This window comes from Bufo bufo, chromosome 5, assembly GCF_905171765.1.
Source record: "Bufo bufo chromosome 5, aBufBuf1.1, whole genome shotgun sequence".
Taxonomy (NCBI): Eukaryota; Metazoa; Chordata; class Amphibia; order Anura; family Bufonidae; genus Bufo; species Bufo bufo.
In genome coordinates, this window is record NC_053393.1 from 548,784,544 (window position 1) to 548,856,632 (window position 72,089).

Below are 72,089 nucleotides of genomic sequence, written 5' to 3' on the forward strand. Positions count from 1 at the left end.
ATGGTTGTTGGTGCCAGACGGGCCGGTCTGAGTATTTCACAATCTGCTCAGTTACTGGGATTTTCACGCTCAACCATTTCTAGGGTTTACAAAGAATGATGTGAAAAGGGAAAAACATCCAGTATGCGGCAGTCCTGTGGGCAAAAATGCCTTGTGGATGCTAGAGGTCAGAGGAGAATGGGCCGACTGATTCAAGCTGATAGAAGAGCAACGTTGGCTGAAATAACCACTCGTTACAACCGAGGTCTGCAGCAAAGCATTTGTGAAGCCACAACACGCACAACCTTGAGGCGGATGGGCTACAACAGCAGAAGACCCCACTGGGTACCACTCATCTCCACTACAAATAGGAAAAAGAGGCTACAATTTGCACGAGCTCACCAAAATTAGACTGTTGAAGACTGGAAAAATGTTGCCTGGTCTGATGAGTCTCGATTTCTGTTGAGACATTCAAATGGTAGAGTCCGAATTTGGCGTAAACAGAATGAGAACATGTATCCATCCTCTGATGGCTACTTCCAGCAGGATAATGCACCATGTCACAAAGCTCCAATCATTTCAAATTGGTTTCTTGAACATGACAATGAGTTCACTGTACTAAAATGGCCCCACAGTCACCAGATCTCAACCCAATAGAGCATCTTTGGGATGTGGTGGAACGGGAGCTTCGTGCCCTGGATGTGCATCCCTCAAATCTCCATCAACTGCAAGATGCTATCCTATCAATATGGGCCAACATTTCTAAAGAATGCTATCAGCACCTTGTGGAATCAATGCCACGTAGAATTAAGGCAGTTCTGAAGGCAAAAGGGGGTCCAACACCATATTAGTATGGTGTTCCTAATAATTCTTGATAGCGGTCACATGACCCCAGGACCCATTATACACATTTTAAATATGAAACACAATATTAAATGCTCGTTTTTACACAAAAATCTATAAGTTATATGTTTTATTGAATACTTTATCTAATATGGAACATTGATTCCTTTTATGATGACTTATGTGCACTTTGCCTTCAGAATGACACCTAGTGACCAGCCCCTCCCATTGAGGGTGGTCCATAGGTGCGTTTTTGTATACAATATAATTCGCTTAACCTGATGAAGGGGAACTATTTGTCTCCGAAACGCGTTGTTTTTATTTACATGCGCTTTCTTCAAATAAAAAAGTATTTCACTTGAAGTACCACGACCGTCTCCACCAGTTAGTTTGCGCCATTGCAGAATCTTCTCCACGATAAGCACTCTTCGGGGGATTGGACATCCTTTCCAGGAGAAACCTTTCTTGCGGCTGCAATCCTGGGAAATCGGTCTTCACCTATATATAAGTCTTCATTAGAGTTGTGCCTGCCTTGCACAACCCTATAAGGTGAGCCTCTTTCTTTTTTCCAACATTTGGACTGATAACTTGCCCAAACGTACTATCCTATTGTGCGCCCTTTTTCTCTCCTCCGCTCTCCCATATGTGGTTTGAGTGGGGGTTAGAGACGTCTTCTTCCGTAAAGCCATGCTTTCCAAGTTGGACACACTGTTGTTGTTTGTAAATACAGTCGAAAGGTATATCTTTTAGTCCTCATGACAAATTTGGCTGGAATGACTCTAACCCGAAGAGCCTGGTGCAGTGTGTTGGTATAGATCCTGTAAAGGGTAAGAATCTGGCCTGCAACATCCATACCTTAGTTGAATTAATTGCTGGAATAACCTTTAACTCCTCAGAGGGTCAGGAAAAGGGACAAAAACTGGCAGAAGGTGTCCGACTGGCCAAATTGATAACTCAGTTGTTTAATAGTACGGTGGTTGCAGTCCCAGAAGATATATTCCTGGTCTGTGGGCATAAGGAATACAAGTGGTTGCCCAGAAATGTCACTGGTTTATGTACAATTGTCCGGCTTACTCCTGCAATCTTTATAATACCCCATTCCAACATAGATATAAACGCTGTACCTAAACATACTCTGTATGGAAGAGCCAAGGACAATACACCTAGACCAAATTGTAAACCTCATGTAATAGAGATGAGCATCTCCAATAAGATTTTCAGTACCTTGTTCTTGTACCCCATGGTAATGCAGATGTGGGACGAGCTAGTGGTGGCAACTGATTATTTGGATGATCAGATATGGGAGGTGTTAAGACTCATGAACATCTTTAACATTGTCCAGATCCAGATAATCATTGTCACCAATCAACAGACCTTGGTTTTAGACTACCTGACAGCAAAGGAAGGATGTATGTGTCAGGTTGTAGGACCTGCTTGTTGCCATTATATAGATACCCAAGGTAACCTACAGGTAAAAGCTGGAATAGTAAGGGTGAAAACCATGAGAGACAAATGGTTACAGGAAAATAGTGCAGACAAAGACTCATGGTGCTGTGACACCTTTTTCTTTCCTAAATCCTGCCAATTGGTTCAAAGGGCTGGGTGGCTGGCTAATGGGACTAACAACTACAAACAATAGCACAAGTGGTACTAATTATACTAGTTATTTACATTGTAATCAAGCTTACGCTTATGTTTATTAATAAGATTTGAAAGAAGGAGAAACAATATTGAGATTATTAAGAGGATCTGTGGTACTGTTCCACCCTGAAGGGAATCCTGTTAAGGCAGAATAAGGTTAGCTTGTTCTGAAGTACCTTTGGGCGGTAACAATTCACAGATTTCTCAAAACGGGGGAATTGTGAGAGATAGAACGCCATCTTGTCTCTCTCTGAACCAGAGTTCAGTAAGAGTTTAGTGATTTGTCAGCTTCTTTGCAGGTGCAAGGGAACAGATGACCATTCCCCCCGGCCTTCTCTCTTCTCCAAAATGCTAGCTTCTGCTGTTCTAGTTTCATATTCTCTTTCTGATAAGAAGATTTATCGTTTCTATGTAGTGGTTTTGTGTTTTTTTGCTCGTTATGTAATGCCCACAGCTGCTGGATGTCTGCCAGAAATATTCTAATATAAGTTTTGTCTGTAACCTAATAAACTCAGTTTACTTGATCGTGCCATCTTGACTGCATCAGATTTTTTCTATGTGCACATATAACTTTCTTGGATTTAAACCCCGATAATCATAGAAAGAGGGGTAATTTTCCCAACACACATTGCACCATATGTTCTCGTTCCAGGGGGTAGAGCTATAATCAACTGGTGGCCCTGATCTGTTTACCATGAGCAAGGGGGGCTCAGCCCATCCTGCAACGAGTAAGGGTGCTTCCCTGTCTCTAGTTTTAGACTTAACCTGCTTCATGCCTAAGAAAAAAATTGTAGATTTGGCCAGTTCAGTCAATTCAGAAAAATTGAGGGGCACAGCGAAATAGGGCATACTGGCTGAACTCACAGTACTGTGAGTAGAGATCTAACAGTCCCTCAATTTTTCAATGTCATTCAGTCCTTCAAACAGCACCTGATAGTGCCGTATCAAAGCTTTGTCCCATTCATCATTCAGTGGACGAAACACTGCTGACACGCTCAGGGTCAGAGCCACTGTCAGCAGGAGGATCTTCATCCTGTGGTTCCAAGACTTTCTTGCAGTGAGAAGCGTGTATCCAGTTGGATTTTCCTTCAACCTTTACAGGGGTGTGGGTGTTCAACAGTACTTTCTCCCATTCTTCTTTATCACCACCCATTCTCCGGGCTGCAAGCTGTGAGTTCCTTCTACTGAGTCAGGATCTGCAAGTGAAGCAAACACTTGTTTATGAGTATGTTCAAGCCGTTTTGTGAGGGCCTGGACATAAACAATGACAATCTCGCTGGGTATCTGTAACTGCTGGGGGAAGTACAACCCAAGCCTGGGAGCGCACCCAAACAAAATCTCAAAAGGAGACAATCCTGTTTTTTGGTTGGGAGTGGTCCTAACAGAATAAAGGACGAGGGGCAGGCATTCTGGCCAAGATCTTTGGGTTTCCTGCATGGCTTTCTGGATCTTTAACTTCAATGTGCCGTTGAGGCGTTCACCTCGGCCGCTACTTTGGGGATGGTAGGCTGTGTGAAACACTTGAGTAACCCCTAGTGCTTGCATGACCTCTCTCATTACTTCTCCTGTGAAATGGGACCCCCTATCTGACTTAATGACTTCAGGAACACCGTACCTGCATATCAGTTCACTGACAAATTTCTTGGCAGTATTCTTTGCATTTGCCTTTGCTACTGGGAAGGCTTCCGGCCATCCCAGCAAGAGATCAACACACACAAGAACAAACTCATACACACCTACCTTAGGTAGCTGTATAAAATCTATCTGCAATCTCTGAAATGGGTAAAATGGCCTTGGGGTGTGCTTGCTTGGAGTCTTCACCACTTGACTGGGATTATTCAATGCAGAAATCATGCACCCTTGTACAAACCGAGCTGCTACTGTGGAGAACCCTGGTGCAATCCAACCAGCATTTGCAACACTTACCATAGTACCTTTAGAGAGATGGGTGGGCCTCCTGTGCCATTGCAGGATACATTGGACGAGGTAAACAAGTCCTTTCTTTGTTTCTCCAGATTCCTTGTTCATCAACCTTGGCCCCGTCCTTTGCCCAAAGTTATTTTTCCTTAGTCATTTTCTGGAGCATACTTATAGACACGTCTTCAGGCTTCTGGATTTTTACCGGGGTGGGAACAGTCTTTACGGGCTGTAGTGTGGCTTGTTTTGCCGCTTTGTCAGCTCGATCATTACCTTTTGCCTCCACCGTGGTGTGCCTGGTGTGTGCCTTGACCTTGATGATGGCAACTTCCTCTGGTAACAACAGAGTTCATAAGTTCCAGTACAGAGTCTTTATTCTTTATAGGCTGGCCTGCAGATGTTAGGAAGTCCCTGGCCCGTCAAATGGGTCCATAGTCATGTGCAATACCAAAAGCATACCTTGAGTCTGTGTAGATGTTCACCTTCTTTCCCTTGGCCATTTCACACGCCTCAGTGAGTGCCTTCAACTCCGCCTCTTGTGCTGACATATGAGGTGGGAGTGGTTCAGCTGTACCTACCTCGTGCTGTGTGACCACCAGTGGCGTCGCCAGGGGGGGGCCACGGCCCCCCCTACATCACGCTGTGCCCCCCCAACTAAAATGCCCCACCAAGTGAGCCGCCGCAGTTGGGCACAGGGAGATGAGCGCTTCCATTGCGCTCATCTCCATAGTCATCTGCCTGTGCTGTGGCGGGGCAGGGGAGGGAGAGACGTGTCCCTTCCCCTTCCTCTGATAGGCGGCGCGATGACTTCATCGCACCGCCGGAGCCATACAGCGCGGGACACAGGCCGGAAGAGGCCTGCATCGCATCGCTGACATGGAGGTAAATATAAGTGTTTTTTTTTTGTTTGTTTTTTTACAATAGTTTTACAGGCACATTAGGGGGGCTCTTGTTACTGGCACATTGGGGGCTTATTACTGGCACATGATGGGGGGGCTTATTACTGGCATATGATGGGGGGCTTATTACTAGCACATGATAGGGGGGATTATTACTGCCACATGATGGGGGGCTTATTACTGGCACATGATGGGGGGCTTATTACTGGCACATGATGGGGAGCTTATTACAATACTGGCACATGATGGGGGGCTTATTACTGGCACATGATGGGGGGCTTATTACTGGCACATGATGGGGGGCTTATTACTGGCACGTGATGGGGGGCTTATTACTGCACGTGATGGGGGGCTTATTACTGGGACGTGATGGGGGCTTATTACTGGCACGTGATGGGGGGCTTATTACTGGCACGTGATGGGGGGCATATTACTGGCACGTGATGGGGGCTTATTACTGGCACATGATGGAGGGGCTTATTACTGGCACATGATGGAGGGGCTTATTACTGGCACATGATGGGGGTGCTTATTACTGGCACATGATGGGGGGCTTATTACTGGCACGTAAGGGGGGCTTATTATTGGCACATGATGGGGGGCTCTTGTTACTGGAACATTGGGGGGGCTCTTATTACTGGCACGTGATGGGGGGCTGGGCTCTTATTACTGGCACGTGATGGGGGGCTCTTGTTACTGGCACGTGATGGGGGGCACTTATTACTGGCACGTTATTGGGGGCACTTATCACTGGCACATTATTGAGGGCACTTATTACTGGCACATTATTGGTGGGCACTATAGGGGCATCTACTGAGGCCACAAAGAAGGGGTATTTTATATGGGGGGCTCTGTACAGTAGCATTTTATACTGGGACACATTATGGTGGGTACTATGGGGAAGGGGGAGAGGAGTACTATGGAGTCATCTACGGGGGGCACTAAGAAGGGGTATTTTATACTTGCACATTATGGGGGACACTGAGGGCATCTACTGGGGCACGATATATGGGGCATTTTATACTGGTACATTATGGGGGCACTAGGAGGAAGGGGGGAGAGGAGCACTATGGAGGCATTGACTGGGGGCACTATATAGGGGTATTTTATACTGGCACATTATGGGGGACATTAGCTCAACTGGGGGCATTACAAGGGGGTATTTTTTGCATTGTCACATTATAAGGAGAATTATTTCTACTGGGGGGGCATTATGGTGGGCTTTATTACTCCCCCATGGTATGACCCCCTAGTAGCAGCACCAGCCTCTCCCTGCTCTGCTATCCCTCTGCCCCTTCTCCAAATCCTTATTATGAAATCTTTTATCATTAGGATAAAGCACATCAGCTCTGCCGAGCCCCCCGGCCAAAATGTTGAAGTGGTGTCCAAGATCCCCAAGGGTCAAGCCAAGTAATTGTAAGTTTTCATGTGAAATATGTTTGTTATACACAGCCTACACTGTGCCACACAATATACAGTATACCTCTACACTGTGCCACACAATGTACAGTATACCTCTACACTGTTCCACACAATGTACAGTATACCTCTACACTGTGCCACACAATATACAGCATACCTCTACACTGTGCCACACAATGTACAGTATGCCTCTACACTGTGCCACACAATATACAGTATACCGCTACACTGTGCCATACAATGCACAGTATGCCTCTACACTGTGCCACACAATATACAGTATACCTCTACACTGTGCCACACAATATACAGTATACCTCTACACTGTTCCACACAATGTACAGTATACCTCTACACTGTGCCACACAATATACAGTATACCTCTATACTGTGCCACATAATATACAGTATACCTCTACACTGTGCCACACAATATCCAGCATACCTCTACACTGTGCCACACAATGTACATGTTGTGCATTTTCATACGTATACAATATTATCTAATGACATTATAATCAAAATGAATGCTCATCTCATTGCCTTTAAGAATAAGATCAGCCTGAACCAAAGTTATATTATATGGCTGAGGAAGCCAAGATGAGTTCATGGCAAGTTCAGTCTATCTAAAAAATAATAATAATTGTGAACATAAATGGACATTGTATTTAAAAGTTAGTGCTAAAGATATGAGACCATCTGTAAGGAGTATGCCAACTCCCTAAAACATGTCTGTCTGGAGGGAACATGGTTACTTAATAAGGACTCATGTCCTTGGGGCACACCTGCTATATGAGGTTCAATTTATATATTCATAATTATATTATATATATCTTTGCATGGTATATTTAGTTTACAACATATGTTAATCAATAATTCATATAATGTGTTATCTATGTGTAACAACGTATCGATTTATATATATGTTATACCATGTATTTACCATTTAGAAGGTACAGAAACAAATAAGTTTAAGTTAAATGCCATTTGGCGGGATGAGGAGGCGTAGCGGCATGACGTGAGCAGACGGGCGTGCAGCGGTCCTCCCCCCTCCCACAACGCCGATTCCGGCTCCTGCTCCCGCCGCGGCTTGGGCGATGACGCTGATGTGCTGATGCGCTTCTTGACCTGATGAGCAACCCGACCCCGGCTGAGAGGCTGACCTACCTGATCGTTGTGCCTGCTGGGTTCGCTGGTCCGTCCCCTTGCTGTGGAGCACTGCTGCCCTCCCCGCTAAGTTGGCTTCTGAAGCTGGACGTCCGGGGTCTTTTCCAGGGGTCCTAGCTGTTTCAGGCTGCCCATCCGTGCCCGCTCGGGCTGCTCAAGATTGGAGGTTCCATGCAGTGTCTGGAGTCTGGGAGTCGCGGCGCGGTGTGAGTAGATGCCCCCTCGTGTTTGGCTGTTTCTGGGAGCCCCATTTGCACGGCGATGTCTGCTAGGAGCGGCCGTTTGTGAGCCGTCCCCCAGTTTCATCTGCCCTGCTGCCGGGTGGTCCTGAAGAGAAGGGGGCTGGCTGGGAGAGGCCGCTTCGCTTCCCCTATTACTGTCTTGGCTGCTTCATTATATGTTTCACTACACGTTGCCTCACTTGCCGGCTGTTTTATTGATTTACCCGTGGAGCTGCTGCGAGAGCTGTTAGGATTAAAACAGCTTCCCTTTTTTTGGGCCCTATATCAGCCATATCAGTGTATATCACCACTGCCCCTGCTTCGTTGCTGGATACTGCACCGCTCCATGGTAAAAACTGCTCCATTTCACCTCTGATCCCCAGATCCCGGAACTTACAATAATAAAAAAAAAAAATGGCCCCAAAACCGCAAAACAGAAAGTCCATTGGAACCTCTTCATCCAAAGGTGGCGCTGTAAGGACGCACCTTGACAAATATCTTAAATCCCCACCTCCATTATCCAAGACAAGGGGTAATCAGAAACAAACATCACAGATGGGGGATTATGAAGAGAATGAAAATCCTCTAAATAAGGTGGGAGAAAACCGGGTAGCAGAAGCAGACAACCAGATGAGTAATATCGACCACAAATTAGCAGGCATACTGGAGGCAGTTAAAACAACCAATCAATCATTAAGTACTCTGACGACAACGGTGGCAGCAGTGCAGACCGACATCTCGGTAATCCGGGACGATCTAAATAAAATGAGGCAGCGTGTTAAAGAGTATGAAACCCTGACTATAGAGCTGCAAAAAGAATCTAGTCAGATTAAAAAAAGGATGGCAACAGTAGAGAGTGACAATAAGGCACTGAAGGAAAAAATGGCCGATCTAGAGGACAGATCACGGAGAGACCATCTCAAATTAGTGGGTTTCCCCGAAGGAGTAGAAAAAGACGACCCCACAGGTTTCATACAAAAATGGCTTTCAGATAACATAACAGCCACAGGATCGGTCGTAGTACCCACAGTGGAGAGAGCACACTGTATCCCAACAAGAAAACCCCCACTAGGATTAGCACCAAGGCCTTTGTTAATTAAAATGACCTCCTCAAGGGATCGGGATAATATCCTTAGATGGAAGAGAGAAATACAAACGGTGAAATACAACGATGCTAATATAGAGATATACCCGGACTTTTCAAAAGTTACGCAAGATAAAAGAAGAGAATATAAGGATGTTAAAAAGAGACTGATACAAGCCCAACTAAAATATTCCATGATGTACCCTGCGAAACTACGGGTTATCTACAAAGAAACCGTTCAATTCTTCGCCAACCCAAGTGATGCAGCCGATTGGATGGACTCTCAGGGCATTAAATAACCTGCCAATGGTCGCGGTGGGGGAGAGCCGGGGGGGGTCGACGGTGGGGGGGGGGGATAGTCTATAGTTAGAGACCTATGAGCCGCAGGCAGCGACTCGCAGGTCAAAATGGGATTGGGGTTTTGGGGGGTTGGGGGAGGGGGTTTCTTTCCGCGGGGGACTGTCGTGGTGTTGAGGGTATGTCGTTGGGGGTTCCCCTGTTCTTCCGCTCAGTGCTGCCTTATTACCTTAAAATGTCTAGCATATTGACATGGAACATCCGCGGTTTTGCGGATAAAATTAAGAGGTGTGCAGTGTTCGACTTAGTCTCTAGACATTTACCAGCAATAGTGGCCCTGTTAGAAACACACCTTACAGGTGAAAAAGTAGCAGCACTGGGCGGAAGGAGATGGGCCTCTCAAGAATATCATTCCTGTTACTCTAAGTATTCCAGGGGAATTAGTGTTTATATTCATAGACAGGTAGACTACGACCCAATAGAACAGCTAATTGATCAAGAAGGCCGGTATATTTTTTTGCACTGTTATTGGCAGGGGCAAAGGAGAATTATTGCGTTTATATACATTCCACCCCCCTTTACAACCACTGTATTATGTAAATTGATGGAGTATATTGCAGCACGAGAGGAGTGCCCGGTGTTGGTGATGGGCGATTTCAACTCGGTCATGGACATTAAAAAAGATAGGATCTCCACCATAACTAATTATGAACCAAATTTAGGTTCAAGTACAGTACTATCCAGAATCTGTACAGAGATGGCACTGGTTGACATATGGCGATCTCTTTATGGAAATAAGCAAGTATTTTCATGCTTTAGTAACACATATAGGTCTATGTCCCGAGTTGACCTGTCCCGAGTTGACCTGGCCCTCGCCAGCCCCGGGCTTATTAATAGGGTTAAAAAAATGAATTATGAATGTCATGGTATCGCCGACCATAGCCCGGTTATGGTTGTACTGGACAGTCCGAATAAACCAAATCCAAATAGAACTTTTAAACTTAACCCCCACTGGATGACATTGATAAGGGATCTAGATAAGATTAATGAAGAAATAAAACTCTTTTGGAGGGATAACGTTAATTCAACACATATCCATATGGTTTGGGACTTCGGGGTATATATTCACATGAAATCAGGAAACAGAAAAATCTCTTTGCCCAAACTCAAAAAGAAATAGAAGGGATGCTCAATCAGATAATGAATGAGATTAGCCACGCAAATACCCCAGAAAAACAACTTCAACTTGAAAAAGCACAAGATGAATACAAACAATATTTACATAAAAAAGCACAGAACAAAATGTTCTTTTCAGGGTTGAGGAGCTTCAGCGAGTCCGGCAAGCCAAGCAGACTATTATCTATGATAGTAAAAAATCAAAGGGGGGGTACTAATATCATCGGAATTAAGACAGAGGCAGGAAATATCCTACGAGACCCTGATGATATCTTAAAGGAATTTACCAGTTATTTTTCGATGTTATATCAAGCCGGGTCTAAAAATCAGGGAGGAAAAATAGAACAATATCTGGATAACATTGAGATCCCTGAGTTTGACCAACAAGATATTGACTGGTTGAATAGACCTATCCAACTGACCGAGCTACAGACTACGTTGCATTCTATCAAGGGTAATACATCCCCAGGGGTGGATGGCTTTCCATTCGAACTATACCGGAAACATGAGGGAATTATTCTTCCCCAAATGTTGGAGGTATTAAATCAATCTTGGACAATGGGTTCCCTACCACCCTCATGGATGGACGCTACCATCTCATTGATCCCCAAAAGAGGGAAAGATCCGCTGTTAGTTGCTTCTTACCGCCCCATCTCTCTGTTGAATACAGACTATAAAATTCTTGCCAAATTGTTAGCCAATAGATTAAAAACTGTTATCCACAAAGTCGTTCATGTAGCCCAAACCGGGTTCATTCCCAAAAGGAACATACAGGACAACATAAGGCGGGCTTTCCTGAACGTCCAGATGGGGGATGGGGAGGACTGCTCCATCCTGTCATTGGACGCCGCCAAGGCCTTTGACAGGGTGGAGTGGACCTTCCTTTGGAGTGTAATGTCTCGGGTGAAGATAGGCGAATATTTCTCCAGATGGGTTCGTATTCTGTACCAAAACCCGGTATCCAGGGTCCGAATCAATGGTGAATACTCCGCCCCTTTCCCCCTGACCCGAGGAACACGCCAGGGCTGTCCCCTTTCCCCCTTGCTCTTCTCACTGTTCCTGGAGCCAATTGCATGCAAAATTAGAACAGATGTGGAAATATATGGCTTCGGGTGCGAGGGAGAAGCTGACAAAATTAGTTTATATGCGGACGATATGCTGCTCTTTTTGGGGAAGGGGTATATAAACTTGCCCAGGGTTATGGAAAGTCTGGACGAGTTTGGATGCCTATCTGGATACGATATAAACTGGGAAAAATCTAAATTTCTCCCATTAAGACGCCCGGTTCCACTGGGCCATAATTTTCGGGTTAGTGTACTGACCCCAGCAGATTCCTTATTGTATCTGGGTATCCAGATAGGGACCAAGCTGGAACATTATATGAAACTGAATATACTCCCAATAATAGATAAAGTTAAGGAAAAAATTAGAACATGGTTAAAACTCCCCGTCACAAATCAACCGAATAGCGCTTATCAAAATGACATTACTACCAATGTTATTATATGTTTTCAACGCTAGTCCAATTACGATAGAAGACAAGTTTTTCAATAAGTTAGAGACCCTCTTTAACGAACTGATATGGGGCCGCAAACGAGTCAGAATTAAGATACGGTATCTGTATAAAGAAGAGGGTGGAATGTCCATCCCTTTTTTAAAAGGATATTATCTAGCTGCCCAATTGAGATGGTGTGTGAGGAATCGAAAGAATAAATGCATCTGGCTTCTTTTTGGGGAGCATTGTAGACCATGGTCGGATCTTTTCCACATTCTCGAAACCGGTATTTTTAAGAAGAAAACAATAATAAACCCGTTTAGTAGAATGCTTGGGTACATCTGGCAACAAATTAGAGATATGGTGGGCGCATCTGAAGCAGTTCAGTACACCCCATTGTGGGGGAATGCACACTTACCACAAGTTATGCAACTGGGTCATGCTGAATACTGGGAAAAATATGGGATACATTTAATTGCACAAGTTTTTCATAAAGGACAGATTAAGCCCTTAAATGAAATATTACCAGACACCAAACTAGGATTCATTGATAAATTTCGATATGAACAACTACGTCATGCTATATATCACACAGAGAATAAGAATTATTTGAAGATAGTAAGGAACACTTTTTTAGATTTTTGTCAAGATATGACACTTAATATTTCTATATCGCACATCTACGCTAAGTTAAAATATGAATACACGAAAATCATCACATTTAGGGGTGAGGCTAAATGGGAAAGAGACCTACAAAAGGGGGAACCCATTTTGTGGAACACTGTGTACAGAAACATTAAAAGATCGACTGTGTCACCTGCCCATGCATGTATTCTTTTGAAAATCATACACCGCCTTTATTATACACCAGTATTACTGCATATCATTTATAAAGATAGGAAACAGAACTGCTATAAATGTAACAAAGACAGAGGAGACTATAAACATCTGTTGTGGGAATGCCCAGGGATAAATGAATACTGGATTAAAATATTCGGGAAATTGCAGGACTGCTCCCCTATGAAGTACCAGGCATGTATTGACTACGCCATCCTGGGTACATTCCCAGAGACAGACCAAAATAAAACTGAGCAGATACTTTGGCTTCGGGGCACTGCACTAGCCAAAATAATAATTGTTAAACACTGGGGCGCCATGAAATACCCCAGTTTTCAGGAGTGGATGAATAGGGTTAGGCAGTATGAACATACTCTAGCCCAAACAGCAGGGAAAAAGGCAGTCTGGTTGCGGATCTGGGGTAACTGGAAACAATGACAGTCGATGTAGATACGGCAGCTTTGCGGAAAAGAAAGGGGGTAACTGGAAATAATGACAATCGATGTAGATACGGCAGCTCCGCGGAAAGAAAAGGGGGGGTGGAGGGAGGGATAGGGGGGTTTATAAACAAAAGGGAAACTCAGTATAGGATGAGATTAATTTATTATTGTATTCCTATTCTATTGTTATGCGAAATTGAAATGGAAGATTGTCGATTTTTATCTTTTGGAAAATAAAATATATTATATTATAAAAAAAAAAGTTAAATGCCATTTCAAAATAATAGTTATTCATGGATGTAGATAAGTGAAATGTACAAGTTGCGATGCCAAGCATCAAAGCCGCTCAACCTATATTTCAAAAAGATAGGAGAAGACAGTCAACTCCAACAAGTCCAGGATATAGGTAATTAAAAGTGTCAGGAAAAGACCTTCCTCAATGATTTATGGTAAGATGGGTCAACAAAGTTCATGTGAACATATTATTAGATATTTAATTTTAATGCTTAAAAGTTATGTTCATCTACAGTACCGCAGTGCCATCTGGAGGCAGATGGACAATATTATATTCTTTCATTATTTATTCTATACCATATTAGGAGTTGATACAACGTCATGATGTTATTATCATGCGAATACACCCACCTTACCTGATTGGGAATCCCTAACCTAAAGGGGATGATTCTTAGATAAGGGGGGGGGGGAATAATTACTCGTGTGCGGGGTAGCATGGGAGAGCTAGCTAGTAGAGGAAAGAAGGCGAGAGCTGGAGATTAAAAAAGGAAAAGAGAGAAGTGGAGCTCTCTAGAGGGGTTTATCAAGATAAAAGCCATAATGAGATGCGCTATGATGGACCACCCAGCTTTCCTAGGAGCAGAAGTGAGATTCCTACTAGGACTTGGTAAGAGACACAGAAAATGATATTTCATTTTATTTAGACTAATTTGATAGTGTGGGTGAAATTATACCATCTAGATTGGCGAATAAATACATGATTAAATTAATTGATCATCTCCATGTTGAGATGTAGTCTTAGGATATTGTGAGGCTTCATTCTACCTGCAGAAGAATCTAGACTCATAATCTAGCAAAGCATTAAATAATTGCTTATATATATATATATTGATAGAACATTCTTCGCCAAGCTAAGTGATGGATTCCCACAGGAAAGACGTCAAGTCCTTCCCATTTAAGATCCTAGATCCCTGTTATTTGTCTTAATAGTCTTACCAATGTTATATATGTGAAAATAGTCCAGGATGGGGCGGAAGGATACAGTTGTCTCTTCTAAGTTATATCCTTGGATGGAAGTGCCCATCTTGAAGCCATGTGATGTGTAGTTGGTTAGAGGGGGGCAGAATGTATTTAGCATTCTATATTGATGTCTAGGATTAGAAATGCCCATCCTGATATCATGAGGTTTTCTCTGAACAGAAGTAATGTATATAACTTATGTTCATATTTTGATATCTTAACCTAATAATAGCTTGGTTATAATGTGACAAGTTATTTCCACTCACATGTATTGTTAAGCTTGTAATGCTTTATATCAACGCTATATATATTCATTTGCATGTATCATTGTGTTTATTGACTTATATATGTTTATAATCTTGTAACCAATAAATCTGCATATTTTTTATAATACCTGTGTATTATTGTATAATGCAGAACTACATTTTATCATTAACGTCATCTCACGTCAAAAAGAACTTATTTATCTGAGGAAATAGTCGGACTCAGATGTGAATTGTATCAATTAGGTTGTCTACAATTCACCAGGTCATGATTTTAAGAATTTATAACAAATTTTATAAATTTTATTTTTTTATGGTTAATAATTTTTATGACCATAATTAATAATTCTTAATTGAATTATTACCCCCCGACATACAGTATACCTCTACACTGCGTGCAGAATTATTAGGCAAATGAGTATTTTGACCACATCATCCTCTTTATGCATGTTGTCTTACTCCAAGCTGTATAGGCTCGAAAGCCTACTACCAATTAAGCATATTAGGTGATGTGTATCTCTGTAATGAGAAGGGGTGTGGTCTAATGACATCAACACCCTATATTAGGTGTGCATAATTATTAGGCAACTTCCTTTCCTTTGGCAAAATGGGTCAAAAGAAGGACTTAATGTCACGGATGGTGTACAGGAAACAAGATAATGTAATACAATCAATGACTCACTGGATCCACAACTAAGGAACAAAAGGGAGACCCCTGCATAAGACCTGCAACTCTCCCTCACTGCTCAGCCTATGCGAACACCCCAAAGGTGGATGGGCGCATATCCACGTACCTCGGCTATTTGATACCTGAATACCCTACAATAGTGAGGGGACACGACCACCGGCTCCCTACACTAGACACGGAGGGAGTCAGGGTCTCCTAAAATCCAGCAGACAGAAAATAACAAATAAAGGAACAACACTTATCTTGCAGAGGACTGAGAAATAGAAACAGCATGCACACACACTCCAGGAAGTTGTGTAAGCCACACACTACTGCATTATGGGGAGGAACTTAAAGGGCAGCAATCAGTCCAACTGCATGACAGCTGAGATAGACTAACGAGATGAGGAACTAAACCAAAACAAAGAAATTCAAGGAGGAGGATCTGGAAAGCTCCTGTCAGAGCTTCTCAGCTGTCTGGCTGTGACAGTACCCCTCCCTCTACGAGTGGACTCCGGACACTCAGAGCCCACCTTCTCAGGATGGGACCTATGGAAAGCCCTGATGAGACGAGAGGCCTTAATGTCCGTCACTGGGACCCACATCCTCTCCTCAGGACCATAACCCTCCCAATGAACGAGGTACTGGAGGGAACCGCGGACAAGACGAGAATCCACAATCCTAGAGACCTGAAATTCAAGATTTCCATCAACCATAATCGGAGGAGGAGGCAAAGGCGAGGGTACAATAGGTTGAACATAAGGTTTCAATAAGGACTTATGAAAAACATTATGGATCTTCCAAGTCTGAGGAAGATCAAGACGGTAGGCAACAGGATTGATGACAGACAGGATCTTGTAAGGCCCAATAAACCTAGGACCCAACTTCCAGGAGGGAACCTTTAATTTGATATTCTTGGTAGACAACCACACCAGATCACCAACATTCAGGTCCGGACCAGGCACACGTCTCTTATCTGCCACACGCTTATATCTCTCACTCATGCTCTTTAGATTATCCTGAATCTTTTGCCAAATAGATGACAAAGACGAGGAGAATCTGTCCTCATCAGGCAAACCAGAAGAACCCTCTCCCGAGAAAGTCCCAAACTGCGGATGAAACCCATATGCACCAAAAAATGGTGACTTATCAGAGGACTCCTGACGACGGTTATTTAAAGCAAACTCAGCAAGGGACAAAAAAGAACACCAATCCTCCTGATTCTCCGCCACAAAACAGCGCAGATCTGTCTCCAGATTCTGATTGACGCGCTCTGTCTGGCCATTCGACTGCGGATGGAAAGCAGAAGAGAATGACAACCGAACCCCCAAGCGAGAACAGAAAGCCTTCCAGAATCTGGAAACAAACTGCGTGCCCCTATCAGAGACTATGTCTGAAGGAATACCATGCAATTTGACAATGTGGTCAATAAATGCCTGCGCCAGCGTCTTAGCATTGGGCAAACCAGGAAAAGGGATAAAATGCACCATTTTGCTAAAACGGTCCACCACCACCAGAATCACAGTCTTCCCCGAGGAACGAGGCAAGTCCGTTATGAAGTCCATGGACAGATGTGTCCAAGGACGGGAAGGAATGGGCAAAGGAAGGAGAGGACCTGATGGCCGTGAATGAGGGACTTTGGCACGAGCGCAAGTCTCGCAAGCTGCCACAAAACCCTCAACCGACTTACGAAGCGCAGGCCACCAGAATCTACGAGCGATGAGATCCAGTGTGGCTCTTTCCCCCGGGTGCCCAGCAAGGACCGTATCGTGCGTGGTGTTCTTTAAAAATCTTGTGTCTCAAAGCGAGAGGCACAAACAACCTCCCAGGAGGACAAAGATCAGGAGCCTCCGACTGGGCTGCCTGCACCTCTGCCTCCAATTCAGGAAAAAGAGCAGAGACCACCACACCTTCAGCCAAAATGGGACCCGGGTCTTCAAAATTCCCACCTCCCGGAAAACAACGTGACAGGGCATCTGCCTTCACATTCTTAACCCCAGGGCGGAACGTGACAACAAAATTAAACCTTGAAAAGAACAAAGACCATCTGGCCTGTCTCGGGTTCAGACGCTTGGCTGACTCCAAGTAAGCCAGATTTTTATGGTCAGTAAACACGGTAATAGGGTGTCTGGCTCCCTCTAGCCAATGGCGCCATTCCTCAAAAGCCAAACTTGATGGCCAACAATTCCCTATCTCCCACATCATAATTTCTCTCTGCGGAGGAGAGTTTCTTCGAGAAAAAGGCACACGGTTGCCATTTGGCAGGAGAGGAACCCTGAGACAAGACCGCACCCACCCCTACCTCAGAAGCATCAACCTCAACTATGAAGGGTAACGAAATATCAGGTTGTACCAGGATGGGAGCGGAAGCAAAACTCTCCTTGATATTAGAAAAGGCCTTACGCGCCTCTACCGACCAGGAAGAAAATCTACCCCCTTTCTGGTCATATCAGTGAGTGGTTTAACAACAGAGGAATAATTCAAAATAAATTTCCTGTAATAATTGGCAAAGCCCAAAAAACGCATCAGCGCCTTCTGATTCTCAGGAAGCTCCCACTCAAGCACAGCGCGGACCTTCTCGGGGTCCATGCGAAAACCAGAAGCGGAGAGAAGAAACCCCAGAAATTGGATTTCTGGAACCGCAAACACACATTTTTCCAGTTTAGCGTATAATTTATTCTCCCGCAGGATGAGCAAGACCTGACGTAAGTGTTCCTTATGAGTCTTGAAATCATGAGAAAAAATCAAAATGTCATCCAAATACACTAATACAAATTTTCCCATTAAATGATAAAAAATGCTGTTCACGAAATGCTGAAAAACGGCTGGGGCATTCATCAAACCAAAAGGCATAACCAAATTCTCAAAATGGCCCTCAGGGGTATTGAAAGCCGTCTTCCATTCGTCTCCTTCTCTGACCCTAACCAGGTTGTATGCCCCTCTTAGGTCAATTTGGAAAAGACTTTAGCCCCAACAACCTGGTTAAACAGGTCCGGGATCAGAGGAAGCGGATAAGGGTCACGAATAGTGATACTGTTCAGCTCCCTGAAATCCAGACAAGGTCTTAAAGAACCATCTTTTTTCTTAACAAAGAAAAAACCAGCGGCAACAGGTGACTTCGAGGGTCGTATGTGTCCTTTTCTCAGACTCTCAGAGATATAAGCACGCATAGCGACCCTCTCAGGTTGGGAAAGATTGTATAAACGAGATTTAGGCAGCTTGGCACCTGGGATGAGATTAATAGGGCAATCATACTCCCTGTGCGGAGGCAGACCCTGAACTCCACTCTCAGAGAAGACATCCAAAAATTCAGAGAGGAAAGGTGGTACAGTCTTAGTAGAAACCTCAGAAACAGATGTTATGAGGCAATTCTCTCTGCAAAAGTCACTCCAACCATTTATTTGCCTCGCTTGCCAATCAATGGTGGGGTTATGTTTAGTGAGCCAGGGTAGCCCCAACACTAGAGGAGTAGGCAAACCGCTAAGGACGAAACATGACACATCCTCAACATGAGCATCACTCACAATTAAACGGATATTGTGAACTATGCCCTTTAATGATTTCTGAGAAAGTGGAGCGGAATCAATAGCAAAAACAGGAATATCCTTTCCCAAAGTGCATACCTGGAAACCTTGAGTTATTGCAAATTGATTATCAATGAGATTGACAGCTGCTCCACTATCCACAAAAATCTCACAAAAAATGCTCTTGCTCTCTAGCGCCACCCTAGCAGGCAGGACAAAACGGGAACTACAAGCAAACGGAAAACCTTCAATTTCCGCCTCAACCCTGCCAATAGTAACAGACGGAACATTTTTAAAAGATTTTTTCCTTTTTGTTTCTTTATTACTCCCAGAAGACTGCCTGAATCTCCTAGAGGGACAAACATTTGCCAAATGATTTATACCTCCACAACAAAAACAAACCCTCCCATGCGGGCTGAATCTTCTATTGTCAGAGGCAATCAACCCCAGCTGCATGGGCTCCTGCTCAGAAGGGGCTGGCAGCGACTGAGACCCCTGCGCACAGAATGAGACCGCTGCACTGTCCCGGGACTGAGTATGACAGGAAGGAGAGATCTCTCCTCTCTCTCTAAGACGCCTGTCAATACGAACGGCCTGAGACATAGCAGAGTCCAAGGAGGTAGGTCTCTCATGAAAGGCAAATGCATCTTTCAATCCCTCTGAAAGACCATGGCAAAATTGACTTCGGAGTGCAGCATCATTCCAACCAGTATCAGATGCCCATCTCCGAAATTCTGAGCAGTATATCTCTGCGGATTGTTTACCCTGGCATAACAGACGTAGTCTAGACTCAGCCAGAGCAATACGATCAGGATCATCATATATCTGACCCAGGGCTAAAAAGAATTCATCCACTGAATGGAGGGGCCGTGCCCCCTCCGGCAGCGAAAAGGCCCAGGACTGAGCGTTACCCCTGAGCAGCGATATAATGATCCCCACCCTCCGTTCTTCATCACCAGAGGAATGGGGAAGAAGGCGAAAATGGAGTTTGCAAGCCTCTCTAAAACGCACAAAATACTCCCTACCCCCGGAGAACGTATCCGGGAGCGAGATCTTAGGCTCAGAACAAACTCCATGAATGCAAGCTGAACCGGTCACTTGAAACTGAGAAAAAGTCTTACGGAGATCAGCTACCTCCAATGAAAGACCCTGGAAGCGTTCAGTCAAAAGTGAAACCGGATCCATGCTTGAGACGGTTTTGGCGGCTTATAATGTCACGGATGGTGTACAGGAAACAAGATAATGTAATACAATCAATGACTCACTGGATCCACAACTAAGGAACAAAAGGGAGACCCCTGCATAAGACCTGCAACTCTCCCTCACTGCTCAGCCTATGCGAACACCCCAAAGGTGGATGGGCGCATATCCACGTAATCAGCTCTCAACCTAGGCCTTGGCTTCGTCCCTACAAATCTCTCCAACTCGTACGTTCTGGATAAAGAGATGTCTCGTTTCTTTCGTGCCATCAGACTGAGGGCATACCTGGATATCGAAAAACCATCATGGATGAACGAACAACCACTACTCTCCTCACCGTTTCAAATACGAACCAGAGGATGTAAGCCTCCAAGTACATATATGCCTCCCAAGAAATATGATATAATCGAAAAATACATATCTAAGGTCCAGGACGAGATGAACAGCCTTGAAAAGAAATCAACCACAAAAAAGGTGAGATTTAACCTATCTAGGGGTCAAAAAGGCGCATTAAAAGAACTTGCCAATGATAGGAACATAGTTATCAAGCCAGCCGATAAAGGCTCGGGGATAGTTATTATGGACCGTCTAAAGTACAAAGACGAGATCCTAGGACAATTGAGGGAACACGGTACCTATCAGCCATTGGATCAGGATCCCACTAGGAGGTTCCTAACAGAACTGTCTGAGATTGTGGGACATGCCCACGCCAATGGAATCCTGACGAACAAAATGGTTGATTACCTGGTCCCCCAATATCCTCGTATTCCCGTAATTTATACGCTCCCTAAGGTCCACAAGGACAAGGAAAATCCCCCCGGGAGACCTATCATCTCGGGGTGCGATTCTATGTTCCAGGCGGCAGCCAAAATGCTGGGCAACCTACTGAGACCCTATGCCTTGAGTGGCAGGTCTTACATCCAGGATACCACGGATTTTTTAAATAAAATCCACAAGGTTCAGCTTGGGGACAATGACCCATACTTGGTAACCATGGATGTAACAAGCCTATACACCAACATTCCCACAGACGCAGGAATTGAATGCGTTAGGGCCGCTCTGTCTAAACAGGCAGAATTCTCACCAGCCGAGCAGGAATTCATACTGTCCCTACTGTCATTTGTCCTCAAGCGTAACTATTTCCTATTTGAGGACCAATTTTACTTGCAGACATCCGGGACAGCGATGGGGTGTAACGTAGCACCTACATTCGCCGTCATCTACATGAATTCCTTTGAAGAAATGGTTGTATATCCCCATGCAATGTTTAAAGATCATGCCTACTGTTGGGTTAGATATATTGACGACATCTTATGTATTTGGCAGGGTACAGAGGAAGATCTCCATACCTTCCATCGGGACATCAATACCGGCGTTTCCACCATCTCTCTCTCTCTCTGAGTTCCAGTCGGTCCGAAATCTCTTTTCTAGATGTCTGCTTGAAGGTAAGGGACAAAACCATCACCACTGATTTGTACACCAAACCGACAGACAGAAACAGTTTATTGAGGCTCAATAGCTTCCACCCCCCAGGCTTAATTCGATCCCTACCTCGATCTCAATTGATGAGGGTCAAACGGATCATCTCCGATCCATCCATATTAGACCACAGACTCAACGAGATGTCATCCAAATTCATGGTGAGGGGCTTCCCGTCCCATATTTTACACTCACATACTCGCAAAGTTTCCGAGATCCCGAGAGGCAACCTCCTGACATCTAAGGCACGTTCGGTAACATCCACTCAGAAACGGATCCCATGTGTAACCACATTCTCACACCAGAGCATGGAGGTCAAAAGAATCGTTAAAAAACATTGGCATATCCTCGCCAGTAATTTCCCCAATATCTTTAAAGACATGCCACTTATGTCCTATAAAAGAGCCAAGAATATTAGGGATCTACTAGTTAAATCAGATCTTGGGAGCAGTAAGGGCTCCCGGATCCAGACCACCATCATAGGTTCTCCCATCAATGGCACCTATCCTTGCCTCTCATGTGCTCAATGCAGTAGTGTCACCAAAGGCCCTACCTTTACCCACCCTACATCAGGTAAAACGTTTAATATCCAGGGCCACTTCTCGTGCCAGACTAATTTTGTCGTATACCTTATCAAATGTCCCTGCGGCCTCGGTTATGTTGGCCAGACCATACAGAAATTCAAAGAACGCATCTGCCAACATAAATCCAATATCCGTACTAAAAAAAACGGACGCCCCTTTGGTCGAACACTTCATGGAACACAAACACGCCATCAGCCAATTATGCTTCCAAGTATGGATTCCTCCTCTAAGACGAGGTGGGGATCGTCAGGCGGTGCTGCGGGAGAGAGAGATGTCCTGGATTCGTCGGTAATGTACCCTACAACCAGTTGGGTTGAATAGGGATTATCTTTAGGTTAATTATGTAACTGGTTTATTTTAATGTCAAAAATGTTACTTATACCTGTTCTGTATATTTCCTTCACAGGACCAGAATTGTCCAGTAGCGGATGGTGACTTCCGCAAAGCACACTTTACAGTCCCGATATACTCCACACTAAGCATCCATAGGGTGAATTCAAGACCACCCGGTTCTCTATCTACTAACGGATGGTATTATATCCTAACCTCATCTCTGGATACAGACCACTGTGCTAGTGTCTGATTGGTCTAATGTGGACGCCTATGTGATTGCCTTTAGTCTACCTAACTCCGCTCCCTCTACAGCCTCATTCCTCTTATCTTCGTAACCTGGAGTGCGATCATGTGACTACATCACATGGCCCTCCAACCACTTCCGCCCGCTTGACACGCACCCCACTTCCGGTTACGGCATTTCCGATAACCGGAAGTGACGTAACGGCATACTTGCCAGCAACAAGCAGGCGTCCTGCGTCCCAGACCTCATTCCGGCGATTGGATCCGCCCATCGCCTTAGTCAGATGACCCAGATCCACCAACCACATGCCGCTAGGGCATATTTAAACATGGCGCGTCCCATACCTAACCAAGCGCCGGCTGTACACACAGTGTGGTCTTCAGAGTGGTGAGTTACCTGCTACCTATGCTAAATTGTATTTTAGTCTGCCTTGCTATTTAATATAGGTCCTCCTCCTTACACCTCTAGATGCTCCTCCCGAATCCTGGGATATTTTGCCCTAGAGGTTTAATTATGCACTCCTTGGAGTTTTTCTTATATTTTTCTTATATACTTTTCTCATGTTGTTTCAGCCCCTTGGTAGGTGGCCTCTTTTCTACAACAGATGTTCCTGTGTGTTAGTGCATTCTGGGGCCATCCAATACCCCACTTTTTCTGGCCGCTGCCTGCACCGCACACAGATCTAGCACTCACATACCTACATTGAGCACAGTTGCTCCTAGTGCTTTTGAACATGATTTAGCTCTTTGGACCATTTGTTTATACTTGGTGACGTTCCGCCTCACCGGTTGCTTTCTATGAAATATGTGACTAACATTATTGTATGAACATTCCGAATAGTTTTTTAATCGTGTCTTATTTGTATAATCATGTATTTATACATCTATCTACACTATCATGTATTATTGATTTTTCTTGATGGCCGCCATATGAATTCTCTTTTTGTATATTATGTCTTGTCAGCCTGATGAAGGGCGATTATCAAGCCTGAAACGTTGCAACTGACATACCACCTCTTCCGGCTGAAATATATGAAATAAAAGCATTAATTATCACCACTTAAGGAGTGCCATCTAAATATTTATGACACTTCAAAGAGAACCCGCTTATGGCGTGTCTCCGGTGGCACGATATATTAGACACAGAGTTGGTAGCTCTATGGAAAAAATGCAGATTTCACTCTGCACCATCTGACGCACATTCATTTCTGGAAAGCATCTGCAAGGTCAAAATGCTTATTACACCTCCATACCGCTGAGACCAGAGATCGGCTGCAGCAGTCACGTGAAGTATACCAGATGTCGACACTGCAGTCATGTAAAGATATCCCCGAGGTCCAGACCAAAGCTGTGGTGCTGGAGACAGCAGGGACTAAGTGCTGGGCACAGCTTTATTTTTATTTGTTTTAGTGGCATGTGGAATATTTTTAACCGGTTCAGGACCAGGTTAATTGTGAAGTGCGGTGAGGATCCATACAACATGCTGAAGTCTACGCATTACAAAGGGACCAAGGACGACCCTCATATTGTCCCCCTCCGTGAACAACCAGAGGATTGTGGGTTGCATCTGTGAAGAGGAGAACACCGCTGTCGTCTGGTTCTGGCTGCACAAGGGAGAGGCTCAGCGGTGCCCGTCCTGTGGCGCTCATTACAAGCTTGTACTTCATGAACATCACCACTGATGATCACGGCAGCCTCCTGTTTTACTTATTGTATTTTACCTGAATTCCGGTTTACATTGTACTTTATTCCTTTATGGCTCGTAACCATGATTATAACAATACATTAACCCCCGGGGGGGGGGGGGGGGGGGGAATACAAATGCACATTACACTTTCCAGATTTTTACTTATGAAACATTCTGAAAACCTTGTATCATTTTCTTCGCACTTCACACAGACTTGTACTTTGTGTTGGTCGATCACATAAAATCCCAATAAAATACATATAAAGGGGTTCTCTCACTTCAGTAAGTGGCATTTATTATGTGTTAGAAGTTAATCCCAGGCACTTCCTAATGTATTGTTATTCTCCATATTGCTTCCTTTGCTGGCTGGAATAATTTTTCCATCACATGATACACTGCTCTGTTCCATGGTTACGACCACCCTGCAATCCATCAGTGGTGGTCGTGCTTGCACACTATAGGAAAAAAGCACCGGCCTGTCTGGTGGCTGAAACCACGGGAGCACGCATAGGCTAGCGCTTCCTCCTATAGTGTGCCAGCACGGCTGCCGCTGCTGGATTTCAGGGTGGTCGTAACCATGGTAAAGAGCAGTGTATAATGTGATGGAAAAAATGTATCAAAAAGCAACATGGAGAAGCACAATACATTAGTAAGTGCCTTGTGTTAAGTTTCTCTACATGATCAATGCCATTTGCTGAAGTGACACAGCCCCTTTATGTGGGTGTAACGTGGAAAAAAGTAGAAAAGCTCCAGGGGTATGAATACTTTTTTAAGGCACTCTACCGAGAAGCCTCACTTGGGTCATCACAGGAACTTGGGGGACATGCATCCCCCCTCATTTGTGTGGCTGTTGCAATAACATTTATAGCATATAGCACATATTCATATTTAGCAGATTTTTTTTGCATTATATTCAGGTTGAATACTCTAATCCTGGCTTAATTTACTCTGTACTGTCCTAATGCATTCATGTCCACCACCTACTGATTGTTTTGTCATGTATGTTTTACGGCGGCTGCGTACACCTTGTACATTGATAGACGGCAGTTTCGATACAGTATTAATGTTGTGGTTGCTGCTGTTTTTTTTCTTTATTTGATGTGTCACTGCAGACTGCTAACTTGTTCTATTCATTCGGCGGTCCTTGCCTGTCTCCTCCATGTTCATCTAGGCCTATCAATCGATTCCTGCCCTCTACCCACTATTATCATGAGACTACCCAGCGATAATCTCTCTCGTGTCTGTATTTATGGCAGAGTACTGCTGAAATAAAATAAAAAAACTTTTCTATGAACATTTAGTTAAAAAGTATCAAATTATCCCCATATATTTAATTCCTGCGTCGTCCACCAAACGATAAAAGGAAAAAAAAAGGAGCCACGGTCGGACTTTAAAATATTTATTGAGTACAAAGTTATGTGAAAAGTTGAAACCAGAAGTCTGTGTACCCCGGGACCGCGTGTTGAGGTAGAAGTGACAGGTCAGGTACGTAACACTACATTGGGTAGTAAAACACTGATAAAAAATATATACAAGTCCACGTTGGCAGCAACCCGAAACATGAAGTCACTGTGTGCAGTCGTGAGGGCCACGTGGCTCCACCTGTGATGAAATCCTGGTCAGAACACCCATGGCTCTCACATCTCGTGGGGTAGGAGCTCCATAGAAAGCTTCATAGACCATAAGTGCATTTAGTTCCAAAGGGTCACACTTGGGCCGTGGGCGACACGAAGGACATCGCGGCTGCTTCCAAGCAGGGGCACAAATACTCTTCGCGGTTATTTCCTCACCGCGAAATAACCAAAATCTCAGTGTTGGGGACAATTCTAAAACCAAAAGATATTGCAAAATACCAATTGAAAGAAGATGCAAAAAACGGGTGCATGGGGGGCACCCGAGGGTAATGGCCAACGACTTAAGAAGCACGAAAAAGATTTTCTCGGAATTTACAACAGAAATTTCACGCATTCAAAGATTCAAAACAGGATTCCAGTTTGGGGGTATTTGGACTTTAAGGGGTGCAGTTAATGGGGAACGCGAGTCCTAGTGTATTAATATCACATATTATCCAAGAGCCTCTGGTCTAAGAAGATCCTCCTCTGCAGTAATTTACTACAACTGGTGGGAGTGCTCCTGTAGTAAAGGGCGTGCACCACCCGTAGATCAATGGAGCAGAACCCCACAGGGGGACAACGTTGAACTGACTCTCAGAACCGCCCCTGCTGCATTATTTATAAAGCGGTTTTCCAACTTTTTTTTTTATACTGATAACTTATCCTCAGGATAGGTCATTAGAATCTAATCAGTGGGGAGGTCTTACACTACGGACCCTGCAGCGCTCGGGTAAGAGCCACTGCCTACACACATCGCCGTACATTGTATAGCGGCTGTGCTTGGCATCACAGCTCTGCTCCATTCACTTTAATGGGGCAGAGCAGCAAATGAATGTGATGTCACTGGAGCATCATAGCCTTCTCAAACAGCTGATCGGCAGGGTTCCCGGGTGTTGGACCCCACTCATCAGATACTGATGAGCTATCCACAGGATAAGTTATCGGTATTTAAAAAAAAAAATAAAAAAAAAGTCAGAAAACCCCTTTAACCGTCTTTTTTGTGCCTAGAGGCCTCCCGTAATGTAATGCAAGCATTACTGTAAGTGGCCTATGCCTGTAATCCACAGCTAGTGCTAGGTAACCAAAGGCTCTCCACTGCAAAATGAGAAGGAAGAACGCTGGTTCAGATAATTTCACCCTAAATGCAAAATATTCCCAGTAAATCCTTAAAGGGGTTATCCAATTTCTCAAACCCCCCCCCATGTGCCAGTCCCCTCACCGGTAATATACTTACCCCGCTCCACTCATGGTCCCCGCACCGCCGCTGCTTCTCCATGCACACTGATGAAAACATCCGGTGTCGGGTGGGGGCAGCCAATGGCAGGTGGGAACGAGGAATAGCCTCCCTAGAGTCACCCGCAATGCTAGGGAGGCTAGTCACCGTCTGCTATTAGGCCATGGACCATGACGGATTGCATAACGGAAACTGGACGGATCTGTTATGCAGGCCATAGCCTTCTATCATGACGGAATGAATAACGGAATGCCTCTAAAGGCATTCAGTTATGCATTCCATCATGGAATCGCGTTATGGTCCGTGGTAACGGAATCCATAACGCAATTCAGATTATGAAGTTCGCTCATCCCTAGTGGTCTAACTATGACGATGACTCCCGTAAACTGCAGAGACCCTGCCCCCCTGTATATCTGCAGCACACAAACAGCAGCATGGAGGACATTATACAGCAGTAATGAGCAGTGTAGCAGTGAATCCAGCACTGGGGTAAGCATAACACATAGCAGCCACATCTCTTTACATCACTCTATCTTCTCCTCGCCTCTCAACAGGATTCCAAGGGAGGCATCTACAGTCAGGTCCATAAATAGTGGGACATCGACACAATTCTAACATTTTTGGCTCTATACACCACCACAATGGATTTGAAATGAAACTAACAAGATGTGCTTTAACTGCAGACTGTCAGCTTTAATTTGAGGGGATTTACATCCAAATCAGGTGAACGGTGCAGGAATTACAGCAGTTTGCATATGTGCCTCCTACTTGTTAAGGGACCAAAAGTAAATGGGACAATTGTCTTCTCAGCTGTCCCATGGCCAGGTGTGTGTTATTCCCTCATTATCCCAATTTCAAGGAGCAGATAAAAGGTCCAGAGGTCATTTCCAGTCTGCTATTTACATTTGGAATCTGTTGCTGTCAACTCTCAAGATGAAATCCAAAGAGCTGTCACTATCAGTGAAGCAAGCCATCATTAGGCTGAAAAAACACAACAAACCCATCAAAGAGATAGCAAAAACATTAGGACTGGCCAAAACAACTGTTTGGAACATTCTTAAAAAGAAGGAACACCAAAAGACCCGGAAGACCACGGAAAACAACTGTGGTGGATGACCAAAGAATTCTTTCCCTGGTGAAGAAAACACCCTTCACAACAGTTGGCCAGATCAAGAACACTCTCCAGGAGGTAGGTGTATGTGTGTCAAAATCAACAATCAAGAGAAGACTTCACCAGAGTGAATACAGAGGGTTCACCACAAGATGTAAACCATTGGTGAGCCTCAAAAACAGGAAGGCCAGATTAGAGTTTGCCAAACGACATCTAAAAAAGCCTTCACAGCTCTGGAACAACATCCTATGGACAGATGAGACCAAGACCAACTTGTACCAGAGTGATGGGAAGAGAAGAGTATGGAGAAGGAAAGGAACTGCTCATGATCCTAAGCATACCACCTCATCAGTGGAGCATGGTGGTGGTAGTGTCATGGTGTGGGCATGTATGGCTGCCAATGGAACGGCTTCTCTTGTATTTATTGATGATGTGACTGCTGACAAAAGCAGCAGGATGAATTCTGAAGTGTTTCAGGCAATATTATCTGCTCATATTCAGCCAAATGCTTCAGAACTTATTGGAGGCGCTTCACAGTGCAGATGGACAATGACCCAAAGCATACTGCAAAAGCAACCAAAGAGTTTTTTTTAAAGGGAAAGAAGTGGAATGTTCTGCAATGGCCGAGTCAATCACCGGACCTGAATCAGATTGAGCTGCATTTCACTGCTGAAGACAAAACTGAAGGGAAAATGCCCCAAGAACAAGCAGGAACTGAGGACAGTTGCAGTAGAGGCCTGGCAGAGCATCACCAGGGATGAAACCCAGCGTCTGGTGATGTCTATGCGTTCCAGACTTCAGGCTGTAATTGACTGCAAAGGATTTGCAACCAAGTATTAAAAAGTGAAAGTTTGATTTAGGATTATTTTTCTGTCCCATTACTTTTGGTCCCTTAACAAGTGAGAGGCACATATGGAAACTGCTGTAATTCCTGCACAGTTCACCTGATTTGGATGTAAATGCCCTCAAATTACAGCTGACAGTCTGCAGGTAAAGCACATCTTGTTCACTTCATTTCAAATCCATTGTGGTGGTGGATAGAGCCAAAAATGTTAGAATTGTGTCCATGTCCCAATATTTATGGACCTGACTGTATAACCTGATCTCTCAGTGCGCTATTAACTCTTATTCACTGAAGACAGACACTATCAGTAAATGAGCGTGATCAGTGTGGGAAGGGGGAGGAGAGAATTCTGTTAAGTGGAGAAAGAGGCATTTTTCTGTAATAAGCTATATTACAAAATGTTCTCTCTTACTTCGACTACTTATGACAGAAAAAAAACTAAAAAACTAAACTCAGTTACTCCTTAATTCAAGTCAGGTTTTAAGGTTCTCGGTTTCTAGGAAAGCTGAGACGCAACCAATATGGCTGCTACTCCAGCTCAGATGTGGGTTGTCCGGATTCTTGTCTAAGTTAGTCTAGCGATACAGCAATATCTGACCTAATGGAATTTTTTACAATTCACAGGAATGAGGAAATGCTCTGCAGTGCAGTAATGATTCAGTAGCTGTAAGGTTATGCATACCAACGCCATACAGAGTCATGGTGGAACTACAAGAACGCTCACCCTAAAGTGTGAGGAACACAGAGAAGTCTGCAGTCCTTGGCAGAACGCTCACCTTTCAGCATCTGATGTCAGACGGAGAAGTCTTTGATACGACCCCTGTTCTTCGGGAACTTACATTTACAGCACCAAGTGACGCAAAGACTATACCACAGGGCGACTGCTGGTCGTCCACATATAGAGACATGACAGATTTGGTGTCAGTGAAACTGGATAAGACACTACAAAAAAACGGCGTCACAGAAAAGGTGGCCACATGGTGTGAATAGAGCCTGGCGCTACTTTCACCGTTTTATAATAGCACACGGTGTAGTTTTGAGGCATGGTTCAGTAGCATTTATATGGTGTCCCCCACCTTTTCCCACAGCCCTCTTGGTCCATGAGCAGCTTCGCAGCAGTTCATGGGTAATTCAAGTCTGACGGACGTTCCCAGATTTGGAGACCTCGTGAAAGTTCGGGAAGCTGTTTAGTGGGGCCGGTTAAAGCGTTTTGCTTTACGTACAGTGCATTATATGCTAAATCTACGCCGCTTTACTTACATTTATACACTACGGTTTATTTTTCCCTTTGTGGTGAAACGGTTCACCTACAACGAACATGCCAAAGCTCTAGACAAGTTTCAGATGGATGTCCGGGGGACACTTGAAATCTGAGACAACACACTTAGAAACTAATTTTCTAATAGATCTTATAACTTTTACATATAGAAAATTCTGACATTCCACCCCCCCCCCCCTGTAACTAAAAAGACAACTACAAAAATTAAAAGGACGATGTATAACATCTGCCGCTTCTACACTGTGACGACATACACCGTGCTTCCGTCGTCTCCTTGCGTAGTGTACAAAATGGTCGGAGCATCGTCATCTCCTGTTCCTGGAAGAACTTCTTTACCAGAGTCTTTGGCGGTAGATTTGCCAACATGGCCCCCGGCTGGGGCATCTACTGGCTTGTGAACTGCTTGGTGGGAAGTCAAGTTCTCAAGGGAGTTAAACTTCTCATCGCAGTTGCTGCATTTGAACAGTCTTTCGACTAAGGCTGCCGGCGGCTGCTCGCTGCTGGGTTGGTTAGCTGCCCCACCCTGCTCTCCAACCTTCCTTACAAGCGTGACATTATTCTTCTGATTGCCACCACCTACAACATTAGAAGCTGGAGTCGGGGCCACCTGCAAAGTCCTATTTGCATTGACAGGGGTGATATTCCCTAAAGGTGCCGCAACAGACCCTGAATTGCTGAAGCCCCCATTTAAGGTGAGGATTGTGGGATTGTTGATACTTAATGTTCCTTTATTATTGAAGTTATTGGTATTGCCAGTAAGGGCGACAGGAGAATTATTGATAATGTAACGTCCATTTACCGGGGCTAAATTGCTGAATGCCAGTTTTCCACCCAAGGTTACGGGAGTAACATTTCCAGAGACGACACCCCTGTTAACAGTGACCACTGTTGTGTTCCCTACGTGATCCTTGGAAGAAACGGCAGATCCAGTCAGAATAAGTCCAGAACTTGCATCTACAAAGAGTGGAATTGTTTGTGAATTTCCTGCAGCCGATACCGGCACAGCCTTGAGGGTTCCACTGGTAAGGTTGGAGTTATTTATATTGAGAGTGCTGGTGATATTGCCAGTTTGGTTAACATTGATTGCCACCGGTTTGGCATGACCAGGAGGCACTGAGACTGGAAGCGTATTTGTCTGCCCGATGACCGGGGTCATGGCTACAGAGCTGAATTTAGGATGGACAGTCCTGGGAGTGGAAACTGTGTTGGTTGGCACAAGTCTAGTCTTACTCATTGGCATTCTGGTATTCTGTTTTATGCCCGGAATCTGATTTTCTGCAATATTTACAGGAGTTGCGAGTACAAGTCCTGAACTACCAAAAGTAAACATGAAACTTTGGTTGCCGTTTACAGGGACAGACAAGGGTTGGTTGCCGAGACCGGTACCTCCGGTGACGATAATCGGTGAAGGCTGCTGCACCTGAACTTTATTAACCAAAACGGCAGACCCTTGTTGGCCAGCTTGAGGGGCGATGCCTTTGTTGGTGGAGGAAGGAGGAGTTGTAGGAGGAGGTTCCCTGTGGCTTTTGGGGTTGTTTGCTGAAGGGGTCATAGGTTTAGAAGTCTTGGCCTCAATAGTTGAACTACTGGCAGGTGAAATTCGTGGTGGTCCTTCGCCATCTTTGTCATCAATAATTATGATTGTATTAGAGTCCTTCATTTCTTTTGGACCTCTGGAGGTTGGAGTCATAAAGATACCGGCACTCCGGATGTCGCTGATGGTAATTGGTGATGTTTGGAGTTTATTTTCTTTCATTTCAGGTGTGCCTGCAGCACTGCGGACGTTACTGATGGTAATTGGTGGTGTGCGGCGCATATTTTCTCTCATTTCAGGTGTGGCTGCAGCACTCCGGACATTACTGATGGTAATTGGTGGTGTGCGGCGCATATTTTCTCTCATTTCAGGTGTGGCTGCAGCACTCCGGACATTACTGATGGTAATTGGTGGTGTGCGGCGCGTATTTTCTCTCATTTCAGGTGTGGCAACACTCCTGACGTTACTGATGGTAATAGGTGGCGTTTGGCGCTTATTGTCTCTCATTTCAGGTGGTGGAGTTTTCTTCGAATCTTGGCTTCCACCAACCACAAGTGGAGTTATTAAAGGAATGCCCGATTTGGTGATTGAAACGGAAGCAGAACCTGCTTTTCTTGGCGTCGGGACACGCTTTTCTTGTTCGCAGTGAACAATGATCACCGGTGGACTGGATCTTTTTGCTGGGAGCCCACTTTCAGAAGTGGTCTGAGAAGAAGGTCTTTTAATGGCATGACTTTCAGTTACTACAATGTGCTCTACAGCTTGACCAAGAAAGGTGGAGGATGAGGGAAGAGTGTTTTTGGAAGCTGTATCCCCTCTTTCTGATGGTGAAGAATTCGGTTGCCCAGTGTTACCAGTTGCTGACGTAGCTGGCTGTACTCTGGTCATTTTGACACCATGGATAGAATAATTTAGCTGGTGTCGCCCATTACCATAGGAAGGCATTGTGTTTCGGTCTTTGCTATTATCACTGCTGGTCACCGTTTGGGGTAGAGGTTTATTCCTCTGGTCACCAACAATTCCTGGACTGTTATTGGCCGCAAACACTGGCATCGTTTCAATGGCTGCCAATGGAGACATAGACTGGGACCTCCTGTGATTCATACTACTGTTGGCAGTTACTGCTCCGTACTTGACACCCTGGTTATGCCCATGAGGCGAAGAGGCTGCTCCGTTGCCTCCATGGATGCCATTACCGACAGAGTGCTCTGGCTTGTTTGGAAAAACATTTGGGGACTTGGCATCTCCGGGCCTGCAATACCCTGGATATGGTGCAGACAGCTGAATCATCCCAGAATTCCCTTGAACATTTACCGGAGGGGTAACATGTCTGACCGGAGGGCGTATATTTGAGAAAGGTTGAGAATTTGTTCCAGCATTAAAGTATGGGTTTGGAGGAGAAGGATATCGATGCCCCTGGGCCCCGTCAACTGGCCCAGTAATAGGATGATGCAACCTTCGTTGTTCCCAATGGATGTTCATTCCACATTGATTATTGCAAAATCCTCCGCAGTTGGGACAGGGGGGCGGAGGATTTCTTCGATCATGGAACATCGCGTTTCGGTTTCTGTTCTCAAGATCTAAAAAGATACAAGAAAAATTGTGTTAGATCCACTGATCTTCGCCAGTAATTAGGTCCTACCTTGACTCTATGAAATCAATGTGTACATTCTAGCCTCCATGGAAGCTGCTCTATGGACATGTAAACAAACGGGGCAACGTTTTTGGTACTGGCTAGTATCTCGGTACCAAAGCCCACTTCGGATTGCCATTTTAATTTTTTTTTTAAAGATGCAAGATATGAATACGGTAGTAACTCACTGAAGTCTCATGCGAGTTCGGTCGAGGTGAACTTTGGCTCTATGGAGCCAATACATATTAATGCTGTACGGAAACCGCATTAAAATCTAGGTATTTGAACAAATCTACTTCGGATCTATGATCTATGCTCCGAAGTTCGTTCCGCTCAAGCCTAGTGACCACCAATATGCCTTGTATGGAGGAGCGGGAGCTCAGCTCCTTCATGGACACTTGGCTCCTGCATTAACGGGCAGGACCGGCAAACCTAACAGATTGCCTGTCAGTTTTCAAATGACTGTATAATACTCTGTACTACATACAGTGCTGTGCAGAAGTTTTAGGCAGGTGTGGGGAAAATGCTGCAAAGTAAGAAAGCTTTCATAAATCGAAATGTTAATAGTTTATTTTTATGACTGAACAAAATGCAAAGTGAATAAGAAGATGAATCTAAATCCAATCAGTATTCAATGTGACTGCCCTCGGCCTTCAGCATTGGGTCTTCATCTTAGAGAACTAGCCACAGATCTTCTGTGGATGTAGGCTTGCGCAGAGCCTTCTGTCTCTTCATGTAATCCCAGACAGACTGGATGATGATGAGATCAGGTGGAGGCCATATCATCACTTCCAGGACTGGAAGATGTCCAGCAGTGCCATCAGCTCAGAACTGGCAGAAACCAGTGGGACTCAGCACACCCATCTACCGTGCAAAAAAGTCTGGCCAGGAGTGGTTTTCATGGAAAAAAATCCATACATCTGACATGGAAACAAGACCAAGTGATTCAACTATGCACAAACGCATAGGAACTGGAGTACAGAAAAATGTCAGAAGGTGCTCTGGACGGAGGAGACAAAATGTGACATATTGGGCTGTAACAGAAGGAAGTTTGTTCTACAAATGGCTGGAGAGCAGTACAATAAATGAGGGTCTGCAGGACAATAATCCCAAACATCAAGCCAATGTCATTAAGAACGATCTTCAGGGTAGAGGCCCCCCACAGAGCCCTGATCTCCACACCATCCGGTCTGTCTGGGATTACATGAAGAGACAGAAGGATCTGAGCAAGTCTACATCCACAGAAGATCTGTTACTTCACCAAGACGCCTGGAACAACCTCTGCGCAGAGTTCCTTCATATACTGGGTGGCAGAACCTAGAACAGGGATGGCCAATCTTAAGGCTCTCCAGCTGTGGCAAAACTACAACTCCCATCATGCCCAGACAGTCTACAACTATCAGCCTACAGCAGGGCATGGTGGGAGTTTTACAAAAGCTGGAGAGCCGCAGGTTGGCCATGCCGGACCTAGAAGAACTGAGGCTGAAGGTAAAGGGCGGTCACACCGAATACTGATTGGATTTAGATGTCTCTTTTCTTCCTTCACGTGACATTTTGTTACGGTAATTGATAAAAATAAACCGTTAACACTTCTATTTCTGAAAACATTCTTACTTTGCAGTATTTTTCCTCCAGAACAGAGCCCCTCATAATTGCTGGACACCAGTCAGAATCTCCCCAGTGCAGCATCCAGTGATGTCTAGTCCTTACATGCCATGACCCCTCGCCGGTTCTGCTCGTCAACCACCTGTATAGCGGTAAAACACAAGCTTCTGTATTGCAGTGTGAGATGTGCACGCCGCCCCAGCATTGACAAGCTGCCTCTGCAATCTCCCTCAGGACAGGCGGGGGGACCATGCTCAGTACATAATGGCAGTGTAAGAGAACCGCGTCCCCTCCCAGGCAACTTCTCTTGTCATCTTGTGTCTGAGCGGTTAATCTTAACTCAATAGAAGATTAAAAAAAATATATAAAAAATTTGCAAGCTAGGCAAAAAGTCTGAAGTAAGAATTAATTTTATTTTGCCCTTTAATTCCTCCAGTACCAAGCCAATTTTGCAGACTTTAATTTCATTTTTTCTCTCTTTGGCTTCCAAGATTTTTCTATTTTTTTTATACCGCCATATGTTCCATCTAATGTACCGCAAAACTAAAAAAAAAAAAAAAAAAAACAAACACTTTCTTTCTATTTGTGGAGTGGAATAGAAGCCCGAATACCACGTTAGCCCCACAGGAAACTTTGGGAAAATCAGATTAGTTGCTGTAAAAAAGAAAAAAATCAATTAAAAGTTTCCTTGTGACGGGACACTTACCGACATGACTGTTTGGTGGGCCCATGGGCATCTGCTCAAAACCAAACACTGAGTTTCCTGGCCTCTCAGGCAATTGAAATGGGGAGCTGGGGTCGGTGGCCATTCTGTAGCCAGGACCAGCATAGTGCGGAGACAGCGGAACCATTCCTGCATTCCCGTAAACGGCCACGGAGGTGGTGGGATGTGACATTCCTTCACTTCTACTGGCAAATCCCGGAGATATGGGGCTCCCATTGAAGTAGGCAGGTGGAGGAGTCATATATGGCTTCCCCTGATTCCCGTCCATAGGTGATCCTGGAAACATTCCCTGTGTGTTCCACTGGTATCCCATTCTACACTGATTGTTGCAGCACGTCCCGCAACGCGTGCACTGAGCTCCACTGCGCTCCTGAGACGAGGAGATCTCACTAGGAGCAACCAGAGTGGAGGCTTCAGGAAACTTCTGCTCAACCTTAATCACCGGCTCCGAGTCTGCAGAGAAGGTATAGGGTTGGTAAGATACATCGCTGTAATATAGGGCACGTCTACATACAGTACATAAGGAGCAGTAGTATAGCAGTTATATTATTGTACATAGGAGCAGTATTATAGTAGTTATATTCTTTGTCAAATTTCTTTTTATTTGAGAAAAAATATACAGTCATGTAGAGAGACAAACATCTTGTGTCCAGACGCAGCTGGATAAGTGCATAGTCAGCAAACACAATGCATTCAAGGTGATTGCATACACGACTTCAAATAATAAAGTGACACATGTAAACAATATCTGACGAGGGGGGGGCTAGCAAGACAGAGGAAGGTGGGTTGGGAGAGAGAGGGAAGGGGGAAAATTGGATGTCAATCAAAATCTTAAGTCAAGACATATCTAAGCCTAGAATATGCGGTATAGCTTCCAAGGAGACCATAGTTTAACAAAAACTGCTCTAGAGTGATTTTCCCAGTGGGCTAATTCTTCAAACCGATATAGTTGATCAACTTTTTCCGTCCACATCAAGAACGAGGGAGCTGATTCGTTTTTCCATAATAGAGGGATCAGCAGTCGAGCTGCTGTAATAAGCATGGTTTGTAGATTATGCTTTGAGGGGGTTAGCGTGCCATTTGGACACCAGAGCAGCAGGAGTTTTGCATCTAAGGTAATCTGACTATTGCATATCCTGTTAATAGCTGCTTCTACTTCAACCCAAAACGGTTTTATTTTCTCGCAGCTCCACCAAATATGAGATAGAGAACCAATGTCTCCTCCACACCTCCAGCAACTGTTTGGGATAGCGGGATTGAGCTTGTGAAGGAATTCCGGTGTCTTATACCATCTTGTAAGTAATTTATAAGAATTTGCCTGTACTCTGATACAACGGTTGAAACCATGTGAGTGTGTGAGAATGAAGGCTTTTTCAGGTTCTGACAGGGACAGGGACAGCTCCTTCTCCCAGGCTGCAAGGAACCACAGATCTGGAGGTGCGGAGGAGAGTAGCTCCTTGTAGAATGTGGAGAGAGGTTTCTTGGGGCGAAGGGCGTTAGAGATTTTCCCCTCCAACCAAGAGGGATCTACCGTAGGCCTGGGAAAAGATTCCAAAAGCGCCACATCCTTCTTAAAAGCCATAAGCGCTAGGAAGGAGGCTCCCTGAACCCTAGGGATTTCATATATTTTACTCCAATTTAAGGCTCCTGATACAGTTATGATGTCTTTCAGTTTAGAGTTGGCTAGTATAGCCCAAATTCCTGTTGCATTAGAGGTAGTAGGGTGAACATATGCCTGCAGCAGATCTAAGGGGAGACTCAAACTTGGAAACCTAAGGGTCGAGGACCCATATAGTTTAGTCCATTCCAGTAACAGACCCTTCCATAAGGGCGAGGTAAACTTATTATTAGCAGTACATTTGCGTAAGCCCCATAGAACTAACTTGTCCCTATATGAAAGCAAATCACACTCTAGTCGGGAGACAAGGCCGAGAGGGCGCCAAGAAATGAGGCTCAAAGCTCTGTTTAGCATTGATGCTTTGTAATAAAGGTAGATGTCGGGTAGGCCGAAGCCTCCCAACCTCCTCTCCCGAGTGAGAGTGGCATAAGCCAACCTAGGGGATTTACCAGACCAGACAAAGGTTGAGATGACCCTGCGGACCTCCACAAAGAAGGAATGGGGTAGCCAGATAGGGAGGGTTTGGATGAGGTAGAGCAGTCTGGGGACAATAAAAGCTTTAATGAAGTTTTTCCGCCCAATCCAAGAGATAAACGGAAGTTTTAGAGAGTGTAAGTGTGATCTATAGTAGTTATATTCTTATACATAGGAGCAGTATTATAGTAGTTATATTCTTGTACATAGGAGCAGTATTATAGTAGTTATATTCCTGTACATAGGAGGCAGTATTATAGTAGTTATATTCTTGTATATAGGAGCAGTATTATAGTAGTTATATTCTTATACATAGGAGCAGTATTATAGTAGCTATATTCTTGTACATAGGAGGCAGTATTATAGTAGTTATATTCTTGTACATAGGAGCAGTATTATAATAGTTATATTCTTATACATAGGAGCAGTATTATAGTAGTTATATTCTTGTACATAGGAGCAGTATTATAGTAGTTATATTCTTGTACATAGGGGCAGTATTATAGTAGTTATATTCTTGTACATAGGAGCAGTATTATAGTAGTTATATTCTTGTACATAGGAGCAGTATTATAGTAGTTATATTCTTGTACATAGGAGCAGTATTATAGTAGTTATATTCTTGTACATAGGAGGCAGTATTATAGTAGTTATATTCTTGTACATAGGAGGCAGTATTATAGTAGTTATATTCTTGTACATAGGAGCAGTATTATAGTAGTTATATTCTTGTACATAGGAGGCAGTATTATAGTAGTTATATTCCTGTACATAGGAGCAGTATTATAGTAGTTATATTCCTGTACATAGGAGCAGTATTATAGCAGTTATATTCTTGTACATAGGAGCAGTATTATAGTAGTTATATTCTTGTACATAGGAGCAGTATTATAGTAGTTATATTCCTGTACATAGGAGGCAGTATTATAGTAGTTATATTCCTGTACATAGGAGGCAGTATTATAGTAGTTATATTCTTGTACATAGGAGCAGTATTATAGTAGTTATATTCTTGTACATAGGAGGCAGTATTATAGTAGTTATATTCTTGTACATAGGAGGCAGTATTATAGTAGTTATATTCTTGTACATAGGAGGCAGTATTATAGTAGTTATATTCTTGTACATAGGAGGCAGTATTATAGTAGTTATATTCCTGTACATAGGAGGCAGTATTATAGTAGTTATATTCCTGTACATAGGAGCAGTATTATAGTAGTTATATTCTTGTACATAGGAGCAGTATTATAGTAGTTATATTCTTGTACATAGGGGCAGTATTATAGTAGTTATATTTTTGTTCATAGGGGGCAATACTTTTGGTGCACCGTCTTGAGGTGTGATCGGAGTAATGTTCAGTAGAAAAAAAAAAAGACATTAACACCTATAATATAATGTCTTTACCATGTATCTTTGGATTGATTCCCTGTCCATTTGTGAAATAATTTAATAAGAGAACAGAGAAGACACAAAGTGCAGGCACCTTTACTGTCGTCGGGAGCCCCCTCTGGCTGAGATTCTTGCAGTTTGGGTTTTTTGCAGGCATCAATGCATGGTTCTTCGCCCCTTTCAATTCGGGACACAATTTCTGGTTTCGGGATGCGGTATCCTGTGAAACAACAAAGTAGACAATAAGCAAAGTGAACTTTTTTCTGCCATTAAGAATCATTCACGAAGCAGAGCCAAGTCAGTCCGTTTTGTGCCCGGATCCCAATTATATGCTCTAAACGTCTGGACAGTCCGTCAGAGGTGGATGACACCACTTTTTATATTTTTTTTCTCCAGTGGGAGATTTGTATCCCGGTGCTGTTTGCATCCAAACAAATACGATTAAGGTGCAGAGGAGAACATCGGCCGCGTTTAGTTTCCTTGGTGCCAAGAATCAGCAGCTGCCTGTCGGCAAACTGGCGCCAATTTGGTTATATGGAAATAAAGATGACCGTTTTGTGAGCCTGGTGCAGATTCGGTTTAGGTTTGCATTAAATTACCTTGCAGAAGCAAATCAGCGGAGGATGGGGAACTGAAAGTCATTATAGGCCCGGGTAGAGCTGCTGGCCACCAATAATGCTGAAATCACAAGCACAGCGGATGCAGGATGGACCACAGTCCAAATCTGCACCAGAGATGCCAACTGTCCGCACCCTGCTCCATACAAGTGCTGAAAGAAGGCCGAGTTTCTCCAATGTAGGGGCCCCGGCACTGGCCCTTATCAAAGTCGTGTGGCCATCTCTGGCGCTCCCATAGAAATGAATGGATGCGCATTTCCAACCGGCTGCTCTGTCCATTTGAGGGGGGGGGGGGGGGGTCCTGTTCTTGACACTGGTGGTGGACTGATTCATTTCAAGGGTCTGTTCTGTGGTCCGATAGATTTTTAGGGTTCTGCTATGAGTCCTTAATAAAATTTTAGGGGTACGGTCTGGGGTCTTAATATTACAAAGTAACTGTCTTTATTTGTGTAATGTGTAGGGGCAGTGATACAGAACACTTTTGTAATATACTGTAATTATTGGTGCTTGGACACCTGCTCAACACCGACTGTTATCCAAGCAGATGACATGGGGGCTAAGGCTCAAAATGGGTGACTTTATAGCCATTTTTCTAATAGAAATGTAAAAATTCAGTAATTAAAATATATTACAAAAATGGTCAGTATTACTGCCCCTATACAGTACAAAAAAAAAAAAAAAAAAAAAAAAAAAAGTGTTACACTTTAACCCTTTCACTACCGGGGGTTTTTTCGTTTTCATTTTTCTTCCACATTTTCCTTGGGCCATAAAACTTTTTTATATTTCTGGTCACATAGCTGTAGAAGGGCTTATTTTTGGCAAAACAAGTTGTACTTTCTAATACCACCATTAATTATGGCATAAATGCAGTAGGAAGCGGTAAAAAAAAATAAAAAAAAATGGGGTGGAATTGGAAAAAGAATAACGCAATTTCATTTGCGGCAAATTTGACCCATGCCCTTCATTCTTTGGGTCAGTACGATTACAACGATACCCCATATGTATAGGTTCTTTATGTCTAAGTAGTGTAAAAAAAAATTTACATCACTATATTCGGACCCCATAACTTTTTTATACTTATGTCTACTGAGCCGTTTAGGGTCTAATTTTTTTGCGGGACAATCCGTAGTTTCTATTGATGCCATTGGAGTGTGCTTGACTTTTTGTTCACATTTTATAAAAAACAATTTGGGTAAGAGTCGCATTGAAAAAAATTGCAAATTGGCCATTTTGACCCTTTTTTATTGTTACACCATTTGCCGTATTGGAAAAAAAAAATATATATTTTAATAGTATGGGTGTTTTCAGTCGTGGTGATACCCATGATGCATTATATTTATTGATGATTATTTAGGTATTTATTTTTTAATTATACAGAAAGGGGGTGCATTTAAACTTCTATATATATTTAACTTAGATTTTTTGCGATGCTTTTGAAGCTCAAATATGAGCCTCTAAATTATGTTTTTTAAATTTTACATTTTGTTCCATCAGGGATTTTAAAAATAGGATTTACACTGAAAATTGCTCATTTCTTATCCTGGCCAGCCATCTGATGGCCAAAATAACAATTGCAGCATGAACACTATCAGCCTCGTTAGCGAGGCTCGTAGTGTTCAGCGCAACTACTGATGCCTCCATTGGCTGCACGGGACATCGGTAGGAAGTAGGGGTGCACCGAAATGAAAATTCTGGTCCGAAACCGAAAATTCAGGATGCCCTTGACCGAAAACCGAAACTGCCTTTTTGCCCAAATACTTTTAAAATACTTTTTTTTAATGATTTTATTAATAATTATTTTTCATGAATGAAATTCATCTGTGGGTGGCGCTGTTATGGAGGGGGGGATATGTGCACTGTTATGGGCATAACAGTGCACAGATCCCTTTCCCCATAACAGTGCACAGATCCCTTTCCCCATAGCAGTGCCATAGACCGATCCCCCTACCCATAACAGCCCCGGCCCTGCTGCTCACAGCAGACTAATCACTCACTGCATCTTTATTTTACCTTACAATCGTGACGCTCCAGTAACAACTCTGCAGGCAGAGCGGAGGGCGGCGTAACGTCACTTACTCACGTGACGCACCTGCTCCGCCCACTTTATGAATGAAGGAGGCGGAGCAGGCGAGTCACGTGAGTAAGTGACGTTACGCCGCCCTCCGCTCTGCCTGCAGAGTTGTTACTGGAGCGTCACGATTGTAAGGTAAAATAAAGATGCAGTGACTTAAACTAAACCGCCCGCCCGGCGCGGGTGACAAATCCCACAAATCCCAAACCCCATATTTTCTGCCGATATGTACCAATATCGGCCGAAATGGATTAGGCCCATTCTCAGCCGATATTTTCGGCCGCCGGAATTTCGGTGCACCCCTAGTAGGAAGCGCAAGCATTTATCACGGCATCTAAAGCCTTTAATTACGGTAAGTAGCCACAGGTCTCTGCTGTTTGAAACAGTAGAGACCTGCCAGCCATGGCGTGCGCTGCGCGTGCTAATGGGCGCCATGTTTACACATCGCTCTAGCGCTGTACATGTACAGCGCTGGTAGCAAAAGGGTTAAGGATCTGTTCTAAGGTAAAATAATTTTAGGGCCACAGTCTGGGGTCCGATTCATTTTAAGTTTCGGAATTGATTTTAGTGGTCCATTACAGGGACTGAAGTAATTTTAGGTGTACGGTCTGAGGTCTGAATTTCAGATCTCTGTTTTAGGGTCTTTAGGGGCTAGTTTAGAGTCTGGATTAATTAATTTGACCTAGTTTAGGGGTCTTCATTATTTTATTTTTTTTGTTTCAATGAAAATAGTTCTATAAAGTTTGTGAAACGGCAACAAGACGTCCTCTATCGGAAGTCTGTCCTAGCGCTGGACAAGCCAGTTCTGACTCTTGGTTGAGAATCTGCACACAAACCAGATGCTCCCTGTTATGGAGAACGTTCCTTACCCAGGGCCAGCATGGTTTCATAGATTTCTTTGATAAGCTCCTTGTAAATCTTCTTCTGGAACTCCTCCAGGTTCTGCCATTGTTCCTCCGAGAAGTAAACCGCAGCATCATCAAAGGTCGCCTGCGAGAAAAAGACAAAATGGTCGAAGGCTGAGTCTTTATAGTCATGACAATATGGTTGGAGGAGGAATAGAAAGTCTTAGGAACATCCTTCTTCGTTGCCCCTCATTCTGCCTAGAGCCGGAGACCAGAGAGACTGGCCGCTGATAAGTCCCTATTGTTATGATGTACCAACCAGTTGTCTGTCAGACATTTTGGACAGTATTTTATCCAATAGGTCGGCACTGCAGATAAACCTCGTGGCGCTCGCGTCCTAGGATCGGCGTCCCATATAATAGTAGCAACGAAGGGCCGGCACTTACTTCCAGATGTTCTCAATACTTGTGTTTATTGTCACATATAGGCATATAACACAATTATTGAGAACATCTGGAAGCGAGTGCCGGCCCTTCATTGCTACTAGACATTTTGGACAGTCTCTACTTGTCAGAAGGGTCCTGATCACAAAGTGTCCTCCAGCGATCAGCAGAGACACCTAGCAATAAGTCTTCAGTTTCCCTGCAGCGCCACCTCAGGGGAAATGAAGTATTGCACAGACAACTCACTGTTATTACACGGACGGTGTGTAATACAGGACAGGACCTCCAATCTGGGGTCCTGAACAGAGAACCCCCCCCCCCCCCCCCCAAAAAAAAAAAAATTAACACTTGAATTCAGTGACGTATAGGTTTTGTACATTGAGGACCCCTTTAAAATTGCTGAGTTTAACTGAGAAACATCTGTTGCCCAATATGACCATCAGAAAGAACAAAAGACCAAAAAAGAAGCTGTACGCACGCTGGCCGCATCAGCGCGGGGAAGTGAAAGTAACAGGATGAGCCCCCCCCACTGGAAATCAGACACCAGGGCGAGTAGGGCGAGCCTCCGTGGAGACAGGCAGCTGCAGGAATCCTGTCCAGGATTTTACCACTGATAAATACCGCATATGATCAGCGGGGGTCCGACACCCCGGACCCCCACCAATCAGCTGTTTCAAGGGAAGTCCATTGTGCAGTGGAAAGATCGGTGTAGCTCCAGTGCCGACTACCCCAAAACTACTGCAGAACAGCTGACTGTCAGGAGTGCGGGGTGCCAGGACCCCACTGAAGACGCGCCATCAGTTGTAGAATGGGAAAATCGTGGACAACCCCTTTAAGTGGCGGTGCCACAGGCTAGTGTATAACTAGCTGATCAAAGGGGTCCAAACACTGGGACCACAGCGATCCCGAGAATGGGGGACACATTATCCCAACTATCCCGAGAATGGGGGACACATTATCCCAACTGAATAGAGTGTTAGGTCGAGCAGGTGCTGCTGCACTCGCTCTCTACGAGACTGACCACCTATCAGGGATATAGGGGCGCAGCCGATCCCCGTCTACCGTGTGAACTTAAAGGGGTTTTCCAGGATTAGAGTGTACATGGCTGCTGTGCCTTCTTCCGTAAACAGCGCCACACCCATCCACAGGCCGTGTCCGATATTGCAGCCAATATTTTACTAATCCTGTACAACCCCTTTACGATGGGAACACCAAGCTTTCAGCCATGCTCCTTAAAGGGCAATTACATGGGAAAAAAAAATAAAAAAAATAATAATAATAATTTTTAATAAATCAGTGAGATATTGAGTATTCCTCTCTCCTGGGGTCAGCAGTCACTGTGAAACTACAACTCCCAGCATGCTCCATTCACAGAGTTCTGAGAACGGCCAGACGAGTGCACATGCTGGGAGTTATAGTTGCAGCCCCCTGCATTAGGATTTGGTAATGCATAAGGAAAAGTAACTGGACTCTGGGAAGGCTAGTCTGACCTGCTGAGACTTGTAGTACCTGCCACATTGTATTATTTCTGCCTCCCCGGAGCGTTGTCTCGGATCCCGTCATCCGTGCTCGCGGTGAATAATTATGCAGCAATTAGCGATCTTTACACGCTCGGCTATTAACCGCTCAGAGGGAAGCAATTAGTGCAAAATCATTAGCAAATAAAAGGGAAATATTTAACGTGAGGAGTGTAAATGACTCTCACCACAGGTGATTATCACTGCAACTCCCAACATCCTTGATGCCAGAGAACAGGTAACGTGCATAGAGGATCCCAGAGAGACGAGCGCCCGAGTGTGGCACTCCAGATAACGAGCGCAGCGCCTGCTTATCTCTGCAGCGAGCTCAGGAATGTCTGTGCTGGGCAAAACGTATAATCCACCCCTCCCTACATACCGCTACCCCCCAGGAGTGATCCGTGGTACATAGGAGAGCCCCCCAATCATTGTGTGCAATGCATATCATAGGATTGTCCGTGTGACCGCTGCATCAAGAAGGGACATCTTCCGCTGCAGAAACTATGGGGGCAGCCCCGTTGAATCGGCACGTGCTGCAGAAACCCGAGGGTCAGACCGACTGCTGCCACAGAGTCCACGGCGGATTTTCCAGCGCAGCGCTCGGCCAAACCATTATCTAATTAGCAGAAGGATCTTGAAAGCTGCAGAACTTCTCACTATTAAACCAGTCTTCATAAAGCGCGGAGTGAAGCAGTCAGGACCTCGCGTGGGGTGACATCATCGCACAGTCACACCCTGACGCTGAGGCAATAACCACCTCCGTGGCCTCCCACATGAAGGGCCGGGTCTTCCATGGCTTTTACGTCTTCTTGCAGCGGACCACCTGCTCTTCTGCTCCCGTCCAGCATCTCAGGAGGCAATAATCCAGATGTTCAGACTAATCATCCGTCTACGGCGACACCTGGCGAAGATGAAACGCTCACAGTCTATAATTTACTATATACACCCCCGCTTTTATATCTCCCTGATCTACGGCCTCTTTGTTCTTCTCAAGCCAAGCGGCACATCAATGTCCTCCATCTCAGAAGAATTTCCAGGATAGCCAATATACATGACGCCAAGTTATAGCAGCCATTTGACGCTCTCATACACATGTATGCTCAGCCAAGAGTGCATGGAAAGGGGAGTCAAGCAGCTGCCCTATGTCCCCCCCTTCTGTCCCCCCTCCAATGTCGCCCCCTCCCTTCCCCTTCTGTCCCCCCTCCAATGTCGCCCCCTCCCTTCCCCTTCTGTCCCCCCTCCAATGTCGCCCCCTCCCTTCCCCTTCTGTCCCCCCTCCAATGTCGCCCCCTCCCTTCCCCTTCTGCCCCCCCTCCAATGTCGCCCCCTCCCTTCCCCTTCTGTCCCCCCTCCAATGTCGCCCCCTCCCTTCCCCTTCTGTCCCCCCTCCAATGTCGCCCCCTCCCTTCCCCTTCTGTCCCCCCTCCAATGTCGCCCCCTCCCTTCTCCTTCTGTCCCCCCTCCAATGTCGCCCCCTCCCTTCTCCTTCTGTCCCCCCTCCAATGTCGCCCCCTCCCTTCTCCTTCTGTCCCCCCTCCCTTCTGTCCCCCCTCCAATGTCGCCCCCTCCCTTCTCCTTCTGTCCCCCCTCCAATGTCGCCCCCTCCCTTCTGTCCCCCCTCCAATGTCGCCCCCTCCCTTCTGTCCCCCCTCCCTTCTGTCCCCCCCTCCAATGTCACCCCCTCCCTTCTCCTTCTGTCCCCCCTCCCTTCTGTCCCCCCTCCAATGTCACCCCCATCTGCCCCTCCAGTGCCATGTCCCCAGCGCCAGTGAAATAAAATACTTACCTTCCTGTAGGGTTGCCGCTCTACAGCTCCGTCCTCCTCTTCTCTGCGCGCTGCACTGGATCCTGACGTCACACCGCGTCGGGTCATAGTGCGCGCTTACATACACTATGACCTGACGATGTGTCAGGATCCAGTGCAGCGTGGTACGGGCCGGCGGGTGACCACGGATCGGTGAGTAATAGCAAGCGCCTCACTTCTCACTCCGTGGTCACATGACGCAAACAAATCCTTGATGCAAAAAATTTGCATCAATGATTTTTTTTGTGTCGAATTACTCAATTCAATCGAGTAAACGTTTCAGCCCTAGCCTCAGCCAATGTACGTCTGATGTACACGGCCAGCTTTAGCTTTGCCTCCAAGTTACCCTTTAAGTTCTCCAGGACGACCACATTTTCAGGCTGGGTCCCGATGACCTCTGTGGTCGCCTCCATCCATCTTCTTCACCTTAACCATTCTTCTGACCATAAACGGTCTTGTCTATAGAGTTGGGTCTTCTTACGATTCAGTCCGATGTGGTCAATGATCTTGGGTTCTTTTTCTTGAAGTCTTTGTGGTTCTCAAGGATTCTTGCCAGTATTACATACGGTCTGTACCAGGATGGGCTGATTTGCATAGCTCCTCCCACACATCCCGTCACTTTGCATTTCCTGCTGCTAAGGAAATCTGGTGACCTTTCAGAATAATGAAGGAAATCCTGTTTTGGTATTTTTATTCTGCCTCTAACATCCGGGAAAAGCAACAAAACTGACTTCATCCTGCAAAGCCGAGTCTTCTAGTTTCGGAGCCAGGAGCCATTGCTGTGCCCGAAGCGACGGCCGCCCAGCAGTTATACGGGGGGAACCCTCCACTTTATTTTAGCAGAATTTAGCAAAATCTCTTCTGTTATATTTTGCCCAATTTAAATCTTTTAAATAAAAAAAATTTAAATTTACTATAAAATTAAGAGAGTAAACGGACACCATGATGTTAAAGCTGTGCTGCAGTGCGGGGAATGGTGGGGCCGAGCGCAGCCATAAATGACACATTAAGCTTCACCTAAATATGGATCCTCCGTATCACAATCAGGAAGGAATCTACAAAATAAATGTAGTGCAATCGCCCCCATTTCCCATACTGGAAGCCTGTAAAGTCTCTATGGGGACATCTCCTGGTCTTCAAGCCTTTATAATGACCCCACATGAAAGGGCAGCCCTAGGTCCCCAACAATCAGGAGGAGGGCCCTTCTCCATAGTAAATCCATGGGCGACCTCGCCGGGGCTGCCGTCTGGTCTCCTGGTCGTCTTCTTCTCAGCCTGCAATCCTTTATGATTAACCCCCCCCCCCCCACATGAAACAATTGCTGACAATGGTAGCTCGATGTTCATATCAATTAGGGGGAAGGTCCTGGCAAGGCCGGAGGTCAGGAGGCCGTTCTTGTCCACCCTGGTACAGCCCCCTCTCCTGAAATCACCAAGTGCACACACGGATGCCAAACATTTCCAGTCGTAGGACGGCCAATCAACAGTTAACTCATCTACGCATTTCAGCTTTACGGTAAAATCACACCCCACTAAGGACGGCGTGCCGGACTTCATAATTGACAAGAGTCAAAGGGGTTGTTCAAGAGTAGAAAAGCATGGCTGCTTACTTCAAAAAAAAAAAAAAAAAAAAAAGCTGCGCCGCACCTATGGCTGTGAACGGGAGCAGCGCTGCAGTTACCAGCTCTGTCCACCACGCAATGGATGGAGCTGTAGTTCAGCTGATCGCCAGGGGCGTGGCTTGTTGGACTCCCACCTATCAGATACGGACAATACACCATCAATATTAAAATCCTGGACAACTCCAAAGGGCATCTGTCAGCAGTTTTGTCCCTAGGACACCGGCTGACCTGTTACAGGTGCGCTCGGCAGCTGAAGACGTCTGTGTTGGTCCCGTGTTCCTATGTGCCCGCATTGCTGAGAAAAATGATGTTTTATTATATGCAAATGAGCCTCTAGGAGCAACGGGGGTGTCACAGTTGCACCTAGAGGCTCTGCTCTCTCGGGAACTGCTGCGCCCTCTGCAATTTGATTGGCAGGACCAGGCAGCGAAAACGTGATCACACCTGGTGCTGTCAGAGTGCAGAGACAAGGCACCTAAAAGAAACCAGAAGGACATGTGATCGACAAGAGCTGGAAAAAAAATAAAAAAATAAAATCTTCATCCCAAGCAGGGCGCGCTCCTCACAGACACCGAACCGGGTGTGAGGATCTGTAACCAGGAGAACTGAATGCTGCTCTGGATGTGACTGGAGTACACGATGCAACTCAGGAACCACAAAAACACCAGGAAAGCTAACATTACTTCTCAGTCAGTCACATGGGAAACATTGTAACTGCCGATAGGTCTGCGACTGCTACAATGTATCAGTCATTCAATCCTCAGTGATCCGCTTACATCTCAGGTGCCATCATCAATCCGCCATCTTCCAGCTTCATGACCTCAAATACCCGAGAGAAGCACCAAAAATATTCTATTCTGAAGTTACCTTAACCCATAAAAGCACCAAATCCATAGAGAAGTTTCTTCAATGACAGTTCCCAAAACTGGAGCAAATAAGATCGGCATCACCAGGGCGCACAAGCGCTGACCAACGCTGGCGGTATGCGGAGAGGATGATTATAGCGCCGGAGGCTCTGATGTCCATGCTTCACAACTCACTGCAATACCTGATGAAGCGCAGCGCATACAGTGCCACAGAAATGCATTGAAAATACCCTGATGAGTTACAAGATGAAATTCTGTCTACCTGCAGCCACCACTAGAGGGAGCTCACTACATACAGAGTATACAGCCACCACTAGAGGGAGCTCACTACATACATAATATACAGCCACCACTAGAGGGAGCTCACTACATACAGATTATACAGCCACCACTAGAGGGAGCTCACTACATACAGATTATACAGCCACCACTAGAGGGAGCTCACTACATACATAATATACAGCCACCACTAGAGGGAGCTCACTACATACAGATTATACAGCCACCACTAGAGGGAGCTCACTACATACAGATTATACAGCCACCACTAGAGGGAGCTCAGTACATAGAGATTATACAGCCACCACTAGAGGGAGCTCACTACATACAGATTATACAGCCACCACTAGAGGGAGCTCAATACATACAGAGTATACAGCCACCACTAGAGGGAGCTGTACATCTCATCGGAGGATCAGGCAGCATGTTCCATTCTGTACACTGCAGCTCTGCTCCATTAGTGCTACACACAGGTGCATTGTTTATTGGGACCCTCTAGTAGTCTGAAATCTATCTCCAGTCTTTCCAAAGGCGTATGCTGTTATTCTGGCCATCCCCAATACTTTACACTGCAACTCTGCTTGTTCAGATTGGCTGCTGTGTAGAAGTGCAAGCTCAGAACTTGGAGAGCCAATGACATTACAGCCAAGATAGATAATAAACTACATATACCATTGATGAGCACTTCACCAGAGGGGAGTGGCCTCAATAAGGGGGAGGAGCATTAATAAGGGAGAACAGGCCATGCATTGGGGCGGAGCCTAAACTAATGAAGGCTTCTGGCTCTTACACATCACAAGGCATGCTCAACCTGCGGCCCTCCAGCTGTTGCAAAACTACAACTCCCAGCGTGCACGAACAGCCTACAGCAGGGCATTGTGGGAGTTGTAGTTTTACAACAGCTGGAGGGCCGCAGGTTGAGCATCCCTGGATACAGCAGTCGTGGGCCCTGTCCCTTATAGTAAATGTCAGAAATACGCCTCTGATCCATGCCCGCCTGGATTACTGGAACTCAGAAATAATCACTCTACACACAGGGCGGCAGAGGACCCTATAGACACCGTATACACAGCACCAATCACACAGGACCCTATAGACCCTGTATACACAGCACCCCTCACACAGGGCCCTATAGACCCTGTATACACAGCACCCCTCACACAGGGCCCTATAGACCCTGTATACACAGCACCCATCACAGAGGACCCTATAGACCCTGTATACACAGCACCCCTCACACAGGGCCCTATAGACCCTGTATACACAGCACCCTATAGACCCTGTATACACAGCACCCCTCACACAGGGCCCTATAGACCCTGTATACACAGCACCCCTCACACAGGGCCCTATAGACCCTGTATACACAGCACCCATCACAGAGGACCCTATAGACCCTGTATACACAGCACCCCTCACACAGGGCCCTATAGACCCTGTATACACAGCACCCATCACACAGGGCCCTATAGACCCTGTATACACAGCACCAATCACACAGGGCCCTATAGACCCTGTATACACAGCACCCTATAGACCCTGTATACACAGCACCCCTCAGAGGACCCTATAGACCCTGTATACACAGCACCCCTCAGAGGACCCATAGACCCTGTATACACAGCACCCCTCACACAGGGCCCTATAGACCCTGTATACACAGCACCCCTCACACAGGGCCCTATAGACCCTGAATACACAGCACCCCTCACACAGGGCCCTATAGACCCTGTATACACAGCACCCCTCACACAGGGCCCTATAGACCCTGTATACACAGCACCCCTCACACAGGGCCCTATAGACCCTGTATACACAGCACCCATCACAGAGGACCCTATAGACCCTGTATACACAGCACCCCTCACACAGAGCACCCTATAGACCCTGTATACACAGCACCCCTCACACAGGGCCCTATAGACCCTGTATACACAGCACCCCTCACACAGGGCCCTATAGACCCTGTATACACAGCACCCATCACAGAGGACCCTATAGACCCTGTATACACAGCACCCCTCACACAGAGCACCCTATAGACCCTGTATACACAGCACCCCTCACACAGGGCCCTATAGACCCTGTATACACAGCACCCATCACAGAGGACCCTATAGACCCTGTATACACAGCACCCCTCACACAGGGCCCTATAGACCCTGTATACACAGCACCCATCACACAGAGGACCCTATAGACCCTGTATACACAGCACCCATCACACAGAGGACCCTATAGACCCTGTATACACAGCACCCTATAGACCCTGTATACACAGCACCCCTCACACAGGGCCCTATAGACCCTGTATACACAGCACCCATCACACAGAGGACCCTATAGACCCTGTATACACAGCACCCCTCACACAGAGCACCCTATAGACCCTGTATACACAGCACCCATCACACAGAGGACCCTATAGACCCTGTATACACAGCACCCTATAGACCCTGTATACACAGCACCCTATAGACCCTGTATACACAGCACCCCTCACACAGGGCAGCAGAGGGCCCTATAGACACTGTATACACAGCACCCATCACACAGAGCAGTAGAGGACCTTGTAGACACAGCACCCCTCACACAGAGGACCCTATAGACACCGTATACACAGCACCCCTCACACAGGGCCCTATAGACCCTGTATACACAGCACCCCTCAGAGGGCCCTATAGACCCTGTATACACAGCACCCCTCACACAGGGCCCTATAGACCCTGTATACACAGCACCCCTCACACAGGGCCCTATAGACCCTGTATACACAGCACCCCTCACACAGAGGGCCCTATAGACCCTGTATACACAGCACCCCTCACACATGGCAGCAGAGGACCCTATAGACACGGTATACACAGCACCAATCACACAGGACCCTATAGACCCTGTATACACAGCACCCCTCACACAGGGCCCTATAGACCCTGTATACACAGCACCCCTCACACAGGGCCCTATAGACCCTGTATACACAGCACCCCTCACACAGGGCCCTATAGACCCTGTATACACAGCACCCCTCACACAGGGCCCTATAGACCCTGTATACACAGCACCCCTCACACAGGGCCCTATAGACCCTGTATACACAGCACCCCTCACACAGGGCCCTATTGACCCTGTATACACAGCACCCCTCACACAGGGCCCTATTGACCCTGTATACACAGCACCCATCACAGAGGACCCTATAGACCCTGTATACACAGCACCCCTCAGAGGACCCTATAGACCCTGTATACACAGCACCCATCACACAGAGGGCCCTATAGACCCTGTATACACAGCACCCCTCGCACAGAGCACCCCATAGACCCTGTATACACAGCACCCCATAGACCCTGTATACACAGCACCCCATAGACCCTGTATACACAGCACCCCATAGACCCTGTATACACAGCACCCCATAGACCCTGTATACACAGCACCCATCACACAGGGCCCTATAGACACTGTATACACAGCACCCATCACACAGGGCCCTATAGACACCGTATACACAGCACCCATCACACAGGGCCCTATAGACACCGTATACACAGCACCTCTCACACAGGGCCCTATAGACACTGTATACACAGCACCCCTCACACAGAGGGCCCTATAGACCCTGTATACACAGCACCCCTCACACAGAGGGCCCTATAGACCCTGTATACACAGCACCCATCACACAGAGGGCCCTATAGACACAGCACCCATCACACAGGGCCCTATAGACACCGTATACACATCACCCCTCACAGAGCACCCTATAGACCCTGTATACACAGCACCCCTCACACAGAGCACCCTATAGACACCGTATACACAGCACCCATCACACAGGGCCCTATAGACACAGCACCCATCACACAGGACAGCAGAGGACCCTATAGATATAGACGGTGCTGCCGGGCGCCCTCTAGCGGTCACACCAGGCAGCGCGGGATTGATGCCTCCCGTACAGCGGGCAGTGAGGTCTCCTACACAATGTATAGCCTGCGCCTATGGGCGCTATGTACCGGACCTCAGCACATACGGGGCATACTCGGCCTCCGCACGTGAGAATAACGGCTCCTACAGATAATACGGGGGTCCCAGCACCGAGGATAGACGGCTACCAGGAACCCGCGCACACAGAACAAAGCAGAGCCGCAGTCCCGGAGCCCAGAACCCGCGGAAACGCCTACCTGAGCCAGACTGCCCGAGATCAACGGCCGCTCCATGTTCCGCGGCTCCCGGTCACCGACTACAGCCCGAAAACTGGGCGAGAACCGGAGGAGGAGCGAATCGGGCCGGAGGCGGAGACACGAACAAGGAGGAGACAAAAGGCATCAGGCGATTGGCTTTCAGAGACAGGCGGCGTTAAACCGAGGCGGGAGATAAGATGACGGCCAGGGATTGGATGAACGTGGAAGGCGGAGTCAGAGGGCGTGGACTAATCCGAGAACTGTGAAGTCCCCCGCGATTGGTCGTAGGTGAGAGGCGGAGCCACAGTGTTTCCACAGGAAAAGGCGGGTAGTGTCAGAGGGGGAAGGGCAGCAACTATTACATTGGAGGAAAACAGGGGCGGAGCTTCTGAGAACAATAAACACTGGGCGGAGCCGAGAAAACCACCTGAAATTCCCGGATGAGATTAGTCACCGTGGAAACCGAGTCTTGTCACGTGACTCGTGGATGGCTATTGTTTATATTACAGAAGCTAACCCTGACGGATCAGTGTTATACAGCAGTGACAGCCTCTAATACTGGAAGGTGGAATGTAATAGAGCAACTGTACATATAATGAGCAGCGCGCCCCAAAAATGGTTTGTCCACCCAAATTTTATCTAATAATTTTTGATGAATAAAAAAACTTTATTTTTTAACATTTTTTGAGAACGCTGATCATTTTGTATTATATATATATACAATGTGCTGAGTTTTTTTAATTACTGGTGTAAAATTGCCCAATACAAAATAAATTACTATACTACTGCTCCTATGTACAAGAATATAATCATAAACTACTGCTCCTATGTACAAGAATATAATCATAAACTACTGCTCCTATGTACAGGAATATAACTACTATAATACTGCTCCTATGTACAAGAATATAACTACTATAATACTGCTCCTATGTACAAGAATATAACTACCATAATACTGCTCCTATGTACAAGAATATATCTACTATAATACTGCTCCTATGTACAAGAATATAACTACTATAATACTGCCTCCTATGTACAAGAATATAACTACTATAATACTGCTCCTATGTACAAGAATATAACTACTATAATACTGCTCCTATGTACAAGTATATAACTACTATAATACTGCTCCTATGTACAAGAATATAACTACCATAATACTGCTCCTATGTACAAGAATATATCTACTATAATACTGCTCCTATGTACAAGAATATAACTACTATAATACTGCCTCCTATGTACAAGAATATAACTACTATAATACTGCTCCTATGTACAAGAATATAACTACTATAATACTGCTCCTATGTACAAGTATATAACTACTATAATACTGCTCCTATGTACAAGAATATAACTACTATAATACTGTCTCCTATGTACAAGAATATAACTACTATAATACTGCTCCTATGTACAAGAATATATCTACTATAATACTGCTCCTATGTACAAGAATATATCTACTATAATACTGCCTCCTATGTACAAGAATATAACTACTATAATACTGTTCCTATGTACAAGAATATATCTACTATAATACTGCCTCCTATGTACAAGAATATAACTACTATAATACTGCTCCTATGTACAAGAATATAACTACTATAATACTGCCTCCTATGTACAAGAATATAACTACTATAATACTGCTCCTATGTACAAGAATATATCTACTATAATACTGCTCCTATGTACAAGAATATAACTACTATACCACTGCTCCTATGTACAAGAATATAACTACTATAATACTGCTCCTATGTACAAGAATATAACTACTATAATACTGCCTCCTATGTACAAGAATATAACTACTATAATACTGCTCCTATGTACAAGAATATAACTACTATAATACTGCACCTATGTACAAGAATATAACTACTATAATACTGCCTCCTATGTACAAGAATATAACTACTATAATACTGCTCCTATGTACAAGAATATAACTACTATAATACTGCTCCTATGTACAAGAATATAACTACTATAATACTGCCTAATATGTACAAGAATATAACTACTATAATACTGCTCCTATGTACAAGAATATAACTACTATAATACTGCCTCCTATGTACAAGAATATAACTACTATAATACTGCTCCTATGTACAAGAATATAACTACTATAATACTGCTCCTATGTACAAGAATATAACTACTATAATACTGCCTCCTATGTACAAGAATATAACTACTATAATACTGCTCCTATGTACAAGAATATAACTACTATAATACTGCACCTATGTACAAGAATATAACTACTATAATACTGCCTCCTATGTACAAGAATATAACTACTATAATACTGCTCCTATGTACAAGAATATAACTACTATAATACTGCTCCTATGTACAAGAATATAACTACTATAATACTGCCTCCTATGTACAAGAATATAACTACTATAATACTGCCTCCTATGTACAAGAATATAACTACTATAATACTGCTCCTATGTACAAGAATATAACTACTATAATACTGCTCCTATGTACAAGAATATAACTACTATAATACTGCCTCCTATGTACAAGAATATAACTACTATAATACTGCTCCTATGTACAGGACTATAACTACTATAATACTGCTCATATGTGCAAGAATATAACTACTATAATACTGCCTCCTATGTACAACAATATAACTACTATAATACTGCTCCTATGTACAAGAATATAACTACTATAATACTGCTCCTATGTACAAGAATATAACTACTATAATACTGCTCCTATGTACAAGAATATAACTACTATAATACTGCCTCCTATGTACAAGAATATAACTACTATAATACTGCCTCCTATGTACAAGAATATAACTACTATAATACTGCTCCTATGTACAAGAATATAACTACTATAATACTGCTCCTATGTACAAGAATATAACTACTATAATACTGCTCCTATGTACAAGAATATAACTACTATAATACTGCCTCCTATGTACAAGAATATAACTACTATAATACTGCTCCTATGTACAAGAATATAACTACTATAATAGTGCCTCCTATGTACAAGAATATAACTACTATAATACTGCTCCTATGTACAAGAATATAACTACTATAATACTGCTCCTATGTACAGGAATATAACTACTATAATACTGCTCCTATGTACAAGAATATAACTACTATAATACTGCTCCTATGTACAAGAATATAACTACTATAATACTGCTCCTATGTACAAGAATATAACTACTATAATACTGCCTCCTATGTACAAGAATATAACTACTATAATACCGCTCCTATGTACAAGAATATAACTACTATAATACTGCTCCTATGTACAAGAATATAACTACTATAATACTGCTCCTATGTACAAGAATATAACTACTATAATACTGCTCCTATGTACAAGAATATAACTACTATAATACTGCCCCCTATGTACAAGAATATAACTACTATAATACTGCTCCTATGTACAAGACTATAACTACTATAATACTGCCTCCTATGTACAAGAATATAACTACTATAATACTGCCTCCTATGTACAAGAATATAACTACTATAATACTGCTCCTATGTACAGGACTATAACTACTATAATACTGCTCATATGTGCAAGAATATAACTACTATAATACTGCCTCCTATGTACAACAATATAACTACTATAATACTGCTCCTATGTACAAGAATATAACTACTATAATACTGCTCCTATGTACAAGAATATAACTACTATAATACTGCCTCCTATGTACAAGAATATAACTACTATAATACTGCTCCTATGTACAGGACTATAACTACTATAATACTGCTCATATGTGCAAGAATATAACTACTATAATACTGCCTCCTATGTACAAGAATATAACTACTATAATACTGCTCCTATGTACAAGAATATAACTACTATAATACTGCTCCTATGTACAAGAATATAACTACTATAATACTGCTCCTATGTACAAGAATATAACTACTATAATACTGCCTCCTATGTACAAGAATATAACTACTATAATACTGCCTCCTATGTACAAGAATATAACTACTATAATACTGCTCCTATGTACAAGAATATAACTACTATAATAGTGCCTCCTATGTACAAGAATATAACTACTATAATACTGCTCCTATGTACAAGAATATAACTACTATAATACTGCTCCTATGTACAGGAATATAACTACTATAATACTGCTCCTATGTACAAGAATATAACTACTATAATACTGCTCCTATGTACAAGAATATAACTACTATAATACTGCTCCTATGTACAAGAATATAACTACTATAATACTGCCTCCTATGTACAAGAATATAACTACTATAATACCGCTCCTATGTACAAGAATATAACTACTATAATACTGCTCCTATGTACAAGAATATAACTACTATAATACTGCCCCCTATGTACAAGAATATAACTACTATAATACTGCTCCTATGTACAGGAATATAACTACTATAATACTGCCTCCTATGTACAAGAATATAACTACTATAATACTGCTCCTATGTACAAGAATATAACTACTATAATACTGCCTCCTATGTACAAGAATATAACTACTATAATACTGCTCCTATGTACAAGAATTTAACTACTATAATACTGCTCCTATGTACAAGAATATAACTACTATAATACTGCTCCTATGTACAACAATATAACTACTATAATACTGCTCCTATGTACAAGAATATAACTACTATAACACTGCTCCTATGTACAAGAATATAACTACTATAATACTGCTCCTGTATACAAGAATATAACTACTATAATACTGCTCCTATGTACAAGAATATAACTACTATAATACTGCTCCTGTGTACAATAATATAACTACTATAATACTGCTCCTATGTACAAGAATATAACTACTATAATACTGCCCCCTATGTACAAGAATATAACTACTATAATACTGCTCCTATGTACAAGAATATAACTACTATAATACTGCCTTCTATGTACAAGAATATAACTACTATAATACTGCTCCTATGTACAGGAATATAACTACTATAATACTGCTCCTATGTACAAGAATATAACTACTATAATACTGCTCCTATGTACAAGAATATAACTACTATAATACTGCCTCTATGTACAAGAATATAACTACTATAATACTGCGCCCTATGTACAAGAATATAACTACTATAATACTGCTCCTATGTACAGGAATATAACTACTATAATACTGCTCCTATGTACAAGAATATAACTACTATAATACTGCTCCTATGTACAACAATGTTACTACTATAATACTGCCTCCTATGTACAGGAATATAACTACTATAATACTGCCTCCTATGTACAAGAATATAACTACTATAATACTGCCTCCTATGTACAAGAATATAACTACTATAATACTGCTCATATGTACAAGAATATAACTACTATAATACTGCTCCTATGTACAAGAATATAACTACTATAATACTGCCTCTATGTACAAGAATATAACTACTATAATACTGCCCCCTATGTACAAGAATATAACTACTATAATACTGCTCCTATGTACAGGAATATAACTACTATAATACTGCTCCTATGTACAAGAATATAACTACTATAATACTGCTCCTATGTACAACAATGTTACTACTATAATACTGCCTCCTATGTACAGGAATATAACTACTATAATACTGCCTCCTATGTACAAGAATATAACTACTATAATACTGCTCCTATGTACAAGAATATAACTACTATAATACTGCCTCATATGTACAAGAATATAACTGCTATAATACTACTTCCTATGTACAAGAATATAACCACTATAATACTGCTCCTATGTACAAGAATATAACTACTATAACACTGCTCCTAGGTACAAGAATATAACTACTATAATACTGCCCCTGTGTATGAGAATATAACTGATATAATACTGCCTCCTATGTACAAGAATATAACTACTATAATACTGCTCCTATGTACAAGACTATAACTACTATAATACTGCTCCTATGTACAAGAATATAACTACTATAATACTTCATCCTATGTACAAGAATATAACTTATTGATTTTCCTAGTCTACGACGTAAAGTCATAGTTTTATTAAAGACACGGAGGCGAGTATTGCTATCTCTTCCTTTACTGTTCCACCAATAGCAGCAAAGAAAATTTACATAATGAACATGGTAACCATAGTAACACAATGTCCCTCCCCAGACAGCCCCTATAATAAAGAAGGAAGGACCAGCACTCGCGAGTGCTGGTCCTTCCTTCTTTATTGCAAGTATTGGGACGTCTTCCCACTGACTCGTGCACCGCGTCTATTCCAGCAGTGCCGACCCTTTCCCACATAAGCCCCTATAATAGGCAGCTCTTCCTCTGGGTCTTCCTCTTTCTTTGAACCTGGCACCGTAACTGGACATCAACTGGAACCGTCAACTAGAACCGGAAACTGGAAGCGAAACGACACAGCTCCCACCGAACCATTCAATCGAAGCCAACGTGGCTAACACTTTAGCAGGAAATTAGAAGGACACAGATCCTGGAAGTCAGTGAACTCTCACCCTGAAATAAAATAAAGAATATGGCCAGAGTGAATATCATTCTGGAACAAATCAAGTCAGATAGTCGATAACCGGAAATGAACCGTAAAGCCATCTATTAAACTTCAATAGAAAGGATAAATGCCATAAATACAATAAATATATAAATGAATATATAAATAAATAAACATCATAAATATCACCTCCTCCGAACAATACATCAATAAATATACAAATAATTAATCATTAATAAATAATTTACAGTTGGGCGGGCCATCGATCAGGGTGGGCAATACTCGCCTCCGTGTCTTTAATAAAACTATGACTTTACGTCGTAGACTAGGAAAATCAATAAGTTTTACAGCAAGCCACGGAGGCTCCTATTGCTAGTTCAAAGCTGAGAAATCACAGAAGCAAACAAATGAGGAGGAGGACGAAAATAATACTCCCTGAACGTCGTGACACTAGACCAGTCCGCCAGACGTAAGATGTCTTCCATACGCGCACCAGAAATCGCCAAAGCGGTGGCAGATGCACCTCTCGCCGAATGCGCCGTAAATATAGCAGTATCGATACCCGCAAGGGACATAACCCACTTCATCCAACGAGCCAAAGTCGGACTGGAGACCGGTCCGAAAGGATGGCGAATAGAAAGGAAAAGCTGCGGGACCAAGGGAGAGCGGTAAGCCCTTGTCCGGGATTCGTATTCCCGCAAGCAAGCCACCGGACAAAGAGCCGGAGAGGACGGGAAACTGGGATATGACACCTCTCTAATGTGTGTTTTGGTACGTCTCGAAATATTGAAGGATACACCTTCCGGAGTGAAGGATCTAGCGTCATGATCCAGAGCTCGAACATCCGACACCCGTTTGCAGGAAATAAGGCAGAAAAGTACAAGTAACTTGGCAGATAATTGTCTCAAGGAGAGCTCAGGATTGCTGGGCCAAGCCGACAAAAATGACAAAACCAACGAGACATCCCAAGTGGTCACAAATCGAGGACGAGGAGGACGAGCAAGACGCGAGCCGCGAAGTAAGCGGGAAACCAAAGGGTGCTGGCCCGCAGGTCTACCGTCGAAGCCCTGATGAGTAGAGGAGATAGCAGACCGAAAGAGGTTGATCGTTCTATAAGCTTTACCAGCCTCAAACAAGGAGGTAAGAAATTGTAACAAATGACTCACAGGTGCCGAAATGGGATCAAGGTTCCGTTCAAGGCACCAACTAGACCAAGATCCCCAAGCTGCCCGGTAAGATTTTCTAGTGCCGGGAGCCCATGCATTGTCCAGGAGGCGTCTAGTTGCCTCCGAAACGCCCTCGAATTCTCCAGGTATCCTGAGACTCGGCACGCCAGCAACGGTAGGGATCCTTCCAGCAGAAGCGGGTGGCTCAACCCTCTGGGATCGCGAAGAAGATCTACGTGGTCTGGGAGAAGAAAAGGTATGTCCACAAGAAGCTCCAGTAGAGCCGGAAACCAACTCTGGGTCCCCCAAAAGGGAATCACCACCATCAATTCGGCCCTCTGGCGACGCACCTGAAGCAGCATCCTCGGAATCATCGCAAAAGGAGGAAAAGCATATAGAAGGGAGCTCGACCAATCCTGCAGGAATGCGTCCACCGCCTCTGCTCCCGGATCCGGGCGCCAGCTGAAGAATCGAGGAAGCTGTGCGTTGAGTCGTGAAGCAAACAGGTCCACCGAGAAGGGACCCCAGACGTCCGATATCGCGGAAAATATGTTCGGGGCCAGTTGCCAATCGCTGCCGTCCGTATAGCAACGGGAGCTCCGGTCCGCCCGAGTATTGTGGAGACCGGGTAGGTATTCCGCTTGGACCACAATGTCCCTGGAAAGGCAATATGACCAAAACTCCTTCGCAAGCCGAGCCAGAGTTGCCGACTGGGTACCACCCAAACGGTTGACGTAACGAACCGCAGACACGTTGTCCATACGTAGGAGGACGCAGGCATGAGCCATCCCATTGGTGAAACTCCGAATGGCAAATGTCCGGCCAGCAGTTCCAGCGCGTTGATGTGAAGGCGTGTTTCGTCCGTCGTCCAGCGGCCGCCCGTGGAGACCCCGTTGCAGTGGGCACCCCAGCCCTGCAGACTCGCATCCGATTCTATCGTAAACTCTGGTTGAAGGCCGAAGATCGCCTTGCCATTCCATGCCTCTAAGTTGTCGATCCACCACTGAAGCTCCTCCCTGGCTTCTGAGTCCAAGGTAACTAAATCTGCAAACGCCGCACCTGTGCGGAGGTGTGCAATCTTTAGCCGTTGCAGGGCTCGATAATGCAGTGGAGCAGGAAACACTGCCTGGATGGAAGAGGCGAGCAGGCCAATGATGCGGGCCAGATGCCGTAGGGTCAACTGAGGGGTAGACAGGGCGTGTCGTAGTTCCTTCCGAATTGATCGCAGTTTGGATGTCGGGAGACTGAGGGATTCGGACACTGAATCCACCGTGAAGCCCAGAAATTCCATCCTCTGCAGAGGGGTCAGGCAAGATTTCTCCAAATTGAGGAGAAAACCGAGGCGTGAAAGCAGATCTGACGTCCAGCCTAGATGTATCAGCAAGGTTGATTTGGAATGGTGCATGATAAGAATGTCGTCCAGATAGACGATCAGACGTACACCCCGACTGCGAAGCCAAGACATGGCCGGACGCATCAGCTTGGTGAAGCACCAAGGAGCCGAAGACAGGCCGAAAGGGAGGCAGGTGAACCGCCAAATCTCTTCTCCCCACTGAAAACATAGAAGGTCCCTGGATTGGGGGGCAATCGGTACCGTCAGGTAAGCATCCTTCAGGTCCAGTTTCACCATCCAATCCCCCGGCATAAGCAAGTCTCTGAGGAGGTGAATCCCCTCCATCTTGAAGTGGCGATAGCGCACTATGGAATTCAGAGAACGCAGGTTTATAACCGGGCGCATCTGACCCCCTTTCTTCTGGACCAGAAAGATATTGCTGAGGACCCTCCTGTGAGAAGGAGGCGCCCTTTCTATCGCACACTTGTGGGAGAGTGATAGTAGCTCTAGGTCTACCTGGGAGCAATCTGGTCTTGAATGAACAAACAGGGGGGGAGGAAGTAGGAGGTAAGGCGAGTCTATGAGCTCGATGTGAAAGCCCATGACTGTGGATAGAACCCATGGGTCGGAAGTGATGACTGACCAGGCACGGGAAAAATGACGGAGTCTGCCTCCGATACAATGATCCGAAAAATCCCCCACAGGGGGAAGACTTACCAAAAGGTCTCCTGGAGTTGGGGTTTCCACGGAAGGACCTGGAACGCCAGTTGCCGCCTCTGGCCGGGAAGAAGGATGAGGCGCCTCTATGATCCTGGAAAGGAGGTCTCTGGTGATAGGAGCCTCTGCCCATGCCTCGGGCTTGGAAATTGGAACGGCCGGACAGACGGCCCCTGGTACTGCCGGCCCTGCTGGAGACCCGTCCCTGAAATACTCTGCGCATAGAGGACTGGGCCTTATCTAATGCCGTAAATGCGCCAACAAATCGGCCAAGATCCTTAATAAAGGAGTCGCCGAACAGCAGCCCTTGTGCATCCTTACCTGCCTCCGTAAGGGCAAGGTTAGCCAGCTTGGGGTCTAATTTAAAAAGAATGGCCTTACGCCGTTCAATACATAAGGATGTGTTGGCGTTGCCCGCGACACAAATCGCTCTTTGAGCCCAGCCACGAAGCTCTTCGGGATCTATACGCGAGCCATCCGCTCTGGCAGTTTCAGCCAATTCTAGAAGTTTAGTAAGGGGCCCAAATACATCCAGGAGTTTGTCCTGGCAGCTCCTCAAGGCGGAGTCTAACCCTCTACGGGGGTTCCAGCCTGATTTCGCCAAAAATTGGGTCATTTTGGGGTCGACCACAGGGGTATCACAGACCTTATTAGGGACCACGGGTCTAGGGCACTCGGCACGTAGCTTGTTACGCGCTTCTTTACTTAGCGGGTGGCGAACCCGAGATTCCAAATATTTAGCCACATGATCGGACGGGAGCCATTCCGCTGACCGGGGGTGGTGGAGAGTGTCCGGATCGAACATAAGTTCGCCCACAGGGTCTACCAAAGCAGACGTCAGATCAACCGCTGAAGGGACTGAGCTTACTAAGGAAGTAGAGGGGACGGGGCCCCTGGTAGTGGGAGTCGGATCAGGGGTCTCCTCATCAGAGGGATAATCATGATGTCCAGATCAGAATCTGAATCGGTACCTGGTTGTGCTCTGGCACATTTCCACGTACGCACCTTTTCTGCCTGGCGCGGTAAGGCTCTCTTGCGTGAATGTTGCACGCTCTCATGGGTGGCAGTACGCACACCAGTTCTATTATCCTGTGAAACAGGAGCGACAATGGCATCAGATGGCGTATTTATACCATGGGTAGTCTGCAAGGCCTCTCTAGGAGGGTGTGCAGCAAGGGCCTGAGAAATAGTGGCAGCCAGTATAGTGGACATGGAGTCCATGGCAGTCATTATGGCACTGGAGACCGACTGCTGAAGGGTTAATGTATGAGGGTCATCCCTCTCTACCTCCATCTCATCTGCAGGCATTGGGCAGGCCTGGGAGGAGGGTAAATCGGCTGCTGACATAGCGGTATGAATATCTATTTAGTCAAGGATAAGAAAATAATAGGGAGTGAACTAACTATACCTAAAGCGACGACGCAAGGGTTAATCACCCAGGCGCGATCGGTATGAGCGGGAGCAGGGACGGGGGAGCCGGGTAAAGCGACCGTACCTGAGCGCAGCAATGCGGAAATGAAATGCCGGCCGAGATCCCGCGATAGGCGCGAACCAAAATGGCCGCCGGGATCTCGCGAGACTACGCGCAAGCCCGGGAAAGCGGAAAAAGAAGATCCGGCCGTCAGGGAAAGGAGATCTGAGCTAAAGACGCCAGGAAAGAAGCGCCAAACGCCGGTAAAAAGGGGGGAATATGTAGCGGATCGCAGTAAGAGGGAATGAATGTGGGATAATAATATGAGCTGACGGGGGGGGGAAGACCCCCCCGAAAAGGGTACAAAACAGCAAAATAACACCCCCAGGGAATAACAAGGGGAAGAAAACCAGCAAAAAACAGGAGATATACAGTAGTAGAATGCAGGTGTTTTAGCAGAAAGCAAATATGGGATAAAACCGATAGATAAATATATATATATATTCTAAATCAAAGGCAATAAATGATCTGAAATAATAGAGTTCCTAAGGTAAAAATTGCAGCACTTATCTGGTGGCAGCAGCAAAGAAAGAGGAAGACCCAGAGGAAGAGCTGCCTATTATAGGGGCTGTCTGGGGAGGGACATTGTGTTACTATGGTTACCATGTTCATTATGTAAATTTTCTTTGCTGCTATTGGTGGAACAGTAAAGGAAGAGATAGCAATAGGAGCCTGCGTGGCTTGCTGTAAAACTACTATAATACTGCTCCTATGTACAAGAATATAACTACTATAATACTGCTCCTATGTACAAGAATATAACTACTATAATACTGCTCCTATGTACAACAATGTTACTACTATAATACTGCCTCCTATGTACAGGAATATAACTACTATAATACTGCCTCCTATGTACAAGAATATAACTACTATAATACTGCTCCTATGTACAAGAATATAACTACTATAATACTGCTCCTATGTACAAGAATATAACTACTATAATACTGCTCCTATGTACAAGAATATAACTACTATAATACTGCCTCCTATGTACAAGAATATAACTACTATAATACTGCTCCTATGGACAAGAATATAACTACTATAATACTGCCCCCTATATACAAGAATATAACTACTATAATACTGCCTCCTATGTACAAGAATATAACTACTATAATACTGCTCCTATGTACAGGAATATAACTACTATAATACTGCTCCTATGTACAAGAATATAACTACTATAATACTGCTCCTATATACAGGAATATAACTACTATAATACTGCCTCCTATGTACAGGAATATAACTACTATAATACTGCTCCTATGTACAAGAATATAACTACTATAATACTGCCTCCTATGTACAGGAATATAACTACTATAATACTGCTCCTATGTACAAGAATATAACTACTATAATACTGCTCCTATGTACAGGAATATAACTACTATAATACTGCTCCTATGTACAAGAATATAACTACTATAATACTGCCTCCTATGTACAGGAATATAACTACTATAATACTGCCTCCTATGTACAAGAATATAACTACTATAATACTGCCTCCTATGTACAAGAATATAACTACTATAATACTGCTCCTATGTACAAGAATATAACTACTATAATACTGCCTCCTATGTACAAGAATATAACTACTATAATACTGCCCCCTATGTACAAGAATATAACTACTATAATACTGCCTCCTATGTACAAGAATATAACTACTATAATACTGCCTCCTATGTACAGGAATATAACTACTATAATACTGCTCCTATGTACAAGAATATACCTACTATAATACTGCTCCTATGTACAAGAATATAACTACTATAATACTGCCTCCTATGTACAAGAATATAACTACTATAATACTGCTCCTATGTACAAGAATATAACTACTATAATACTGCTCCTATGTACAAGAATATAACTACTATAATACTGCTACTATGTACAAGAATATAACTAATATAATACTGCCTCCTATGAACAAGAATATAATTACTATAATACTGCCTCCTATGTACAAGAATATAACTACTATAATACTGCTCCTATGTACAAGAATATACATACTATAATACTGCTCCTATGTACAAGAATATAACTACTATAATACTGCTCCTATGTACAAGAATATAACTACTATAATACTGCCTCCTATGTACAAGAATATAACTACTATAATACTGTTCCTATGTATAAGAATATAACTACTATAATACTGCTCCTATGTACAAGAATATAACTACTATAATACTGCTCCTATGTACAAAAATATAACTACTATAATACTCCTCCTATGTACAAGAATATAACTACTATAATACTGCCTCCTATGTACAAGAATATAACTACTATAATACTGCCTCCTATGTACAAGAATATAACTACTATAATACTGCTCCTATGTACAAGATTATAACTACTATAATACTGCTCCTATGTACAAGAATATACATACTATAATACTGCTCCTATGTACAAGAATATAACTACTATAATACTGCTCCTATGTACAAGAATATAACTACTATAATACTGCTCCTTTGTACAAGAATATAACTACTATAATACTGCCTCCTATGTACAAGAATATAACTACTATAATACTGCCTCCTATGTACAAGAATATAACTACTATAATACTGCTCCTATATACAAGAATATAACTACTATAATACTGCCTCCTATGTACAAGAATATAACTACTATAATACTGCTCCTATATACAAGAATATAACTACTATAATACTGCCTCCTATGTACAAGAATATAACTACTATAATACTGCTCCTATGTATAAGAATATAACTACTATAATACTGCTCCTATGTACAAGAATATAACTACTATAATACTGCTCCTATGTACAAGAATATAACTACTATAATACTGCTCCTATGTACAAGAATATAACTACTATAATACTGCCTCCTATGTACAAGAATATAACTACTATAATACTGCTCCTATGTACAGGAATATAACTACTATAATACTGCTCCTATGTACAAGAATATAACTACTATAATACTCCTCCTATGTACAAGAATATAACTACTATAATACTGCTCCTATGTACAAGAATATATCTGCTATAATACTGCTCCTATGTACAAGAATATATCTACTATAATACTGCCTCCTATGTACAAGAATATAACTACTATAATACTGCCTCCTATGTACAAGAATATAACTACTATAATACTGCTCCTATGTGCAAGAATATAACTACTATAAAACTGCCTCCTATGTACAAGAATATAACTACTATAATACTGCTCCTATATACAAGAATATAACTACTATAATACTGCTCCTATGTACAAGAATATAACAACTATAATACTGCTCCTATGTACAAGAATATAACTACTATAATACTGCTCCTATGTACAAGAATATAACTACAATAATACTGCTCCTATGTACGAGAATATAACTACTATAATACTGCTCCTATGTACGAGAATATAACTACTATAATACTGCTCCTATGTACGAGAATATAACTACTATAATACTGCTCCTATGTACAAGAATATAACTACTATAATACTGCTCCTATGTACAAGAATATAACTACTATAATACTGCCTCCTATGTACAAGACTATAACTACTATAATACTGCTCCTATGTACAAGAATATAACTACTATAATACTGCTCCTATGTACAAGAATATAACTACTATAATACTGCTCCTATGTACAAGAATATCACTACTATAATACTGCTCCTATGTACAAGAATATAACTACTATAATACTGCTCCTATGTACAAGAATATAACTACTATAATACTGCTCCTATGTACAAGAATATAACTACTATAATACTGCTCCTATGTACAAGAATATAACTACTATAATACTGCTCCTATGTACAAGAATATAACTACTATAATACTGCTCCTATGTACAAGAATATAACTACTATAATACTGCTCCTATGTACATGAATATAACTACTATAATACTGCTCCTATGTACAAGAATATAACTACTATAATACTGCCTCCTATGTACAAGAATATAACTACTATAATACTGCTCCTATGTACAAGAATATAACTACTATAATACTGCTCCTATGTACAAGAATATAACTACTATAATACTCCCTCCTATGTACAAGAATATAACTACTATAATACTGCTCCTATGTACAAGAATATAACTACTATAATACTGTCTCGACAAGTCCTGCCCTTCTCTATAGATCCGCACCCTATGTACAAATCCATTGCTGCCCTATAATAAGGTATGCTGGTGTAAACTACTGTAGGTGCTGCAGAAATTGCTGCCTCAGATGTGTTCATAGAGATTTGTATACTGCACAGTACCGCTGCTAAGGTGAGAGCTTTAGTCATTCTGATCTGCTATTGCTCTACGCGTTTCAACACCCCATGCGGCGTGTATTTTCAGGAGCAACGGTGCTGAGATGGTTTATACCATTAGTGAAGATTATTTTGTGTGGCAGCGGTATCCAGACAGGCATCGCACCTTTTATCCCGATTGTTCCTGGATTTGAGGGCACAGTTGACCCTGTGAGGTCTAGGCTGACCCTGTGAGGGCACGGCTGACCCTGCTAAATAACACAGGATTGTGGCGGCCAACTACGGCCATACCACCGTGCCTCCTCCTCCACCAATTCCAGCATGTGTTTGTTTTTCTTGCAGGGGCAGTAGATATCATTGTAGTCTTCCTTAAATAACCGATTCCTTCATTTCTTTTTTCATAGGTTTGCCTCTTGGGGTGATACTGGAGGGGCTCCTCTGGATTTTTTTATTCATTCCTATGGGGGTGTTCGTCGTAAATGTTCTTTCCAGGGGGTGTCCCCAAGTCTTTGATATGGTTATGTCAGAGGGGGGTCTCTGTTTATTCACCATAGTCCATGGTGGTACCATTTCCGATGCTCTCGGTGTGACATCCATCACTGTTCCGGTTGTGGTCACGGTCTTCGAAGATACAGTCTCAGCAGCGCCATTTTCAGAATGTTCTTCCTCCGTTGCGTCCCTTAGAGTATGTCACAGCGTCTCTTACAGTATGCCACGGCGTCCCTTACAGTATGCCATGGCGTCACTTACAGTATGCCACAGCTTATTTAAGCAGGTACTGAGGAGATGGCTTCTCAGGCCTCTCCTGGTCCTCTTCTTAGGACTGTTATCAGGCTCAGCTTGGCCTACAGGGGAGCAGGTTAGTCCTCCGGTGGGCCCCTGTGCCAGTGCGCATACAGATATTCAGTGTACAACATCTCAGCCAGTCTATGTGATTTTATAAAACAGTGGCTAAATCGTTTAAAGGGTGACTTTTCAAAAACTTTTGATATTTCATAGAGACATAAAAGCTTTGATTAGTGGACCTCTGGGTGCTAAGACCACCGATCTAAGAGTGAGAATCATTCTCACATCGCGCTCTCTCTTCTCATGGCAGACAAAGCCTTCGAGACAGGCTCATAGACTTCCACTGAGCCTGTCTCCTGCGGAGACGAGAGATATGTGACATCTTCTTTCTCCTCGTTCTAGGGATCATTGGGGGTCTCAGACACCTGCTCAGCACTCAGTCTATTATTATAGAGGCGTCAGGTTGCTGAGATGACTTGTAGACAGAGAGATGAGGTCTCCAGATCATAACTGGCTGCGGCACAGGGGATTACTGAAAATAAATGTGTCGGCGCAGTTTTTGGGAGTCAGGTGGTATTTTCTGATGGACCCAAGGAACCCATGTCCAAAGCTGACGCTGGTATAGGTTCTTTTGCCTCTTTTTTTTGTTTTTGCAGATGCAGAGCAACTCCATCAGGACTTGTGGCAAGAGAAAACAAAAGTCGAGACATAGTCACTGTTTAATCTGTCTGCAAGCGCTGCCTAAGCAATTGCCTGCAGATGTGTGCAATGTTTGTTCCAGCAGTTCTATTACACGGCAGGAAAGTCATCTCTCACGGGTTGGGGGGGAAGTCCACCATAGGAGGAGCTTCCAGGTAACATGATGTATAGGTTGCATCCAGGCGCTGTATGAAGATTACTCCACCATAAAAGGACTATACATTTCTTAAGAGGAAGCGCTTGAGCATCAATTTGATTCTTCCAAGCATAGGCCCCTTTACGTGTGTCGGCAATCAGTTCACTTATTGGGAAGCAGCAGTCCTACGAACACTCCTTCGCAATAATTGCCTTTTGTAAAGGTGCCACCAGTCACCGGATGACTGTCATAGTGAAGGCCTCCAGCTGCCCCATTATTGGTAGAGTAAGCATAGTGACCAGGAGTCCTCTGTGTCCATGGGCAGAAGGATAATGGCAGTCACTTCACCACTTCCTAAGGAAATTCTGCTGCCTTTATCTGGACACACAGTACAGACCAAAAGTTTGGACACACCTTCTCATTCAAAGAGTTTTCTTTATTTTCATGACTATGAAGGCGTCAAAACTATGAATTAACACATGTGGAATTATATACATAACAAACAAGTGTGAAACAACTGAAAATATGTCATATTCTAGGTTCTTCAAAGTAGCCACCTTTTGCTTTGATTACTGCTTTGCACACTCTTGGCATTCTCTTGATGAGCTTCAAGAGGTAGTCCCCTGAAATGATCTTCCAACAGTCTTGAAGGAGTTCCCAGAGATGCTTAGCACTTGTTGGCCCTTTTGCCTTCACTCTGCGGTCCAGCTCACCCCAAACCTTCTCGATTGGGTTCAGGTCCGGTGACTGTGGAGGCCAGGTCATCTGGCGCAGCACCCCATCACTCTCCTTCATGGTCAAATAGCCCTTACTTTCAAAGTTTTCCCAATTTTTCGGCTGACTGACTGACCTTCATTTCTTAAAGTAATGATGGCCACTCGTTTTTCTTTACTTAGCTGCTTTTTTCTTGCCATAATACAAATTCTAACAGTCTATTCAGTAGGAC

General features: G+C 44.1%; 1 protein-coding gene across 2 annotated transcripts; it reads right to left on the reverse strand.

Moving 5' to 3' along the window:
- Positions 1-29,582: 29,582 nt before the first annotated feature.
- On the reverse strand, positions 29,583-54,145 carry LOC121000772. 2 transcript variants are annotated; one of them, XM_040431389.1, is made up of 5 exons: positions 53,958-54,145; positions 43,268-43,388; positions 39,726-39,930; positions 36,212-36,682; positions 29,583-33,847 (listed from the first exon to the last, which is right to left on the reverse strand). In XM_040431389.1, the coding sequence occupies exons 2-5, from the start codon at positions 43,376-43,378 to the stop codon at positions 30,969-30,971; spliced, it is 3,666 nt and encodes a 1,221-aa protein (XP_040287323.1). In that variant the 5' UTR covers positions 43,379-43,388; positions 53,958-54,145; the 3' UTR covers positions 29,583-30,968. The 2 variants fall into 2 exon arrangements, with proteins under 2 accessions (XP_040287323.1, XP_040287324.1); XM_040431390.1 differs by having other exon boundaries at positions 39,805-39,930; positions 53,958-54,142.
- Between the last annotated feature and the right edge of the window lie 17,944 nt (positions 54,146-72,089).

Excerpts from the sequence above, each read along its gene's own strand:
- LOC121000772 (XM_040431389.1), bottom strand. The coding sequence starts at position 43,378 with ATGATGCTGCGGTTTACTTCTCGGAGGAACAATGGCAGAACCTGGAGG. Across the intron at positions 36,683-39,725 it reads AATCAATCCAAAGATACATG|ACTCGGAGCCGGTGATTAAG; the intron begins GTAAAGACATTA and ends CCTTCTCTGCAG. Across the intron at positions 33,848-36,211 it reads CCCACCAAACAGTCATGTCG|ATCTTGAGAACAGAAACCGA; the intron begins GTAAGTGTCCCG and ends GTATCTTTTTAG.